The sequence below is a fragment of the Quercus robur genome, chromosome 6 (genome assembly GCF_932294415.1).
Source record: "Quercus robur chromosome 6, dhQueRobu3.1, whole genome shotgun sequence".
Lineage (NCBI taxonomy): Eukaryota > Viridiplantae > Streptophyta > Magnoliopsida > Fagales > Fagaceae > Quercus > Quercus robur.
Genome location: NC_065539.1, coordinates 27,444,719 through 27,516,807, shown reverse-complemented (window position 1 = coordinate 27,516,807; position 72,089 = coordinate 27,444,719). Strand labels below are relative to the sequence as shown.

Sequence of the window (72,089 nt, the reverse complement as noted above, 5' to 3'; positions counted from 1 at the left end):
TGTAGGTTTCATCTTGCTATTTCGTCCTTTTTATTGCAACAGTTTCAAAGATGTAAGTATTTTATACTCTTTTGAGTCCTAGTTAGCATCTCAAGCTTTTGAATCCAAGAACTAGAATTGCCTATAGTATGATGCGATACTCAAGCTGTAGTCTACACTCAAGCTTAGTCTTTTGATTCAAAGGCTTTGGGAAGAAATGAGCTTGCTTTCATGCAAAAAGTATTTTAGTACTTTTTGAGCAACTTCATTATATCAATTAATAGAGTTGAAACATTCTCGTTGAAGTTTTATAAGGTATTTCGGTTGAACCTTAAAAGACTTTCCTACATTTCTCCCCAGTTGGGTAGTGACATTTTACTGAAGTTTGCAACATATGCTCATTCATTTTAGTTACTCTTTTTGCCTGACACTAGATGTCTGTTTCACTGACCATACAACATTGACATATTCAGAAGTCAAGAAATAAATAATCCACAGTGAAACTTGCTCGAAACCTTTTTGTTGAGGATCAATGTGAAGAGATTATTATTTTTTTCTTTGAAGGTAAAAAAAATATTATTGAAATGGGACTATGTTGTGAAAATAAATACAAAGTGGCCTAACGAATTTCAATGGGAAAAATATCTACATACAAAAGACCACTCATAAAGAGAACTAATGAAAGATGCTTGCAATTGAGATGACGTGCACTCCACATCTTCAAAAATATGCTAATTTCATTCCCTCCATATAGTCCACATCAAAGATGAAGGAATTAGATTCCACATATCCAAATTTGGTCCACAACATTGCCACCTATATAATAAATCAAGAACTTTCTCCAGTAAAACCAACTGAACCCCAAACATCCTAAAAAGAAAGCTTCATAACTCGAAATTCATGCTACAGGGAATCAAGAGGTGATCCATCTACAACAGCACATACAACAGCAACTCACCATAGAAAATCCTTTCTTGATGAGATTCTCATCGGTAGGGGTGTCCAAGCCACCTAGAAACCTAACCCACCCGCCACGTTTTTTTGAATCCAAACCGCCTACTTCCCTAACCGACCCATGGACTCCCCTATTCATAAGTGAGAATTTTTTCCCAAGCCACACAGAAAGAAAATCTTTGAGGGGTGAGTAGATTATGAAGTTTGGTTTAGGAATAGAAGCTTGCTAATCTTATTTTCTTTTATTTTTTGATAAGTAAGTAGAGAATATTATTAATAAAAGAGTAGCAAGAAAAACACAAAGGGTTCACAGTAGTGAACAAAGGAAAAAAGAACTAAAAAAACAGGAGCAGCCCCTAATCTATTCTAATAGATGAAAGAAAACCCAAAAGGGTAGAACAATCCAAATAACCCCAACATCTAGACCAATCAAAGAGTGTCCATTGGCAATACTCTAATAACTGAACCACAGTTTTCTCCTTATCCTCAAAAGACCGTCGATTCCATTCAGCCCAAATAGTCCACATTAAACAACTTGGAACCAAATCCCAAATATCAGAGCTATGCTTCCCAAGCCAATGATACCAACAAAATAATAAGTCCACAACTGAACCTAGCATGACCCATTCGATCCCAAACAACCAAAACATATACATCTACAAAGAATGAGCTATCGGACAGAAAAGTAACAGGTGGTCCACAAATTCCGCGTTGCTACAGCACAAACAACAACGATTTGCTAAAGGGCAACCACGGAGCATAAGATTATCCAAAGTTAGAATCTGACCATGGGCTGCAGTCCACATAAAAAAAGCCACCCTTTTAGGAACCTTAACTTTCCAAATTCCTTTCCAAGGGAAGGTGGAAGGATCTGCATTACGAATCTTAAGATAAAAGGACCGAGTATCGAACTTCCCACTGCCATTAAGGTCCCAACAAAGTCTGTCACAACCTCCACCCCTAGGAATTCGGGTTTGGATGAAATGAAGAAAGGAATAGGAATCCGCCAACTCCCAATCATTGAATTCCCTCTGAAATCTTATTTTCATAAGCATTGAATAAGAGGTCAAGGTCTTATAAAAAAAAAGAAAAGAATAAGAGGTCAAGGTGGCACATATGATCTCTTACCCTTCTTTAATATCAAAAGGATAAGGAAAAATAGGTTTCAAGGTAAGAAGAAATATTGTAGTCAAATATATGCTTTAAATCATTTTGTCCTTGATCTTTTGATGGTGTACTTTGCAGCAAGGCAGTTAGGGATTTGTTTCTAGTGGTCATTCCTCATTTTGTGGAATAAGAGAGAAATAGCAAACAGGGTTTTGATAAAACCCTGTTCTATCTTTTGAATGAGAAGAATTGCAATGTCCAATGTTTGGATTGGCATTAGAATGATACTTGTGAGGGAATTTATGATCTGCTATAGACATTATGATGCTGTGTATACTTACGGTTATTTTACTTTTGCCCCTCCTTTTACAATGAATTTGGGGGGGCGGGTTAGTCTTGATGAGCTCTAATATTTGAAATTGACTTTTGGTACGGTAATTACTGGGAGTTCTTGGATGGCTAAAAGATCTAGTATTAAGAGGGGGGGGGTTCAGAACTCAGGAATACAACCTAGATCAGGATCATTTTTTTTGCTTTGAAATGGACCATTGTGAAGATTGGTATTAATTTCAGGAATCTAGAGAATATGGTGCCATTTCATTTAGAATCAGTTACCATTCCGTATTTCATAAAGATTTTAAATGACATAGAACCATGTAAAACTTTAGATTTCTAAAATGTAAATCTTCATCATGCAATGGCTGCTATCTATTTCAAAGTGAATGGAAAGGATTTTTTTTTTCCATAATGGAAGAGCTATTATTCCTTTTGAATAGCTACTCACTTATTTCACAATATCTTTTCCAATTTACCAAAATCAGCTCTTCCTCAACCAACATATAGCTATAATAGTTTATTTTATTTAAGTCTCCTTTCATGGTAGTTCTATTCAGAACCTCTCTCTCTCTCTCTCACTCTACTTTACATTTGACACATGCCTTTTAGCTTCTTCTCTGCCTCCCCATAACTGAAAATTGAAAAAGTCATTCATTCCTTGTACATGTTCAGTGTTCTATTTGAATGTTACCACCACCAAAAAGATGATAGGAATAGTTACTCCATGGAAAATTCCTTATATTCTAGTAATACTGATTCATAGTCCTTTCATAATCACCATTCTAATGTACCAAAAATACCCTAAGAATACAGGTGCAGTATGTTACCCTGAAGTGCAAGGGCAGTGTAATGGAACGAGGAAAAATTAAAGATAGACATTACGTGCTCTTACTGTGAGCTGACGAGTATTATTGAACCAGCTGGACTAGCGTTGCATAAAAGGTTTGAGTGTAGGTTTGGTCTTGTATGATTGGATACTGCTTTAGGAAGTCTCAATATTCTTCCTTTTTGTTGTATTTTCTTACCTTATGAACTTTAGATTACAAATTATAATGTAGTAATACACTATGGTATACCTGATTCTTTCTTATTTCTTTAATAAGATTTTTTCAATTAAAAAAAAATGTTTACTATAGGATTGTAATAGACTGTAAAAGTGCACTGGCTTAGGTGATATAATAGCTCTTTTATTATAAGGTTCTGGTATGCTATCTAAAATGATGCTGGCTATGAAAAAGCCATCACCCAGGGTTTGTATGTCTGTACTACAGTCCACAACATTAGGATCTTCTTTTGAATGACACTACAAAATCATATAATTTGGGTTCAAGTAATGTTTTTCCTGTTACATTTTAGTGTTTGGGTCCTTGAGGAAATTATTTCTTTAGATTTGATGCATTTTAATGATGATTTGTTTTTCTTTTACAGTGATTGTTGGGGAGATAGCAAATTTCGCTGCTTATGCATATGCTCCTGCAATTCTTGTAACTCCCTTGGGAGCTTTAAGTATTATCTTCAGGTATGTTTATGATAGCATTTTTTTCAGTGAATTCAACAGCCTTTTGATTCTTTTTATATTTTATTATATTATGTGTCTGTTTTCTGTGCAACCGCTCATTCTTTGTGCGTCTGTGCATGCATATAACTAAGAAAATGTCTCTAATCAGTGCAGTGCTAGCTCATTTTATTTTGGAGGAGAAATTGCATATCTTTGGTGTGCTTGGATGTGTTCTCTGTGTGGTTGGCTCGACAACTATTGTTTTGCATGCTCCTCAAGAGAGAAATATACATTCTGTTAAGGAAGTGTGGCAACTAGCTACAGAGCCAGGTATTTGAGAAGTTATAATTTAGTTGCCCGGTTTCTATATTGTCTGATTCCCCTCCTCCCTCCCCACCCCCCCCCCACCCCACCCAAAAAAAAAAAAAAAAAAAACCCTAAATGACTTTTAGGAAGTATATAAATATTCATATTTCTGCTTGGTTTCTGGTGGTGGCTTTTTAATCAAAAGGAAGATCTTAAGCTTCTTTTTGCTATTCTTGATTTAATGGACCAGGAAATCAGTCTGCCTTGTATTTATTAAAAAGTGGTAGGACCTATGTATACGAGCCTTGAAAATCAATATTTTTTATTGATTAATGTTGGAGATGTTGATTTATAATAAACTACATTGGAATAAAATTCTGTGTTACTAGTATGTATATGGTATTGCTAGATGTAAAATGTTATTCAGTTGATGAGTCTAGCTCAAATAAAATGGTATTACATAATAATTTGGAGAATGTGTATCATCTGATGTATGACAGCTGTGGATTGACTAAACAAACAATAATTTTTTGTTATCAACAGGATTCATTGTCTATGCTTGCATAGTTGTGATTCTGGCTGCTGTCCTCATGTTTCGGTATGTGCCGCGCTATGGGCAAACCCATATGGTCGTCTACATTGGAATTTGTTCTCTCATGGGCTCTCTTACGGTCTGTTTATTCTCTTTTGAAGTTTTTACATGCTATAACATTGATTCTACTTCCTGTAGTTCTAATGTTCTTACTTTTCATCCATAGGTTATGAGTGTGAAAGCACTAGGGATTGGTTTGAAGCTTACATTTTCTGGAATGAATCAATTTATTTACTTCCAGACATGGTTTTTCACGGTGGTTGTAGCAGTGTGTTGTCTTCTGCAGATCAACTACTTAAACAAGGTAAACTTTCAACCTTTTTAATTTCAAAGCATATACAACTGATCTTGATGTTGTCTTGGCTATATATTATATAATACTCTCTTTGTTTTATTAAGAAATAATGCCTGATTGCCAAAACCTGATATTAGCTGTCATCTGTCAGCTCCTCCCATTTGCTTTCTTTTAATACTTCTGATATTGTGAATTATACTAATATATGAAACATGCAAGTCAGGTAAAAGTCTTTTTTGTGTGTTTGGTGTATAAGTTATGAAACACCAAGATTTCTCTGCAAGAAATGGTTAGTCAAACACCATTTTTCCCTTTTACTTTTTTTTTTTCGTAGGTCAACATAGCCTAAAAGACTTTTTTTTCCCTGAGTAGCCTAAAAGACATTCATCTTGCAGATTTGTAGTCAATGAACTCTACTTCAAATGGCACCTCCTCCCCTCGTATGGAAAACTGCTGAGTTGTGCACTATCTAAATCATAAAAAATATAGCCGGGTTCATGAGGAAATATCCTTAAAGATAGAGGTCACCCCTATTGATGAAAAGATGAGGGAGAGTCACTTGAGTTGACTTGGTCATTATTAGAGGAGAGTGATTAATGCACCTGTAAGAAAGAGTGAGTTATCCAAGTTGAGGGAATGAAGAAATGAATAGAAAGACTAAAAATAACATTAGTAGAAGTAATAAAAAAAATGACATATCAATTAGGGAAGTAAAAGAGAGTTTAACTTCAGGTAAAGTAGAAAGAAGGAAACGAATACATGTAAGCCAACTATAACTAATCTATTGAGGTTCCATAGCCGATCCCAAAAATTTGGGACTAAGGTTTTGTTGTTATTGTGCACTAGCTGCATCTATGCTCAGGGTATCTGGAAATCATCCATATGTCTCTATGGGATATGGAATCTGCAATGAATATGCTCCCATGGATGCAGTTGCATATCTTTTTTTTTTTTAGAGAGTTTCAACCTATGGCGTCCGCTCCTAATAATAGCTCTTTATTATCATACCAAGACACCAATCAATTTTTGGTGTAGGTGGGGATTGAACCCCAGATCTCTTATACAACCATCAGAAATTTTACCAGTTGAGCTAACTGGAACCCACTATGCAGTTGCATATCTTAGCGATTTGTTAGCCATCATTGAGATTTTTTATCACATTAAATAAGCCCACTTTATCCACCCTTTCCTCAAAGATGCATCCCACATATTGAAAAAAATAAAAATAAAAATAAATAAATAAATAAAATCAATTTTTGTTTGAAACTTTGAATGGTGTTCAATGCTCTTGGTTTAAGAATTTACTTATTGGGTTTTCTTAATGCCATTTTCAGGTATCTTTTTTCTGAAAAATGTGGTGGGTGGATTTATGTGTCCCTGTTGTTCCCAAATAGATACTTTAGAATCTACTTTCAGATAAAACAGCTAAACAACTGTCAATTAAGGACATCACACCTTAGGATTCCTTATCTCTCTCTCTCTCTCTCTCTCTCTCTAGACCAAAATGCTAAAACATATTGTAGTGTATGAAGGACCTGCACCCTGCATAGGAGAATCAGAAAGATTTATTTTTATAGGTAATTACACACACCCACCCACTAGGTTTTGAACCCATGACTTTACACCCTCCACCTTACTCACACAATGGGAGGAGGTTCCATTTAAGCTAGGGCTCTTTGGCAAATAAGAAAGATAATCTTTTGTTTTAGATTCCCCCCCCCCCCCCCCCCCTCTTCTTTAATTCTGACCTTGTATTCCATTTTCCTAGTGTACAATAGTAGTGAATTAATAGCTTGATAGTATGATAAATAGTTTTTGGCACAATTTGAGGGCAATATAGCTATTTGGAGCTTTGTGTCACATTGCATAATCTAGTGTATTTGGCAAGAGCATAATGCTAGAAGCTTTGATGGATGTGAACGGTCTATTCTCAAGATTAAGTCTTTTTTCTTTTATAATTTCCTCAAGTGGAGTTTAACTTTACAAACATATTCATGTTTTTCCCTTCCTAATTTGTTTGATCATTGTAATTTGGGATCTTGATTGTTTTGTGCCCATAGTACATTCCCAGTTTACTTGGGATTGCTTTGTTTTTAAATAAATTTTTTCAGTACTTGTATTAAAAAAATAAATAAATCATTGATGAGAGAGAAAGATTCGTTTTGAATTGCTGCATGATTTATCAAAAAAAAAAAAATTCTTCACTCTATGATCAAGTTTATAGCAATGGTTCTTCCCAAAATAAAGCAGCAACTTGATTACATGTGATGATGTTTATCTTTTTCCAAATGAGATGGAGATCAGTGCTATGTTCAACTCATATAAGTTGTATGGCATAAATGCATTCCTTCATGTTTTGTGATTTGGTATAGCTAAGCTGACCCAAATTTCATGATAGTTGCTGAGATCAGGAATTTGAAGATATCTTATTTACATGTTAAGAAGTACATATGTTGTAAACCATTTTATATAGAAATATTTAACACTGAACTACGCATTTTTTATCATTCCATTTTGTGTTGTATGGTTGGGTGGGGTTTTTGTATCTGGCTGTTAAGCAGGACAAAGGACTGGGTAAGTTGTGTAACTTGCTTAAAGGATCAGGAATTTTAATATTTTCTGAACAAAGGCATTGTGAGTCTATCATGCATTTGGTGTACTGGGTAAGCTGTGTAACTTGCTTATGGTTCATGTTCAAAGATATCCTTCTAGGGTTTAATTTGATATGGTTCTAACTTGGTTAATTTGTTTTTATCCCAATTATATGTTGGTTGGGATTATTCTCATGTTGTCACTCTTCTAAATGAAATTTTACATTACTAAGTACGCAAAAATTGGAAAATTTATTATTTTGTGCCTGATGTTCAATCTTTAGTCTATTTAAAGCTTCTCTAATTCTGAATCAGGAGAATGTTTAATCTTAATCAGATGCCATCTTTGCAGGCCTTGGATACCTTCAACACTGCTGTCGTATCTCCAGTTTACTATGTCATGTTTACATCTCTCACCATTCTTGCCAGCATGATTATGTTTAAGGTGATTTTAAAAAAATAAATTAATAAATTAAAAAAAAAAAAAAAAAGAATCGATCATGTTTATGGCGATTCAATACATTCCATTCATTTATGTTTTGAACTTTATGCTTCTTTACCTCAAAAGAATCCTGTTGTCCTTAGATGATATAAAATCTCAGAATGCATCTGGTAATTTTGTAGAAAAAAACTGGTGCCACTATGGTTTTGTTCGATGTATGATGGTCAAAATTTACCATCCAGATAGTGGTCCTCATGATTTATAACCATAATTAGTACTAATCATATAAAATTTCTCTGGCTTTAGATTTGGTCAATGATTACATGTAAATATAATAAGTCATACAGATAATACCCAAAATAAGAAAAAGAAGAAGGACATTCCTGTATTCACTTTACATGATTACATCCAAGCACGGGGAACCCTTAAAATGCGACATTCTTGTATTCTGCCAAATTGTTGTGGCCAATTACTGTCATGCAAGTTATTCAATCTTTGAACCCCAAGGGGTTGATCTAATGGTTTATACAGCCTCATGAAACCCACAAGGTCCTGGGTTCAAAACCCCTAACCAGAATCTTGGAGCCACCTCAAGGATTCCTCCATGTAATTAAATAATGTTTGTGGGACTTGGGGGGGGGGGGGGGGGGGGGGGCTCACACACTTGGGGGAATAGTCAGGTGCTCGAAAAGTTCTAAATAACCTTGTCAGCAAAAAAATAAGAGTTTCTATCTGTCTTTATTTAAGCATGCATGATTAAAACTTCATTTCTAATACTTTTTCTGCTCCCTGTGTACCTGGGTAACTGTTTTCTTTTTCTGTATCTCTTTTTTATTTATTGATAATAAAAAAATTTACACTGGAGAAACTTTAATGCAGATGTGTTAGGGGAAAAGAAGGTTATACTGTAATTCATGCTCAAATGGAGGTTCCTTCTTCTATAAGAATGAGTGGAAAGTGAGATTATAAGTTAAAAACCTATTGGGTTTGTGTGACATGGACTAATAAAAAAAAAATATAGAAACATTTGAAAAAGTTTAGAAGTTTTTGTCAATGATTTTGCAATATTTAGAGTATTGATGGTAATGGATTTTTCTTTCACTCAATGTGAAGTTGATCAATAGTTGGACACGCAAGCGTGTGCACTCGCACACAGACACATATAAATAATATTTTACTATTCTTACTTTGGCCAATGAACTCTTGCTCAACTGGCACCTCCTCACCTTGTAAGTGCCAGGTGTGTAACTTACCAATAATTTAAAAAATAAAAAAATAAAAAATATTGTTATTACTCTGATTTCTCCTCTGTTTTGTTACAATTACAGGATTGGGACTCACAAAATGCATCACAAATTGCAACTGAGTTGTGCGGCTTTGTCACAATATTATCAGGGACATTTCTCCTTCATAAAACCAAGGATATGGGTAATATTACACCACCCCCTGTTTTTTCAAGCCCAAGCCACCGCAGTTCAAATTCTGGATAAAAACATTTTTTGTTTTCAAATTCAAGCAGCCCACGGACATCTTTCGGCTGTATCCCCTTGGCAAAAGGTATTTGAAATTGAAAGAAGCTTGATGTCATGCAGAGAAGGGAAAATCAGGGGACAAGCTTTTAGTAGAAGATACTTCTTAGTTGTAAAGCTTGTGACATGGCAACGTTGGTTTTTGGGGGGAAATGAGGGGAGGGAAAAAAGAGGGGGGGGGGGGGGGTTTGGAAGGAAAAGGAAAATATAATTTTTGTGAAGATTTGCATGTTTTCTTAAAAATTTTAGGGATTCTACCATAGTTACACTTAAGAGGGAAAAAAAAAAATCATTTTTCTTTACTTTCTCTAAATAGACTTTTAGCATGTGAAAAATGTTCACCAAAGATTATAATTGTTCTGGGGTGAGCTTTTACAAAATTATACAGGTAGATCATTGGAAACTTAGAATGCAATTGTCTTTTCCATTTTACTTGACTATATGTGCGTATGTGTTTGTGCATGTCTGTATGTGCAGGTATGTTATACGATTCTCAGTAACAAGAAATATTCTTTCACACTTTTTCACATCCACTATTTCTCACACACACACATATATATAGTCAAATCTTAGAGAAAATTCAATCAGATTTTAATTGGATTCTCAATTTTGCGCCACATGTCCCATATAATTTTTAATTTTCTACCAAGTGAATTATTGATTGTACAAATTGAAGAATCCAAATTTAATTAGATTCAAAATTAGATTTCAATTGAAGTCCAATTTTCTGCCGTGTCCATCTAAGTTTTTAATTTTTGTGGCAATTGAATTATTAGGTATAAAAATCAAAGACTTTAAAAAAAATTCTAAATTATATATATATAACATAATATAATATAAAAAAAATCATTAAATATTTTAGAAATGTATGGCTTAAAAAAGTATAAACTAATACCATGTATAAGTTGAACCTCTTCTAAAAAAAATGTATAATTGTAATTATTTTTAATTGTTCCCATGTATATGCATGATGCTACACGTTAGTATCCATAATGGATGCATGAATGTCATCATTTCAACATCAAAAAGAGGTAGTAAAAAAAAGAAATGTGAAATAGTGGATGTGTGAGAATCAAAACCCTTTAAAAAACAAGGGTTGAGAAGTCCATTGGTGTATACTACATGTATTCAGGGAGGTTTCTAGTAGTCTGGCTTATGGTCCCCTCTAAATTAAAATTTATACATTTGTATAAAGCCTATCAATAGTCAAATTCATTTATCTAATAAACTTGCCCACTATAAGTAGGTTATAAGTTAGCCTGTTTAATAGATGGTTTAATGGGTATTCATGGATTTATCATCCATTTAAAATAAATATTAAATGGATAATGAATAAAATGATCAAAATGTCCCAACTTGCCTACTATAAGTAGGTTATAAGTTGCCCGTCTAATAGATGGGTTTAATGGGTATTCATGAATTTATCATCCATTTAAAATAAATGTAAAATGGGTAATAAATAAATTATCAAAATGTCCTTATAACTTGACAAATGACCAAAATATGTTTGGGCCTCCCAAAGTAATCCAAATACCTCCTAATCTACACAAAAATACCCTAGAAACCATCAAAACGACCAATCACTAAAATTATCAAATTACCCAAAAACATCTAATATGAAAGAAATACTCTAGAATCACCAAAATGATGAATATTCCTTTAGAACCATCAATATACCAAAATACTCTAGAACATCCAAAATATCCTTAAAACCACCATAATGACCTTTAGAACCACTAAAATGAATAAAATACCTTGGAATTGCCAAAATATTTTGGTTATTTAGTTTTTGTGGTGTTTTGGTTATTTTAGAAGATTTGAGAGTATTTTACCTCAAGAGGCTTTGTGAATATTTTGGAAATTAAGGTGTATTTTTAGCTATTTTGGTGGTTCCAAGTGGAGTTGTCCAAGCAACCTAGCCATTCAACCCAACCAACCAAACTAACCGGAATTGACCTGTTGCGGCCCAATCCAACGCCTCTAATAGTCGGCGCTAGGTCTTAGCCCTCAGAAACCGAATTCAACAGGTTGAGTGGCGAGTTCCCTCTTTTAAAACTCGACCCACTTGACTTGACCAAGAAAAACTTCCAATCAAAACCCTTTAAAAAACAAGGGTTGAAAAAGTCCATTGGTGTATACTACATGTATTCAAGGAGGTTTCTAGTAGTCGGGCTTATGGTCCCCTCTAAATTAAAATTTATACATTTGTATAAAGCCTATCAATAGTCACATTCCTTTATCTAATAAACTTGTCCACTATAATATGTAACATGGGCTTAAGCCATGCTTAAAATAATAAAATATAATATAATACATGAATTGGCCCATAAATGAGGTCAGGCTCAGTTGAATCAGACTTGTAAAAAATGTTTTGAAAATGACAATTAACACCCATCTAACATCCAAAGCCATAGCTAGCTATCACCACTAGTGGCGGTTATCCTGTTTCTCAAAACCCTTTCTTTCTTTCTTCGAGCTCTAAGCTCAAAATCAAAATCCAAAGGTTTCTAGAATCATTGAAAGAAAGAATTAGATCATGGACAAGATGGGTGAGACTTTGAAACTGAAGGGTAGATATACCTAGCTGTGGGGATTTGATAATGGGTAAGCCAAATTGTGCTCGAATACCTTGCTGTTGAGGTTTGTCTTTGATATCTTGTGTTTGGTTTCAGAGTGAGGACTTACGTAGTGAAAACAATATCAAACATTGAAAATTATCAAACATTTAATTTGCAATGTTTGTATATTGTTTAGTTTAAAAGAATGTTTACACCTTTGCATCAGTCTCCTAAGGGTTTGTTCGTTAAGCTAATTTTTTGCTAACATATTAGATATGTAGCCACACTCGAGTCCAATGTAAAGAACCCAAGTTCCACTAGAAAATTAAAAATACATATATCATCTCGTGATCTTCTTTACGAAACCCGAGTTCCAAAAGTTGCCAGGTAACTAATATATTTTATTTTTGGACACAACTAATATATTTACAAAATTAGCTTAACAGCAAAAACTACCCGTCTCCTAAGATAGATAACAAAACACGCTAAAGTCGATGCATTGCCTGATATATCCCATTGTTTTTCTATGCATCTTCTCCCACTCTTTATGAAACATATTGCTTGACTTGACACAACTAACCTCAATAGAAACTATACAAGTCCTTACGTTAAAAGATGTCATCCGCCATTATCTTAATAATTTTTTCTGAAGTGTTTTCTTTTGTTCTCTTTTTCTTCAAATTTTTTTTTTTTTTAAATTGTGTTATTAAGGGCATAATAGAAATTTCAGCATGGATAGGACACATTTAAAATTAAAAATTTTTCATTTTTCATTAAAAAATTTTAATTTAATGAAATTTATTAATGACAAAATTTAACTACAAAACTAATTGTAACCTAAAACTATAATATTATTCAATAAAATAAACATTACTGCATATTTTGAAAATCTAATCGTTAAATTACATGTTCTTAGTGTAACACAAATTTAAAATTTTACATTTTCCACTAAAACATTTTAATTTAATGGAACTTATTAAGAACAAAATTTAGCTACAAAAATTATTGTAACCTAAGGCTACAACATTACTTAATAAAATAAATATTACTATATATTTTGAAAATTTAACCATTAAATTGTATGTTCTTTACGCTCTTAATACACACATGTCAAATTTTGTATCAATCGGATATTATTTAGAATATAATCTATAAACTTATATATTATACATAATTTTAAACTACAAAATTTTGCAATTTAAACAATCTATTGATGATATAGCTATTAATCTTTAATTTTTTTTAAATTTTGCAAGCATGGAAGATATAGAAGAAGATGTAATCCAAATGCACTTCAAATAAAAAAATAAAAAAATAAAAAAATTTGTATGGTTGTAACCTTCAGTTATAATCAATTTTATAGGTAAACTTTGTCCATTTATTAATGGCAAGAGATAATTTGTATATTCCCAAGTACATTGGTAGATTTTATAACTTAGGGAAAGGACGGATAAAATTGAGACAATATTTAAAGTGGGTAAAGCACAATTAATCTTTAGTGGGTTTGGCATATATATGGACTTTCACAAGAAACCTCACGACAAACTTTCATCCCCAGTCAATATACTCTTCCAATCAAAGTCCCAAAAAAAAAAAAAAAAAAAAATTAAGAAATAATACATCTTGTAGGTACGATAACAAACATGAAGTATAGGATCGCATTTCTCTCAACACATGCATAGCTTGTTATTATGTCATGAGGACTCTAAGAAAGGTGGGTGCATTACTGAAAATATCAGATGAATTGTTTCATAGTTGTCATTATATCATGAGGACTTTAAGAAAGATGGGTGCACTCCTGAAAGTATCATAGGAATTGCTTCAGAAACTCTGTAGCCACCAGCCTCCCCCTTGTGTTCACTGACATTTTAAGTTCGCTTATCTCCTTATCAATATCCTGTGGAGAAGAAAGAATTTGGAAAGCTATCAACCTAAATATAACAAGAAAACATATTTGATATAACATACACGTATGCACATGTGAGTTGTATAACAAGAGTAAAACAGCATCAAAGAAAATAACAAAAACAGAACAAAAAGGAATATTTATTGTTTGACCCATATCCTGAGATAAGCAGTCCAATGGGAGCAATACTTTAAACCACAATTCACAATAAAACCCCGATATTGAGATCAGCTAAAACAGGGTGATAGTCAAAAGGAATTACTGAATAACTTTAGAATTGCTATAACTGCTATGGATGGTCCAATACTGAATAACCGAGTATCTCCTTTAGATGGAAGAAGATTTTCTTTGAAAAGTAATTTTGTCCCATCTGCTAGAGCTTGAAACTCCTAAGGGCCTGGAATATTCAGGTCCAATACATTGTTGTATAAGCAAAACAACCAACACCCTGGTAACAGTACTTTTTAAGTATCACATCTTGAAAGATGGATTTAGACACCAATATATGCTCGACACTCCTAATGGCAACAAGATAAGTGATTATCAGATATTATAATTGGTCCATAACAGGTAGCCCAAATCAGCTAATTATGAAAAGTTTTGCACCATGTATCAGACATGATTGGACTTTAAGTATGATGCTGAGGTCTAATGTCTTAAGCACAAAGCTTCAGGTACAATTACTGAGGATAGATTGCAAACCATCCTCCAACACAATAACATAATGAGTAAATTGCAACACAGGCAAGCGATTGTCTTTTGTAACAACTCCGGCACACACCCCACCCACCCACCAAAAGCACCCACTAGCACCACCAACAAACCAAAACAGAAATCTCAGGATCCAAATAACTAGGCAATCTAATAACTTAGCTAATATAAGTCCAAGATTGGGCCTTGCAAACCTCCTCATATAGTTGCACATTTCTATAGGTAAGAAGCATGGTTTTAAAAACCGAACCATTAAAAGAACTGGAAAATAAAAAGGTTCAAGGTTTTGAGGATGAACAAATAGGGTTCAACAGAAGCTCAGATTGTGATAACATCATAAATAATTTAGTAATTAAATAATATAAAAATAGGACAAATTAAAAAATGAAAAATCTTGATTAAAAAATCTAGAGAATATAAATAATTTTCGAGTATATTTTCACAACTATCATATTAGAGAATAATAATAGTTACGTGAACAAACAAATAATTTTGGTGTCACAATAATTTTAAGTGCATTAAATCAAAATCAACATTTATGAGTTTAATTATACATTTTCTTTCTAAAGAGGCCTAATTACAATGAAATAACATGATGGAATATAATAAATATATTAATTAAAATAAAAAATAATATGAATTTTTTATTTATTTTATTGCTTACATGTCATTTGAGTTTTTAATGTATGTAATTCATTCTTATTCACTTTAAATTTATTAGTTTCCATTCTAGTTCATCATAAAGTGCATAGTCCAGGGGTTGTCTAGCTGGACATATTAATGAGCTCTTCTCAGGTTCAAATCGGTCTAAACAATAAATGTATGATATCCAGTTCTCTATGATTAAAAAACCAGCCCTTGAGCCATTTCCTTTTTAACTTGGTCTGACTGGGCAGTCTGGTGCGGGTTTTAAAACTACGGTAAGAAGTGCTTTGACAATAACAACAAACACTACTGCCGCAATACAGATATGTTTTCAAGAAACAATAAAGAACAACTGTAGCTTGCTCTTAATAGGAGGTAGTATCAAAGGCTCAAATATGGTGTAATTTAATAGTTAGTAGTTTGTACAATATGTATACTACATACAAAGGAATGGCTGGAATTACATTAAAGAACCAAAGCTCAGAGAGTAACTCAAGTATGGGAAAAAAATTGCTTGGCTTTGAACTTTAGGTTTTTCGTTGTTTTCTTGTTGAGGCCAGCAACCCAAGGCTAACAACAATGTACCATATTAAAACCCTTGTTTAAACAATGAGAACAGTAGAGTTAATTCATATTAAAGCTATTAATCAATATATGTCAGTCAAAACAGCTGAATGGCTTCATATGCACAGCAGAAAGTAGTTACAAAATCAAGTCTTTGTTAGATGGAGTTCAGCATATTTATTGGCAGACTGTAGAATCATCTGGCCAATCCATTGAATTCCATTCAGTAGAGGTTTCTTGGCAGGTGACTCCATCCATTTAAACAACAGTCAAAATGGAAAAAGAATTTATTACCCAATCAGAACATGTCTGGAATAGTTTTCTATTTTCATACAAGTATATATGAAGAATATAGAAAAACAAATTTGAATTAAACACAAGTTATATGGCTGCATATCCTAAACAAAGAACTTCATTAAATCATTATGATAAACTTGGAGAGTTCAAGTGCTATGCGCTTAGTCAATTAACAAGAAATAATTCAGAGGAATGCATTCAACAGCCATCTCCTAGAAGGAAATCAAGTGAAAATTGAAAAGGCAAGTTATGGGTAAAACAAATTCTTGCCTCCATGAATTGCACGATAAAGTCTATGAGTTTGTGTTTCTGCATCTCCTCACAATGGTAGTTTGTTATCAGAAAACTAATGTCATAACCCTGTAAATCAAAGCATCAACACGTATAATTAAGAAAAATAAATAATTTGAATGTCATCTGAAAAACATCTTGCAAAAATAGTGCTTTGGAATACTATTAATTAGTAAAAACAACAGAAAAAAAATATTTGAGACTGATAATTTCGCATTTAGTCATTTGAAGTATAGTTATAAAGACCTTTAGGCGAGTGCACACATAGCAAATCAAAGCCAATTTTTGTTCAAATGCTCTTCGATTCGGCAATAAGTGATGTAAACTGATACATCATTTGCAGAAACACATCTACAACATCAAATTTTCCAGAGCAACCTCAGTTTGTTGAGAATTTCACATTCCCAAGAGCCTCAAGGAGATTGCAATTTATTGGGCCATAAACAAATGTATCTATTGCAAATATACTGCATCAGCTCAACTGTGTACGCACACACTAAAAAAAACATAAACATTACCTATAGGGTATTACACCATCCTCTCACGGAACAGCTTCAAACCTAACTTGCTTCCACAATCTCAAATGTATGAAGCAGTGATTATGCTGGTTGACTGAAGGGGCCAGCAACAAGTAGTTTATTACTTTTGCAGAAGATTATAAATTAACATTTCTATAGTTGGTTTCATATTTTTCAGCTGAAAATCAATTTTAAAGGATTTAAGTTGATCTCCTTTAGGTGCAATATAGAACATGCTCAAAGTCTCCACCAAGCATCACATTTTCTTCATGAAAAAGGTTATACAAACTTGCCTTCTTCCAACAAGACCTCCACTTAATTTCTAAAAGATATGATTGAAATTAATGCAGTTTCAATATAAAAATTCTGTTGCACATGCAAACTGAGACGTAGGGTTCTGAATTCTAACTAGATCTCAGAGTTCTATCCAAACAGTAGAATTGATAAAAGGAGCATTAATTAAAATTCAATACATGCAGATTTTTTCAGGGGGTTACAAATTACATCTAATTTGAGTTTGAATACTTCATTCTACAAAAAAAACTACAGCCAGTGTCTATGCTTTTTAAATTGGTAAGTGACACATCCAATAGGTCTGGAATTCACAGTCTCACCCCCCACCTAGACCTCATATGGGGAGGAGATACCAGTTGAGCTAGAGCTCATTGGCTACAACCAGTGTCTACACCTTTATATACATAAGCATTAAAATAGGATAAACAATGACCAAGAGTAACTGGTGTTTCTTCATGTAGTATATGGTGGACATTATTCATATGCTGAAATAAGCAAATACAGACTATGGACTAGCACAGGGACTAAATAAGCAAGACAATCAACATGATAACACAATTATGTCCAACGTTCACTGCCTGAATATAAAGAGGACCGTGAATCTTCAGCAAAGTATGGAAACAAGAATTTTAAGATATTTCAAAGCCCAGTAATGCTGAAGTTCTCCATTTCCAAGGTTAGAAAAAGGTTTCATTGGACCCAGCATAATGAACCAATAGAGAAAAAAAAAATAGCAAAAATTATTCAATAAGGAAAAGTAGGCTATTCTGGAACACAGATTTGAACCAGCTTAACATACACAAAGAAATAATTTAGATCTGAGCAAACACATTCCCATGCCCATAGGATACAGCAAACAGAGTTTGAGGAAAAGCAACATCAAACACCAAAATATACCACAATCGTGTTAGTTTTGATGTGGGGAATTATTAGCACCTTCCTAGGCTACTTTAATATTTGTTGAGTCTTAGTATTAAGTTTTTTAAAGTTAAATAGTTGCTAGACCAGTGTAGGCATAGCTGGGTAGTTTCCAGATTTTCTAGATTGGGCTAAAATGGTCTGCAACAGAGGCCCATTGATGCAGGAGCAAAACCAAAATTATTTTAGAATTTATATTTTCAGATTTTTGTCTTTATCTCATAGGAAGTTGGATAATTGTAGACTTTATTTTTGAATATGGATTGGGATTTTTTTTTTTTGATAAGTAATAAGATATATTGATAAAAAAGGAACACCTTAGTGCACCGGGAGTGAATATGGATAGGGATTAGATTTGAGTTTAGATAGGGATTAGTTTCAGTATTATTTTCAGTTTTAGAAATGATTCATCTTTTATTCCAAAAAGCTCTAGGAAAGGGTTCTAGATGGTTATATTTTGGAGAAGCGATGAATGATTAATCAAATTTCAAATTATAGATTTTCTTATACGTTGGGTGTTGATTCCTAACACCTTAGGTGCGGATGCCTAAGTTTCTCGCCTGGTGTTGTTTCCAGGCAACACCTAGGTGCTGATTCTTAGGGTTTATCTTTTAATTTCCTTATTCTTTTATTTTTCTCTTGATTGTCCTGCATTAATACCATGAATATTATTTTATGTTTTGAGTACTCTTTCTATTTTGCATTAGTAGTTTCCTCCTTGGTTTAGAAGCCCTTTAAATATTATTCTGTCATTTATGAGCCCTAGTCTTTCTAGGAAAAAGATTAGCAGTAGCCTATAAAGGTTTTTATATGATCAATCAAATTGATATCAGAGCCCTCGAAAGCATCTGACCTACATCACCCCAGTCGACAAGCGTGCTGTCATTATGACAGTATAACCCAATACAAAGACCCATTAAGAAAATTCCTTTATCTAGTCAAGAAACAGTATATGCTAAGTAAAGTGTAACGTTGAGTCAATGAGAGGGGTGCATACATACCTGTACTGGCTTTCTCCTCAATACTTGAAATGCTTCTGCCCTCATTGATAAAAATCTAAGAAATTTTTTAGTTAGTATGTTTTCGAGTTCATCTGCCTGCTTTACCTATAAACAGGAAAAGAAGAAAATTCAGAAAATGAGAGAAAGACCAAAGATTGCAAACTATACATTTATGATCCTATACACATGTCCAAATTCAGAAAAAAACTGGTAACCTATCCTGGAAAAGAAAGGAACAAGACAACAATTACGCTATTCCTGGAGCAATCAATGATGCTTTTCATGAGCCAAGTGTAAGTTGAATTATATGACATGAGGAAACTCTGAGCAAATTCAAACAAATATAAGTTGCTCTTGGTTTGGAAGAAACTGTATACAAACTTACTTCTGAGTTACGTTAACCACTGCATCACAGGCAAATGTTATATGAAGTTCAAGAGTCTTCTATACAGACAAGTGGAAAATACATCCAATGTTCTTTGCAAGTTTAAATCTCTCAAAAATTGCATCGAAGTGTAAAGATCATGAGGTATACACCTGATGACCTGATGCTTCCATTACTGAGGCAAGCACTAATACATCAACAAGAACAAAGATTTACTTTGGGCACAATTACATGTTTCTTTATGTTTTGTCGAATGAACTCCTCATATACTATGTTTCATTGTTGTCTAAGGTGTTGGCTACTAGATTGAGGGGTGGTGTTAGACAAACTCATTTTTGAGTCTCAAAATTCTTTTGTTGGTGGTAGGCAAATTTTGGATTCAGTGCTTATTGCTAATGAATGCCTTGATAGTAGATTCAAGAGTCATACACCAAGTGTGGTTTGTAATCTAGACATAGAAAAATCCTACAATCATGTGAATTGGAATGCATTGTTCTATCTTTTGAATAGGATGGGTTTTGGGGTGAGATGGAGGCGGTGGATTAAGGCGTGTATTACTGCAATTCGCTTCTCTATTTTAGTTAATGGATCTCCTGCTAGTTTTTTTGGAAGCTCTCGAGGTTTGAGACAAGGTGATCCATGTCCCCTCTTCTTTTCCTTTTGATTAAAGAGGTCTTAAACAGGATTCTGAAATAAAATAAAATAAAATAAAATTTAAAAAAATTTAAAAATTTAAAAATTTAAAAAGTTTTAAAAAAAATAAAATAAAAAAACTGAGGACAGCGGTCTTATTCGTGGCTTTAATGTAGGACCGGCCAACTTTTTTGGTGTTCGTATTTCTCATCTCCTGCTAGTTGATGACACCATTTTATTTTGTGATGCTTCTAGGGAGCAATTGTCGTCTATTAGATTGGCTTTGTCTTGTTTTCAAGCTTTTACAAGCTTGAAAGTTAATGCGGGGAAAAGTGAGATTGTTCCTTTTGGGGAGGTAAGTAATCTAGATGCTTTGACCAATATCCTTTGTTGTAGGGTGGGTAGTTTGCCTATGAAATATTTGGGAATGCCTTTAGTTACTCCGTATAAAACAACCTATATTTGGAATCCTATTTTGGAAAGGATGGAGAAGAAAGTATCGAGTTGGAAACGACTCTATTTATCAAAGGGCAGAAGACTTACTTTGTTGAAGAGTACCCTTTCAAGTCTTCCAACATACTATCTTTCATTGTTTACCGTTCCAAAAGCTATGGTAGCTAGAATAAAAAGGATTCAAAGAAATATTTTATAGGGGTCATCATAGGAGAGTTTCAAGTACTCTTTGGTGGCTTGGGAAAAGGCCTTCTTACCTTATGAGTTGGGCGGATTGAGGATTAGGAAGTTGGTGTCTTTTAATCAAGCATTATTAGGGAAATAGTTATGGAGGTTTGGTAACGAAGGTACTCATCTGGGGCGGAGGTTTATTGCCTCTACATATGGAGTGGGCAAAGGAGGGTGGAGTACTAAAGTATTCAAGAGATCATAGTTGTGGTCTATGGCAAAGTATTAGTGAAGGATGGGAGAGTTTTTCTAAGCATATGGCTTTCATGGTGGGTGATGGTACTTGCATTCTGTTTTGGCATGATAGGTGGGTTGGAGATAATCCACTTAATATCCTCTATCCTGAGTTATTTGAGTATTCTAAAAATAAGCTTTTATTTTCTGAGGTTTTGTGTCATAAGGTAAATGGGACTGAGAGTGTTTGGAACTTGAGATTTTATAGGGATTTTCATGATTGAGAGTTAGAGATGCTTTCTCTTTTCTTGATTTTATTCAATCTTGTATTCCTAGGGATGTTAGGAGTGACAGTCTATGTTGGTACGTTGGTACCTTAATGGAAGTGGGAAGTTTGATACTCATATTTTTATTAGGAGATTCGGGGTGGTCCTACATCCTTATTTCCTTGGAAGGGCATTTGGAAAGTCAAGGTACCTAAATGGGTGGCTTTCTTTATGTGGACAATAACTCATGCTCAGATTCTTACTTTGAACAATCTTATGCTTAGGGTTCTCTCTTTAGCAAATTGGTGTTGTATGTGTTGTTGCAATGAGGAAACTGTGGACCATCTCCTTCTTCTTTGTCCTATAGCTCATTCTTTGTGGGTGCATATGCTTCAAATTTTTGGGATTCATTGGATCATGCCAGTTTCCATAGCTAGTTTATTATTTTGTTGGTGGCAATGGGTTGGGAAGCATAATTCATATATCTAGAATTTGGTCCCAAGATGTTTGATGTGGATCATTTGGATGTAATGGAATTGTCATTCTTTCGAGAATAGTGAGAAATCATTGATTCAGTTGTGCCAACAGACTCTTTTCTATTGGTCTAAATGTTGGGGCCTCTTGGATTGTTCTTCTATCATGGAGTTTACTTCTTCTCTTAGAGTAGAATCATGATTTCTTTGTTTGTTTGTTTTTTTTTTTTTTTTTTTCACCATCTTGAACACCCTGTATTTTTCTTTCTTTTTCTTTTTAATAATATTACTCTTATTACCTATCAAAAAAAGAGATGCACTTCAGGCCCTTTTCAGATTATGTCTGCTTTGGCTGTTTATGAAAGTAGGAATCCTCTCCGCATATTTTAGGTTTAAACCTTTCCAAGATCTTTATGTTATCATTTAACATCAAAATTATTTATATTAACTGAATATCATAAACCAATATAGCATTGTGTGCATACAAAAATCAAAGTTGACTCAAATAGCACTATAGCAGAATCTAAAAGTTCCACTAGAACTATCTATATATGTAAGCATGGTATTAAAAACTAAACCAGTACAAGGTTTTAAGGTTGGACCGGGGTTCAACCAGAGGTCAAACAGTGATGACATATTAATTATTTTAATAATAATTAATATGAAATTAAAAAATTAAATGTGAAAATTTTAGCAATTTTAACTAAAATAGTTTTTATAGAGGTCAAAATATATCTTGATTAAAACTAAGACGATATTTTTCATAATTTATGAAAAATATTTCCTTATTATTTAAAATATTTTCGTAAATTTGTACAACATGATAACATCTCATAAACTAATATACTAATGTAATTATACAAAAATAATACATCAAAACTTAAACAGCTGGCAATTCAAGTTTATAAGAAAACAGGGGGCAATAAAATAAAAGGTCACGTCATCATGAGCATGACTTTTAAAGTTTTTTTTAATAAAAAAAATTCATTCACAGTTCCCAATAACAGATCATGACCCCCCCCCCTCTTTTTTTACTTCCCCTCTCGTTCACTCTGCCTCTTCTTTCTCACTCCCTGCCTCTTAGTTTTTCTTTCACCAAACACATCATAACAAATCCCCCAGTCTCTCTTCACTACACTACTCTCATCTCTATCCCATTCCCCTCTCAATCTCTCTTCCCCAAAAAATAAACATATCAGACCCTTCTAACAGAAATTAAACGATGAGATCTAGTGATGGTGGAGCTTCATATGGTGACAAAAAAGATCAACACTGGCCATTTTTTACGAAATTTTATGGGTAGAAAATTTTCAAACCTGTGTCTGGTTTCGCAAACTGAACAGTTTGACCAAGGTTTGAATGTTCATAGCCAAAAAAGAGATTTCCGGAATTTTTATTTTTAAAAACAGGACTGATGGCCAGTTCCCCATTAACCTAGTCTGACCAGGTGGTCTGGTCGAGTTTTAAAAACCATGTATGTAACCTTAATAACAAGTTCCTTTCAGTTACTACAATAGTACTCAACAAAACCTTGTATCCTAATAACTTTTTGCTTATAATTCAATAGTTGGGGAGGGGGGATTTCAACCTTAGACATCTCCATTTGAAACATTAGGAAGTGCTAGTTACGCTACAAGGTTCTTGACACCTCCATCCAAATAACTTAGGGTTGGATGTACAAATCATCAATAATCGTGTCTTTTCTAAACACAACCATAAGTACAGACATGTGCATCAGGTTACTTTAATTAAAAGTACTCTATCTAACTTACTGACATATTTCCTCTCTTTATTTCCCATTCCTATTGAGGTGGCAAACAGTATTGAACAGCTTCAACAAGATTTCTTATGGAGTAAGTTAGGGGATTAGTCAAAATTTCATTGGTTAATTGGAATCAGGTTTGGTCTCCTCTTTCAGCTGGTGGATTGGCTATTAGAAATTTGAGATGTTCTAATTAAGTTTTGTTAGGAAAATGATTGTGGAGGTTTGGTATTGAGAGGATGCACTTTAGAGGAGAGTAATAGAGGTGAAGTATACTGGTGCTTCAATCCAGTTCCTAGTCCTTATGGAGTAAGTTTATGGAAGAATATTAGATGGGGTTGGCCCACTTTCTCTTGTTGCATTCATTTTGGGGCCAGGGACGGATCTAAGGTGAGGTTTTGGCATGATCGATGGTGTGGAGAGAATGCTCTTGCCATATGTTTTCCAGATTCATTTACAATTAGCCAAGCAAAGGAGGCGAGTGTAGCTGATTTATTGCAAATGTAGCTGATTTATTAAGGTTTATTAATGGAGTTCTCTAATAGGATGTTAGTTTTGTAAGGGCTATGCAAGATTGAGAATTGGAGCCTTTTGCGAACTTCATGATACTATGTATGGTGTTGGGCACCAGATAAGGGAAAAGGATTCCAAGTTAGTGGTTTCGATCAGGTTTTGGTTCATTCTAATGTCCAATCTTTTCCTTGGAAAAGCTCATGATACTAAATATGGTGTTGGGCACCAGATTAGGGAAAAGGATTCCAAGTTAGTGGTTTCGATCAGGTTTTGCTTCATTCTAATGTCAAATCTTCTCCTTGGAAAAGCATATGGAAACCGAAGGTCCCTTCTAGAGTTACTTTCTTTGTGTGGACTGCAGCCCTAGGGAAAATCTTGAGTAATGACAATTTTTTTTTGATAAGTAATAAGATATATTGATATAAAGGGGACACCCTAGTGCACAGGGAGTGTACAAGGGAAAAGAAATCAAATACAAAAATTGCAAGAGTCTAGGAAATCAATAAAAGAGGGGAAAGATTTATCTTGCAAAGCAAACAACCAATCCCTTAAAGTTCTAAAAAAGAGAAGCTTGAGGTCCGAAATAGATTTCTCAGTATCTTCAAAACATCTACTATTCCTCTCCCTCCAAAGACACCACAATAAGCAATGAGGAATGATGGACCAAATATAACCATTTTGATGACGACCAAAGCTGCCTTGCCAACACCATAACAGCCCCAGAACAGTGTGCGGCATAACCCAAGAAACTCCAAAAAGGCCCAAAACCATAGACGATAGATCCGAAGCAAAAGGACAATGAAGAAATAAATGGTCAACCGATTCACCATTTCTCTAACACATGTAGCACCAATCCAGAATCCACACCTTCCTTTTACGTAAATTATCAATCGTCAAGCATTTTCCTAAAGCAGCAGTCCAAACAAAGAAAGCTACTCTCGAGGGAATCTTTTTCTTCCAAATACTTTTCCAAGGAAACCCAAAGAAAGCGGTGCCAGCTAAAATTCTATAATAATCACTAACCAAGAAACTCTTAACTTTGCTAGGAATCCAACACATTTTATCCTCACCTCGCCCCCTTATAGGCGAACCATAAATAGATACCATGAAGTCGGACATAGCCTCTAAATCCCGAGCATGCACACTCCTAATGAATCTCACATCCCAAAAGAGGACACCATTAGTGGACATCATAAGCTCAGCCACACTAGCATCCTTATTCCTGCAAAATCTGAACAAGTCTGGATATCTAACAGCAGGAGAAGTCTCTCCACACCACCGGTCTTGCCAAAACTTCACTCTAGACCCATCACCAATATCATATAGAATATGGCAAGAGAAAGAAGGCCATCCCTAACTGATATTTTTCCATAAACCAACACCATAAGGGCCAATCACAGCTCTGGTAAACCAGCCCCCCCACACACATCCATACTTCATCTCTATCACTTGCCTCCAAAGGGCATCTTCCTCAACCCCAAATCTCCAAAGCCACTTCCCAGGAAAAGCTTCATTGAAAAGTCTAATCTTCCTTATCCCTAAGCCACCCGAAGAAATAGGAGAACAAACAGTAGCCCATTTAACCAAATGAATTTTAGGATCATCTCCAAAACTGCCCCATAAGAAATTCCGCTGGAGCTTCTCAATTCGGTTAGCCACACTAGCAGGAATAGGAAATAAAGAAAGAAAATAAGTGGGTAAATTAGATAGGGTGCTTTTGATTAGGGTGACTCTACCTCCCTTGGATAAGTATAAGCGTTTCCAACCCGCCAATCTCCTCTCCATTTTCTCTAGAATAGGATTCCATATAGTCTTATCCTTAAATTTAGCACCCAAAGGAAGACCTAGATATTTCATTGGGAGAGAGCCCTAATGACAATTTAAGATGAAGATGTGTGAACTTTGGATTGGTGCTATATGTGCAAATGCAAATGTAACGGGGAATCAGTAGATCATTTATTACTCCATTGCCCCATTGCTTAAGAGTTATGGTCGATGGTATTCGGTTTATTTGGAGTTTGTTGGGTGATGCCAAAGTCTGGTTGAATTATTAGCTAGTTGGCAAGGTTGTTTTGGGCATCATAGGACTGGGTCTATGTGGATGGCCACACCCCATTGCTTTATGGGTGTCTCTAGAGAGAGGAATAACTGATGCTTTGAAGATATAGAAAGAGCTATTCCTGATCTACAACTTTCTTTTCTTTAGAACTTTGTTGGATTAAATGTCTATTTTATGTAGTCAACCTCTTTGTTTGATTACAGATTTGATAGATTTAAGTAATTTGCATAATGGATTGTATGGTCCCCAGTCGTATTCTTCTTGTATACTTGGGTGACTCGATTTTTCTGTTATTAATAAAATTTTACTTCTCAAACAAATCATGGGTATTAGTCCTTTTCTCAACATCTCAAAGATGTTTTCTTGAGGGGAGTATCAGACTATAATTGTGAGTATGTTGGAAAATTTTCTTCAATGAACTATGAAAAGAGCAAGAATTAATCAAAAAACAAGGGCTTAGAGGCACGATTAATCGCTTTCTTTGGACAATATTTGCCCCCACACTGATATTGCTAAGGATTTATTGCAAACTTGTCCCTAAGATAACTAAATCAAGAATTCTACATGAAGCAATCTTAGAGAATTCTAGTGAATTTCAATGAAAATGGAGAAAAGGCACCCATAAAATGAATATGGATTACTATTTACAGCCAGGGGGTTATCGCCCTTCAAAAGGCACCATTGGAAAGTCACTTGGATTGATTTTAATGTTCACAAAGCATACTAGACACTCAACACCATTATCTAAATTTTTTGCAGAAGACTGTTTTTCCCAAGAAATCAATCGATCAAAATTTGCACTCCAAGAGATCAAACTTTAAAACTCAATTAATCGATCTGCTTTGATCGATCACCAGAAATCAAGCCATTACTCGATCAATCAAAATACTTTAAAATTATCTCTTTAACAGCCTCTTCAACAGCACTTGAAATTCCCACCACTTTTAACTTGATATATATTACAATCTATCTTGTATATACCTGTATATACAACGGAGTCTATTTAAGTGCAATGCTTTTGTAAAACTATAAATTTTAAGAGATAATGGTATGTCGGAAATGGTCTTTTTGATAATATATTATTCCTTGATCCTTAAATTTTATCTCCAGAATGATTATCTAAAGACTTCCGATTAAGCACCCTAGGGTATTGATTGAACCAAGTGAAAGTTGAATATTCAAACAACTCATAGAAACAACAAATCCCTACAGCCAACAGAAGGAAAAATAATTTAAATAGAAATCTACACATAAAAGACCACTATCAAAAGTTAAGTTTATCCTAGAAAATGTAGATCACCACTATGGGAGGAAAGATATACTTTCATAATGTTGTGTATTTGTTCTATTCAAGCATAAGAAAGCAACAGATGATGTCAAGCCACCATTTCATTCTGTAAGCACAAGAAAACATCAAAAATATAACTTGGATTCACCTTGAGGCTTATCCGCAGTGAATTGATAGATGTTTCTATCAAGCATTTCTCAGCCTCATTTCGACATATCAAAACCTGCAATAGCAATCACACATAAAATATAATCCTTGGGCAGAAATCAAAAAAGTGAAGCAATAACAAATAACAAAAGTTCAACACTATGGGTCAGTAAAGGCATAGAAAAACTATAAAGGTCATTTGTGACTGATGTGGTAAGTGCAAAGAAAATTTTATTTTAATTTAGGAAGTCAATTGGATTTTACTTAAGTCCAAATCTCTCCTGTTTAAAATTGCCAGTAAGTTTTGAAAATTTCTCCTCAAAACGTAAATCCCTTCCTGATTTCTTGTCGTGCATATTAATATTTTGCCAAACTTTAGGCCCCTAAGCACCAGTGGAGTTAACACTTGCACTGCCACCTACCACCGCCTCTTTCCCTAGCCTAGATGCAAATTTTCCCAAAAAATAATCACATAGTTTCAGTTCAAGGAGAGCCCAGCCAACTTTTTAACTCCCTCCGGAGCACACAAGCAACCCCTTCCTGCCCCATTATGGTATTCAGAAATTTCCACAAATGCCCCATTATTTGATCTGCTGGTAATATCTAAACATTTAAAGCTCTCCCAATAACGTTTGTACAAATGCTGTTTCCTAAAATCCCAACGGCTTAATTCAGATAAGCAAGCAATGATCCAGTCCAAACCCAATCGACACACTAGAATAAAGCCATGAAACTTACCCCTGGCATTCAGTAATGGAAAAAGAGTCCATCCTGCCACCATCAAAAACCAAAGAAAAGGCTTTTGAATCTATTTGGAAAAAAAAAAAAAAAAGAACCTGATTTCCCCTCCACCACCTTTAAGAACAAGCTTGGTTTGCAGAATAGGTTGTGGTAAAGAAGAGGGGGTGGAGAAATTTTGGAAGGCTTTGTAGAGGGAGGGGGATAAAAAATTGGTAGGTAGGTTGTGTAGAGGTGTTTTTGGCTGTTGTGGAAAAAGTGTGGTTGCTGGAAGAACTGGCCAAGCTGATTAGGAAAGAAGAAAGATTGGGGGAATAAAAAAGGGGCATAAGAAGGAAAAAGAGGTTACTGGGCTGGGAAAGATGAAGGTATGGAGGTATGTGAAAAGGAGGATACAGGTTGTAAAAGTGGCAGTGGTAAATAAGGTTGTGGTGGTGTATGTGGTGGGTGGGAGAGAGATGGGTGGGGAGGACATGGGTTTAATCATTTCTTCTGGAAATTTTTAACATCTTCCTTATACACTTGGGAAGATACTAAATAAACAAAACAGTTTTTTTTTTTTTTGTTAATCCATTGAACCGTCATTGCCAAGTCACTATGAATCAACCCATCGAAAATCCCAGCAACCATTGTATTCTTACCAGCCACTAGAAACCCAGTTTTCTAAGCCAAAACCATCACCTGCTGGAAATCCACCACAACTGATCCATTTTGCGGCTGTGAACCACCCACAAGCCATCCTGCCACCATCACCAAACATCCCAAGACCCCAGATAACAACCTCATCGCTGCCGAGTACTCCACCCCATCGAATAGCCGCTGCCCTCAATTAGCCACCAATAGTCGACTGAATCTCAACCACCCCACTTCAATTATATTGCATCGTCCACTAAGGCCATAATAGCATCCACCTTGCCCAAACTCAATCACCATCTCCTCCTCATCAACGCCACATTGGCACTCTCTTGTCCCATGACACATCACCACTCATCAGAGAGCCTCAATCTTGAAAGCCGTCAGCCTCACTAAACCCATCAACCCAAGCTCTACAAATACCCAACCCAACCAATTTTTGGGCAAATAGCCTTTACCCGCCCCGACCCAAATAGACCTAGGCTGACCCAATCCAAACAACTCTTCCAACCCGATTTAGTTTTAAACCCGAGCCTTCAACCAAAACCAAAAAAAGAAAGTCCACTTATCAACCTGTAGCACATAGGAAAATTGCGTTAACTAGAAGTTGTACACTCGCTATATATCCAGCAAGGCCTACAATATGATCAATCTAAACTTAAGGACCAGTCAGCAATCCAAGTATTTGTTTCAATTATTTGTTGAGACTTATAATTCCAATTAGCCATAGTAAAACTCGAGCCAACTATTTTTTTATTGTTGTCAAAAGCTAGACTGATGGAATTTCACCAATTGAGTATTTGAGATGGACCGACTCTTTGAACTTTTGGGTTTATCAAATGAACTTGAGAAAGTTGGTCTTTCTAGAAAGCTTGTTATTAGTAAAGCTTTAGAGCATTTTAATGATTGTCGGGTTTTTTACTTCAAATGATATAGTCATGTAATACTTGAGAAAAAATAAAGCTGATCTTATGAAAATATATGCATCACAGTGTGAGCAATAGAATTATCCATCCTAATCTCATAATGTTGATTTTCAAGATCGAACTTTGATGAAATGAGATTTGGAATTGGCTGTTGATTCCAACCAAACTCCTAACTGCTAATTCTTTGGGTTTATCATTTTCCTTTTGTCCAATTTCCTCTTTATTCCAAATTTGGTAAGGTCCGGCATCAATTATTTTTTACAACTAGCTACAAAACTAGCAGGTAATCGCTTCCACCAGGGGTGGACCCACTAAAAGGGGTTGGGTTTTGGGGGGGGGGGGGGGGGGCGGCTATGGTCCAAAGTTTTCCAATTTTATAAAATTACCCCTAAATTTTCCTAAATTTTTCAAAAAATATATGGTTGGCCCCCCTAAACTTTTCAAATATTAGATTTTTACCCTTTAAATTTACCTAAAACATTCAAAAGAAATATAGTTAGCCCACTATTAAGTTATGGTTTTTCAAATAACATTTATGTTGGCTTTAATCCATGACAAAAAGTGTTGTAATTTCATTAATTTTTTTCCTTGTATTTTGTGGGATTTAATTGTAATGGGTTTAGACTTAAGTTGTGAAGATTTGCTCAAGAAGTTGATCTTGCGAGTGGTGCAACCTGCAAAGATCACATGAGCACATGCCAAAAGATGAAGAGTTAGTGTGTTTCGCGACTCATCTCGAAACTTGGCCAACTCGCGAGATGACTCGCAAAATGCACTGACAGCTAGGATTTTAAGTGCGACTCTTATACCCTTCACCCATACTATATACACCCTTATTACCCACAAAATTATAGGGAGGCTATATAGAAAAAAACTCTAGAAAGGTTTCTACAACACACCCACCTTGTTAGAGAGAGCTACACATCCTCAATAGAGAAATCCTTGTAGTCTCTTCTCTTTTCCCTCTCTCATTATTATACCTTGAGAGGAGATTTGTACCCAAACAAAACTCATGCCTATTTAGAGTGTAAAGAGTAATTTGGAGCTTAAGAAGCATTGGGAATTTGCCAAAATAAGCCGGTAAGGCTTGGCGGATGCAAACAGGCGATATTGCGGGATCCAAAAAGCTAGTGAAAACAAGATTCTGAGAAGTCTACTGGTAGCTGGAGCTTAGAGTGCTCAAGTACTTTGAGTAGATTAGATTTGGAGAGTCTTTTTGGTATCCTTGTACTCCAACTTATTCACTAGTGGATCATTTCGACTTAAAGAGTCACGGAGAGGTTTTTCGCTGAGTTCTTTAGTTTCCTCTTCGATAACATGTCTCGGTGTTATCTTGTGTTTGCATCTCTCTTCCCTTACTCCTTGTGCTTTACTTTCAATTGTTGATTATGTATGCTTATGCACTAGGAAGTAGTCCCGATTAATTGCGCACTTAGTTGATTAAAAGCAATTAAGCCGTTTTTTTTTAAATTGGGGTCTAAACAAGCAAATAATGTACTCACACTATTTGAGCTTTCACCCCAAACTCTTCATATTTCTTGTATGACACTATTAAATTGGTTCAATTTTATATTTGCTATTATTCCCCCCCCCCCCCCAATAAAATTCTAGTTCTGCCCCTAGCTTTTGCTATTTTTTTTTTTATAGGAAATCAAAAGAATAATTATTAATGAAATAAGTAGGAGAAAAAAAACACAAGTTGTTCATGATGATGAACAACAAGAAACGGAAAAAAAAAAACCAACAAGAAGAAGAAAGAAATCAAGAAGTTATTCTAAGAGAAAGCATAAACTCAAGTAGAGAGGAACAAACAGTAAAACCCCAACAATGAGACCAATCAAAAAGATTACGCTAGTAGAGAACAATTAACTCTTCCAACATTTTCTCAGTGTCCTCAAAGAGCAGCGGTTCCATTCCAACCAAACAATCCACATCAAACAACCTAAGATCAAATTCCAAACATTCGAAGTATGATTCCCAAGCCATTGATGCCAGCACAAAAGTAAACCCGCCATCGAGTCTAGCATGACCCAATAAATGTTGAAAACCTGAAGCATATAAATCCATAATGTATGTGTAATAGGACAATGAAGAAGTAAGTAGTCCACTGACTCCCCATCACAACGACACAAACAACACCACTTCGCCAAAGAACATCCCCTAAGCATGAGATTATCCAAAGTAAGAATCCAACCATGAGCAACCATCTACAAAAAGAAAGCCACTCGCTTGGGAACCTTAGATTTCCAAATACCCTTCCAACGCAACATAGAACATTGAGCATCCCGAATCTCATGGTAGAAAGACCAAATATCAAACCTGCCATTACCTTTGAGACGCAAACAAAGAGCATCATTTCTAGTACCCCGGGGGATGTGAGGTCGAATAAATGCAAGAAAATAAGATGCAGCTAGCTCCTAATCTTGAAATTCCCTATAAAATCTCAAATTCAAAACTCTAACATTTACCCCTTCCAGAAGCCATAAAACCTGAGAAATACAAGCTTCCTTGTCAGCTCAACACACATAGAGTTCAGGATATAGGGATTTAAGGGTGTTATCACCAATCAACTTATCATGCCATAAACGGATACGAGTACCATCACCCACTACAAACAACAGATGCTTAGAAAAGTTCTCCCACCCTTCATGAATACTACGCCGAAGGCCACATCCATGAGCCCTCCTGCAAACTTTAGTGCTCCACCCCCCTTGACCCTCTCCATATATAGTGGAGATAACTCTCCGCCAAAGATGAGTAACTTCATAACCATATCTCTACAACCATTTCCCTAATAAGGCTTGGTTAAAAGACACCACATTTCTTATCCCCAAACCGCCCACCTCAATGGGTGAACACACCTTTTCCCAAGCAACCAAAGGGTATTTGAAACACCCCTCTGAAGACCCCCAAAGAAAATTCCTCTGGATACTTTCCAATCTTGCAGCCACAGCCTTAGGAATAGTGAACAGAGATAAATAGTATGTTGGGAGACTTGAGAGAGTACTCTTCAATAACATGAGCCTCACCCTTAGATAAATTGAGCCGCTTCCATACTGATAGTTTCTTCTCCATCTCCAAAATAGGGTTCCAAATAGAAGCTGTCTTAAACAAAGTACCCAAAGGCATCCCCAAATATTTCATAATAAACAAACTACCCACTCTGCACCGAAGAATATTAGCAAAGACATCTAGATTATTCACCTCCCTAACAGGTACGATCTCACTTTTCCCAACACTAACCTTCAACCTCGTAAAAGCTTGAAAACAAGATAAAGGCCTTATGGAGAGTAGTTATACCCTAGAAGTATCACAAAATAAAATAGTGTCATCCGAAAACAATAAATGGGAAATACGCATACCGACAGAATTCACTGCTCCCACTTGAAAACCCCGAATAAGATTGCTCTCCTCTGTCTTCCTCAAAATTCTGCTCAAGGCTTCCATTATCAAAAGAAACAGAAGAGGGGATAGAGGATCACCTTGTCGCAAACCACGAGAGCTTCCAAATGACTCTTCAACCTATTATCCAAGCACTCATTAGCAATGAGCACTGAATCTAGAATTTGCCTTCCACCAACAAATGAATTTTGAGACTCAGAAAAGAGATTGTCCAACACTGCCCTCATTGTGTTAGCCAAAACCTTTGACAGCAGCTTATACACACTGCCCACCAAACTAATAAGACAAAAATCTTTAATATTAACGGCATTACTCTTCTTAGGGATTAAAGTGAGAAAAGAAGCATTCATACACCGCTCAAACACAGAGTGTTGATGAAAGTGTTCAAAAAAATCCATAACATCCTTTTCCACAACACTCTAGCATTTGTGAAAAAAAGCCATGGTGAACCCCTCTAGACCAGGGGCTTTATCCCCCTCCATCTCCGTTGGGACCTGTATGACTTCCTCCTTCGTGAATTCTCTCTCTAAGGACAACCTCTCTTCCTCCTCAATACAAGCAAAATCTAATCCATCCATAGTAGAGCACCCCACTTCGGTTTCCTCATAAAACTTCTGATGGAAATGAACTACTTGAGATCGCACATCAGACTTGTCCTCATATAGAACACCATCCACCTCAATCCTCTTAATATGGTTAGCTCTTCTATGGGAGTTTGCTAACCTATGAAAGAAACAATTATTGTTGTCACCCTCCTTCACATACAAGACATGAGACTTTTGTCTCTAGAAAGTCTCCTCCATAGAAGCCAAATGTTTTGTCACCTTTGATCTAAATACGACGATTCTGATCCTCATTCGAAAGACCCAACAACTCTTCTCTAGCATCTAAACCCAATAATTCAAACAGTAAGCTCTTCTTTCCAAAGGCCAAATCCCCAAACTCCTCCCTATTCCATTTTTTCAGATCAACTTTCAGAGCGTTTAATTTTTGGGCCAAAACAAAACTTGGAGAGCCCACAAAACAGTACCTAGTCCACCATTGCTGAACTCTTTCAACTAAACCCTCAGCTTTTAGCCACATATTCTCAAATTTAAAGGCACAACGACCTCGACGAATCCCACCAACTTCCAACAAAAGCAGACAATGATCCAAAATAACCTGAGGAAGCACCCTTTGAGAGGCATTCCCAAAGTGATCCTCCTAATCAAAAGATACCAAAGCCCTGTCTATTCTCAACATAGAGGATATTCCAGAATCTCTAAACCAAGTGAAAGAAGCACCCTCTAACGGTAGATCAACTAAGTAATTTCTCTCTATAAAGTCCGAAAAAGCAAACATAGCTGGGCTAAAAGACTCACAACCAAGTCTCTCACTCGGGTATCTAATAATGTTGAAGTCACCTACCAAGCACCATGCCATGGTCCACCTATCACGCACCCTTGACAACTCCCACAAAACAGCCCTCTAACCATCATCATTAGGGCCATACACACCTGTACAAGCCCAAACAAAACCATTCACCACCCCTCTCAAAAAGACATTGACATAAAACTATCCAACCATAACATCCATTGATCAAAGACCCTTTTATCCCAAATCAGCAAGACCCCTCCTAAAGACTGGACCACATCCAACACCACCTAGTCAATGAAAGGACTACCCCATAAACTCTAAACAAAAGAAGCATCAATAGAAGATACTTTTGTTTCCTGGAAACAAACAATATCACACTTCCACTCTTTAAGAAGATTCTTACAAACCTCTCTCCTCCGGGGATTGTTGAGCACCCTTACATTCCAAGACAATAGATGCAAATTCATTTAAAATTACCAACACCCCCCACAACATTAGAAGAAACTCTGTTCTTGCTCTTAGAGGATAAACCATCATAATTAACAGAAGAAATCAGCCCCTTAAGCTCTCTGAGACCTCATGTCCCTAGGTTAACAGTTTGCTTTGCCACCTCATCATTGGTCACCTTGAGACATTCTAGTTCAAGAAGACGAAATAGAGCCAAACATTGAGCTTCATGTTTCACAATCGGAAAACCCACCATATTACAAAAATTCTTCATCAATTGGGACACCCAATTCGAATGTGGCCCAATTTCTGTCACCTAAGTTCCCTCTACAATATCTTAACCAGCAACAACTCTCTAAGATCATTGGGTTCCCACCAAGACAGAGGGTCACACTCCAACACACAATTATCTCTCTCCACTACCACAACCACGGTCATCAACCCCACTGGTCTCCCACGGTAGAAGGAGAAGCCCAGAATCTGTCTGAAATTCCCCAACAGAATCCACTGACCTCTACTGCGTCGTATCATCATGGTGGCTACATCTCTGTTCACTACTCACACCAAAAGCTTCTTCATGATCTTCCCTTTCCCCAAACTCAACTTCCACCCCATTACCCAAGTCTGAAAGAGGAGAAAATCGATTTTGAACCACCCATGGATGCCGACAAAGGATTGGCAACACATCTTTTAGAATCGGAGATTCAATCGCTGCCGTTGCCGAGCTAACCACCACCTCTCTGGTGAACCCAGAGTTTCGGTTAACTATTCCATGGGTTACCTCAGCATCAGAGCCCGTGACAATTGAAAAATCAGCCTTGACTGAATCGAGATTAATTGCGGCGGAGCTACACCTTGACACCGAGTCTTTTCCAGTCTCTAGAGCACCAAAAGCTCTCATCAGCAACTTCCCATCGCCACTTGAACTCTCACCTACCTATCTCACTAACAGCGTCAAACCCTAAGACTCTCTTGCCCAGCTAATTCTCTATAGGCTTCTAAACCTGAGACCCCAGCACATACAAAGGCTAGGCCACAATAACAGAAACTTACAAAAGATAAGAGTTTATGCAAGAGTAGGTGCCTAACTTTCTTTCATATGTGAACCTATTTAAGATCATTGATCAATGGGGAGAATTCCTTTCAATAAGGTGGCCCAAACAGATTACACTTTTATGAATGTGACATGACATTAGGTAGGAAAGTTATATGGTGAACCAAGAACAGGCAACTGTGAGATGAAGCAGAAAATAATGACTTCAGATAAGAGAAATCTATGATTAGAGAATCATCACCTTCTATTGCCTTCACTACTGCCAAAGAATAAAAGATGAAAATATCACAAAAAAATAGTTCTCCTCAACATTAATTCTTTTCAATGCAAGAACCAACAACAAAAAACCACATCTTAAAGTTTACTAGCAAAGGAGGTTAAAGTTAAAACTTATTTAAGTTCCTCAAACATGAAGGGTTACATAGAGATCAATGTAACAGTTTCAACAAAATCTTTGGACTGCTGACAGCAGTGCTAATCACTTAAAACATTCCATCAATTCAACATAAAACAACAATTAAGAAGGAAAAAGGGAAAAAGACGCAGAAAATTTAATGTCAACAACATTGTTCTTACAGGATTTAGGAGAAGTTCCGGACTGGTCCTGCAAACATAGAGAAGATTAAAAACCTTAGATGTAACATACCATAATAAACAGGAAGAGCAAACCAAACCAAATCAATCAATGCAGGGCAAATACATATATATAGGCACACAGCATGCCCTCACGCACATATATAGTAAATTTGCATTTTTTATACCCTCCAATATTTAAAGTGTAACAACTTAGACACTCTATCTATTTTTCCATTCACATCTTGCTTATGCGACTAACATAATGGTGAGGTGCCCCATATTTAGGGCGCACATACACACAAATGGTAAATTGATGCAAGAAGCACAAAGAAATTTTTATTTTAATTTTGGTCTTATTCAATTTTGAAGTCAATTGTAATTTTTATTGGTCCATTACATTTTATTTTAAGCCCTAGTATTTAATTCGGTTTATTAGTATTTTTATAAATTCAAGGGTATTTTTGTGAAACAATAATTAGGATTACCAAGCTAATTGGAATTAGGATTCCCAAGCTAATTGTAAAACTTTAAATATGCTGAAAATGTTCCTCTAGTAAGCAATACATACCAACAATTTGGGACAGAGTTAGTACAAAACATTGGAGCTAAAACCTCATACTAGGATGGAAAGAGGCTTGGCTACCTCGGATTAGTCACAGATTTTCTCTCCTTCTCATTGTTTTTGTTTTTGATTCTAATATTATGGGAGGTTCCATGTTTTTCTTTGTCGAAGGAGGTACTTTTTATCTATTACGTATTCTCAAAAAGTCTGAGATTCTTCACGCTTTGTCACTTTGGGGAAGAAGAGTGCCAAGAGGCTGTTGTTTAAAGTGGAAGAGTTGGCATCTAAACAATCATCTGTGCTGTTTTCCAGATCGTCTAAGGAAGGAAATAAGATTTTTATTATTTAGTTGGGGTCCAATGCTCATGGAAATTTTTTGCTTATTTCTGAACTCATTCATGGACAATGTAAAGGATCCATAGTGATAGCAGAAGGAAAATTGGGGAGAGGATGGGGCAGATTTGGTCTTCACCTAAGGAGAAATTAAAATATTCTCTTCTCCGACAGGGACATTCCGGAATTGGAAAGGGTGAACCCAAGCATCCTGCTGTGGTGGTGCGATAGGGGCGGCAAAAAAACAATGGAATTGTGAATAAAGTGAAGGAGAAAATTTGGGAATTTCAAATTTTGAAAATTTCAAATTCTAGCGGAAATCAACGTGATTTCAGCAATGATTTTACTGGAAAAGAAACAGATGAGTTTGGGGCGAAAGTTACGTCGATGATAAATGGAATTTTTACTAATCGTATTAAAGGGAAGTTGACCTTGGATATTTGTTTCCGTGTGGAACATGGGCCTGAAGGGAAGTGGGCTATTGTTTTTTCTGAGTTCAAGGAAGTGGGTTTAAAGCCCAGTGGCCAGCCAGCTCCTGCTAAAAAGCCAGCTTCTGCTAAAGAGAACAAGCCCATAATAAAACCTGCTTGGATGCCTTGGGGCACCTTCTTGGGCCATAGTGGGTCTATTCAAAAGCCCAGCTTCCAGCCTCTTCTTTACACCCCAATCACGTGAGAAGTCCTTTGGTAATGCTCCCAAATGTGCCGAGTGTCTCATCTCTTTCCCAAGCTGACCACAAGTCTCATATTCCTACCGAGGTGGTGTCGGCAAACATGCGATCCAAAACCCAAAGGTTAGTTTTGATTTTCTGGAACCAAAAGTTCTACTCCAACCCCTCTTGCAAAACCAATTTTGGTCGACAAGGTGCTTAACTATGAGAAACTTGAGAATACACGTGCTGATTGAGTCTCCACTCCACATATATCGGCCCCCACATGCACCAATATGGTGGTTACAAAGTTTAATTCCGATGTTGATAGTGAGCTGGTACATCAACAGATCAAGCAACTCTTATTTGATAATGCTGTGGACTTGAATAAATCAAGGGTCTTTCTAGGCAAGTGGGTTTTAGAACTCGGTGATAGGAAGAGAGTGGTGGTGCCGATGGAGACTGAGAGACAGCTTTCAGTCTTTTTTAGGGGCTCTGTTTTGGATAAGCTTAATTCCATGGATTATTTGGGAAATTCTTTGAGGCCTTTAGAGGTACAATCCGAGTAGGATATAGTGGTGGTGGAGTATGTAGATTCTGAGATTTGGTCCAAAGAAGGTGGCAAGACGGTTGAATTTGATCGACGAGGTTTGGATTGTTCAGAACCCTTGAATGTGACTCTGCTAGCTATATTTTAAGTCTATTGAGACCCCAAAAGTCAATAACCTATCTGTCTTTTTGGAAGATGGTCAGTCCAAAAATCATTTGGGTATGTCACCATGGTTTTAGAGCAAGTTTCAGGAATTTGGCTCTTTTTTGGAGACTCCAGTTGAAGGTTTGGAAGAAGTTGCATCTAATTTCCTCTTGGATGTTGAGGAGGAAATTAGACAAAGGGCTACAGAGAATGCTTTGAGAAAAATAACAAAGGAAGGAGGTAAGGGTTTAAGGGAGTTAAGGAGCTTGGTGAGCTCTATTAATTATGATTCCACATCTAGTAAAGCAAGAGGTTCCAATAGGGAAAGGGTTGTGATTGTGTCCCAATGAATTTAAAGATAATCTCTTGGAATGTAAGGGGAATGAATGAGAAGGATAAAAGACTCCAAATAAGGAACCTTATTAGAATTTGGCAGGCAAATGTCATTTGGTTGCAGGAGGAGCTTATCACTCGAGGATTTATTAAAAGTCTTTGGGGTTGTCAACATGTAAATTGGGTATACTTGAGTTCAATAGGCGCATCGGGTGGGATTTTGGTAATGTGGGATAGGACAATGGTGGAGAAGTTGGAAGAAGCTATGGGTGAATTTTTGGTGTCTTGTAGATTTAGGAATGTGGGAGACAATTTTGAATGGGCATTCATTGGTGTGTATGGTCCTAATGTGGATAGGGAGAAAAGGCTGATGTGGGAGGAGTTGGCGGGTCTTTATAGTTTGTGGAATTTGCCATGGTGTGTGGGTGGTGATTTCAATGCTATTCATTTTCCTTATGAATATTTAGGGGCGGAACACTTCTCTCAGGGTATGTATAATTTCTCTGATTTCATCTCTATTAATGGGTTATGGATATGCCTTTGGAGGGTGGTAGCTACACTTGGTCAAACTCTTTGTTTGGCTCTAAGATAGATCGTTTCCTCTTTTCTTCAAAATGGGAGGAAAATTATACAAACATTCATAAAAAACGCTTGGTTGGGGTTTTATCAGACCACTTTCCAATTTTTTTGGAGGGCGGTGATATTCGTAAGGGACAAAAGCCTTTTCGTTTTAAGAACATGTGACTTCAGGTGGATGATTTTGTGGAGAAAGGTGAAAATTTGGTGGGAATCTTATCATTTCTATGGAACAGTTACAGGTTAGCAATGAAATTGAAAGCTTTAAATGGAGACTTAATAAAGTGGAATGAAATTGAGTTTGGAAATGTAACCATTAAGAGAATGAAACTATGGAATGATTTGAAATGCCCTGAATTCTAAATAGGAGAGGTTTTCTCTTTCTGTTGATGAGAAGCTTGAAAAGGAGATAATTAGCTTGGAAATTGAGAAGACTGCATTGTTGGAAGAGATTAGCTGGAAACAAAAATCAAGGGTGCTAAGGTTAACGGAGGGGGACAACAATACGAAATTCTTTCACCAAATGGCTAATTCTAATAGGAGTAACAGTATTGGCAGTTTAAATATTGATGGAGTGTTGACATCAAATCAGGAAGTTATTGAAGGGGGTAATGTTCGGTTCTATAAAAGTCTTTACTCGAAAGATAAGCACATTCACCTTCATCCAGATGTGCTGAATTTTTCTAGGATTTTTGAGGATAAGGCTGCCTGGTTGGAACAACCTTTTGAGGAAGCCAAAGATTTTTGGGGTGGTCATGGATTTTGATGGTGATAAAACTCCTGGACCTAATGGATTCCCTATGGCATTTTTTCAAACTTGTTGGGACATTATCAAAACCGATCTTTTGGAGGTTTTTTAGTATTTTTTTGATAATCTAAGTTTGAAAAAATTTTGAATGCTACTTTCATCTCCTTAATTCCTAAAAAATCTGATGCAATGGAGGTACGGGATTTTCGGCCTATTATAATTAGAGGGGGGGGGGGGGGGGGGGGGGGGGGGGGTTACAAAATTATTGCTAAAGTTTTAGCTAACAAGTTGAAAATGGTGCTTGGGGATATTGTTTATGAATCTCAAAATGCTTATTGCCAATGAATGCTTCGCTACTAGGCTGAAATCAAGAGTTCCTAGGGTGTTGTGTAAGATGGATGTAGAGAAGGTATATGACCATGTGAATTAGGGTTTCCTCATTTATATGTTGGATTGTTGTGGTTTTCCTGAAAAATGGAGGAAGGTGGGTTTTCTTCTGCATCTCTATTGTTAAATTCATCATTCTTATTAATGGAACTCCGTGTGGTTTCTTTGAAAGTTCTAGAGGTATAAGACAAGGCAATTCATTATCCCTTATATTGTTTATCATTGTTATGTATGCTTTTAGTAAAATGTTGGATAAGGCAGTGAGGGACAGGCTCATGTCTGGTATTAGGTTGGGTCCCACGCGTAACTCTTTGCAAGTGATCCATCTTCTCTTCGTTGATGATACCTTGGTCTTATGTGATGCTGATCTTGGTCAGATTCTATTTCTCCGGCTGGTGCTGTTTTGGTTTGAAGTTGTTTCTGGTCTGGGCTGAATCCCTATGGGTGTGGTTCTAAATAAAGCAGATATGGTGACTGTGCTAGGGTGCAAGCAAGGCTCCTTCCCGATGAAATATTTAGGTCTTTTGCTAAGTGCTAATGTCAAAGATAGTTTTATTTGGAATCCAATTATTAAGAAGATGGAGAGGAGTTTAGCGGGTTGGAAATGGTTGTATCTCTCAAAAGGAGGTAAAGTCTGAATTGGTCCCTGTGGGTGTGGTTCCAAATAAAGCAGATATGGTGGATGTGCTAGGGTGCAAGCAAGGCTCCTTCCCGATGAAATACGTAGGTCTTCTGCTGGGTGCTAATGTCAAAGATAGTTTTATTTGGAATCCAATTATTGACAAGATGGAGAGGAGATTAGCAGGTTGGAAACGGTTGTATCTCTCAAAAGGAGGTAAAGCTACTCTTATTAAGAGTACTTTGTCCAATCTTCCAACTTATTTTCTCTTTTCCTATCCCAATGGATGTTGCAAACCATATTGAACAACTTCAACGAAATTTTCTCAGAAGTGGTATGAGGGATGTTTAAAAAACTCACCTGGTGAAATGGGCTACAATTTGTGCTCCTCTTCATTCTGGAGGTTTAGCTATTAGAAGTTTGAGAAGTTTTAACAAAGCATTGTTTGGAAAATGGTTATGGAGATCTAGGAATGAGCGACAAGCCTTGTGGAGGAGAGTGATAGGGGTAAAGTACGGTTGTGAAGGGGGAGGTTGGTGCTCTCTTCCCGTTACTAGCCCTCATGGAGTGAGTTTGTGGAAGTCTATTAGCCATGGTTGGCCTTCTTTTGTTTGTCACAGCCAATTTAAGGTTGGGACCAGGTTTACCATTAGATTTTGGCAGGATATTTGGTGTGGGGACACTTCTTTGACGCTCTATTTGTTTGAGCGATAATTTTTTTTATAAAATGAGCCATTTTCCAAAAAGCGTTTTCTATAATATCACATTTTCCTATATTTGGTAACAACCTAAATGACTTGAAAAACAGTCTTCTAACTTCCCTTATTTAGCTTGCTCTAAGATAGACTTGTTTTCCAAAAACTTTTAGTGGAAAACAATCTCTAAAAATAGGCCACACTTTTTCTATTGACCAAAAATAGTTTTCCTTTGATTCATTTTTTCTAATGCTACCAAATATTGGAAAATACAGAAAACTATCTTTACACAAAGTTTTCCATCGAAACAAACAGAGCGTGAGTGTGCACTATCCAGAACTTTTTGCTTTAAGTTGAAATAAGGAGGCCTATGTGGCTGATTTGATGAAGTTCCCAAATGGTGTTCTTTTTTGGGATTTAAACTTTAGAAGAGACAGTGAAGATTGGGAATTGGAATCCTTTTACAATTTCATGTCTAGAATTTATGGAGCCTCTTTGAGAGGAATTGGAGACTATAAGATGTGTTGGGAACCTACTATGCAAAGAGGTTTTGTGGTTTGTTCTTATTACCATGTTCTGACAAAAAGCATCGATCAATCTTTCCCTTGAAAGACTGTTTGGAAGCCTAAGGTCCCTTCTAGAGTTGCTTTTTTTGTTTGGGCTGCAACTTTAGGGAATATTTTTACTATTGATAATCTTAGGAAACAGAAGATTTTGATTCTGGATTGGTGTTATATGTGTGAAAGAAATGGAGAATTAGTAGACCACCTCCTTATCCATTGCCCTCTTGCTTTTGATTTGTAGTCTATGATGTTTACTTTGTTTGGCATTCATTAGATTATGCCGAAAATGGTGGTGGAGCTAGTGGCTTGTTAGCAAGGAAAGTTTGGGAGGCATCAAAATGGTGCTATTTGGATGGCTGTGCCCCATTGTTTGATGTGGTGCATTTGGCAGGAGAGGAATAACTGGCATTTTGAGGATTTAGAGAGATCAGTTTCAGATCTTAAACTATTCTTTCTTAAGACTCTAATGGACTGGGTTGCACTTTTAGGCTTTCGTTCTTTTTTTTCAATCCATGGTTTCATGGACTTTTGTACTTTATGCACTTGATTTGTTTTTGTCCCTGATGTATATTTCATGTATAATCAGGTGACACCCTTCTTCTTTTTTAATATATTTTTATTACTTATCAAAAAAAAAAAATGTTAGTTAAAATGAGAGTTTAGTAGTGTATATAAGCAAAGTATAGTACTTCTATGGAGGAGGAATTATTTTGATGATGAATAAGATTTCTCTTGAAATTATCCCAATTGTCTGGTGCTGACTCCTAAAGGTTTTTGCATGCATAGGTGATGACTCCTAGGTTCTCTTTTTTTTTTTTCTTTTTTATAGGTAATCAAAGAAATATTATTAATGAAAATAGATAGTAAAAATACAAATTGTTCATGATGATGAACAACAAGAGAAGGATAAATCAAACAACAAAGAAGAGAGAAATCAAAAAACTAATCTAAGAGAAAACATAAACTGAGAGAGAGAAGAACAATCAGTATAACCCCAACAACAAGACCACTCAAATAGACTACGCTGACATAAAACCTTTAACTCTTCCAAAGTCTTCTTAGTGTCCTCAAAGGAACGACGATTTCATTCCAACCAAGCAATCCACATCAAGCAACCTGGAATCAAATTCCAAATATTTGAAGTATTATTCCCAAGCCATTGATGCCAACAAAATAACAATCCAGCAACTGTTCCTAGCATAACCCAATGAATACCAAAAGCTTGAAGCATTAAAGTCCATATGGTATATGTAACAGGACAATGGAGAAGAAGGTGATCCATCAACTCCCCATCACAATGACACATACAACACCGATTTGCGAAAGAGCGGCCCCTAATCATGAGATTATCCAAAGTAAGAATCCAACCATGAACAACTGTCCACAAAAAGAAAGCCACTTGCTTAGGAACCTTTGGCTTCCACACACCCTTCCAAGGAAACAAAGAATCCTGAGTTCCCTGAATCGCATGATAGAAAGACCGGGTGTCAAACTTACCATCTCCTTTGAGCCGCCAACAAAGAGTATCACTCCTTTCACCCCGAGGAATACGAGATTGGACAAACTCAAGGAGAGTATAAGATGCAGCTAGCTCCCAATCTTCAAATTCTCTATAAAACCTTAAATCCCAAACTCTAATAGTACTTGACTCTGAAAGCCACAACACCTTAGAAATACAAGCATCCTTGTTAGCTGAACACAAGTAGAGGTCAGGATTGTGAAATTTTAGGGTATTATCACCAATCCACCTATCGTGCCAAAAACGGATACGAGTACCTTCACCCACTACAAAAGACAAACACTTAGAAAAGCTCTCCCACCCTTCATGAATGCTTCGCCAAAGACCACATCCGTGAGCTCTCCTGCATGCTTTAGTACTTCACCCCCCTTGACCCTCGCCATATTTTGTGGAGATAACCCTCCGCCAAAGATGGGTAACTTCATGACCATACCTCCACAGCCATTTTCCTAATAAAGCTTGATTAAAAGACACCACACTTTTTATCCCTAAACCGCCCAACTCAATGGGTAAACACACATTTTCCCAAACCACCAAAGGATACTTGAAACTCCCCTTGGAAGACCCCCAAAGAAAATTCCTCTAAATACTTTCCAATCTAGTAGCCACAGCTTTAGGAATAGTAAAAAGACATAAAAAAATACATTGGGAGACTTGAGAGAGTACTTTTCAATAATGTGAGCCTACCACCCCCAAATAAATAGAGATGCTTCAACCTTTGATAATTTCTTCTCCATTTTCTCCAAAATAGGATTCCAAATCGAAGCTGTCTTAAACGAAGTTCCCTATGGTATCCCCAAATATTTCATAGGCAAACTGCCCACTCTACAATGAAGAATATTAGACAGAACTTCTAGATTATTAACATCCCCAATAGGGACAATCTCACTTTTCCCAACATTAACCTTCAACCCCGTAAAAGCTTGGAAACAAGACAAAGCCAACCTTGTGGACAACAGTTGTTCCCTAGAAGCATCACAAAATAAAATAGTGTCATCAGCAAACAACAAATGGGAAACATGCACACCAACAGAATTCACTGCTCCCACATGAAAATCCCGAATAAGATTACTCTATGTCTTCCTCAAAATTCTACTTAAAACCTCCATTATCAAAAGAAACAAGAGCAGGAAAAATCACCTTGTCTCAAACCACGAGAGCTTCCAAAAAAAAACCTTCAAGGGATCCATTTACCAGGACTGAAAAATGAACAGAAGTGACACAAGCCTTAATCCACCCCCTCCATTTCACCCCAAAACCCAACCACCCCCTAGGTTCTCGATCTTTTATTTTTCCATTCTCCAATTTTATTGTAGCATTGTTCTAGTTTGTCCTATATTATTAATTGCATTTTTGATCCCTCAATTTTTCTTTTTTTCAATTTCTCAATTGTTACAATAACTCTGATCTCACTGAGCTACAAGGGTCTTGGTCGTCCCTCAAATTTTTTTTAAATGTAACAATGTAGTCCTTTTGTCTATTTCTCCATTCCTAGATTGCTCATGTGATTAATAGAATGGTGAGGTACCCCATATTTTAAGACAGCAAAAATGCAAGAGAAATGGACAGAAAATAGACAGAGGATTAAATTAGAACTTTTCAAAACTAAGGGACCAGAACTAAACAAACCCCATCAGTAAATGTAGATACAATAGAATGAATTTGTATATGCATGTGGATGGCTGTAATATGTGTGGGTGTGTGTGGTGTGTGATGCCAATCAGCAAGCAGGGTTCCAATTAGACTCTAATAATATCTCAGGGTAGTTTTGGACCAGATTAGATTTTGGACCAAGAAATCAATAGAATAATATTAAACCTTTATTTAATAAGTCATCTTCTTTTAAAAGTGGGGACAGGTCAAATACACAGGTGGTTTCAAACCCTGTTTTGGTGTTTTGAAATGTGGTTATTGAGTAAACCATCAAAAGTGTAAGTAATAGTGGAGACATTAAAGGAAAAGGAAAAAGGGGAAAAACAAGAATCAAAGAAAATAAGAACTATAGAAAGGGATTTTATGAACCATAATTCAAAATAAAGCCAGTAAAGCTGTCAAATTCAGATTTAGATAAACACTGCTGAATAAGATAAATAAAAAATATCATTGTAGAACCTTCTTTTTTTTATAAGTAAATATCATTGTAGAACCTTATTTATAAGAAATTCCAATCATTATATATTGCTGCAAAACCTTTCCACCACCCAAATTTCTTTGAAATTGACTGGTTGGTACTATGGTAAGCACATTACTAGTTTCAAAATTTTGAAATTTGTGGACCACAATTCCTACTAAATATAATAAGACTTAAAATCAAGTTACTAAAGGACCCAAATGGTTACTATGAACACTTTCTTAGACTAGAAAGTCCTCTTGAATGTGGATGGGCCTGGGGCTTTGCTTTTGAGATTCTGAAGTGATGTATTTTATTATATATCCCAAAGAGCTCTAATTGAAATGGCACCTCTACTCCTTGTAAGTGCAAGGTGGAAGGTGAGGACATGGGTTCAAGACCCACCTGGTGTGTTTGTAACCTATTGAAAAAAGTATTTTCTATTATACCAGCAATATGGCTTCAACTCACAAGGCAGGACCAACTTCTGAAGCAAATAGTAAAAGGAGTCAAATTTGAACTAGAGAAATGTCCCAAGTCCTGAATAATTTGCTTCAAAAACTCAAAGTTTTCCAGTTAACTCAAATAATTAGCTTAAGGTAAGCAATGCCTCCATGGTTCTGTAAAGGCAAATAGAATGCTAAAAAGATCTGCAACCGTCTAGGCAATGTTTACATGGTGTTTACTTTCTATGTATTTTTCATCTGTCGCCAACTTGCCAATAGCTAAACATTTCCTTATTACAAACATAACCTATTCTAAAAGGAGCAAAACAAGAAAGAGTATTTAAGATTAAATGGAAACAAGAGAACATACTTTAGTTCAACCTCTGGCTTGTTATGCCTTTCAACTTCTTGACAAGGGAAGTTCTGCAACCACCATTTAGACAAAGTTAAGATCAATCAGACATTAAATTCATGTTAAAGAGAATTGGGTTAAAGAAAAAGGTTTACAAAGGCCCAAAGCATTAAATTCAAGAAAGCATGTTCCCATGAATCAAGGAAAACTATCACTATCTGTTTTTTTTTTTTTTTTAATACAGTAATTTATTGAAAAAGAGTGGAGTATACCAGAGACCACCAATCATGTTTATAGAGTACAACGTTCAATAAAATCTAAAAGAGACGAAAAAGAAAAGAAAACCAACGAAGGCAGCCACCAAACAAGGAAGTAACAAAAGACATCTTCAGTTCTAGGATAGTTCTTTCACGGTCTTCAAAAATTCGTGATGCAGGGCATTTCAAGTTGTTGCATCCAAATCCTCTTGTAACTAGTTGGTTAGTTAGTCCGATGATTGCTTAAGCATTAGCCAATAGGATTTAGACACTTGTCAAGCATCTAGAAGGCTGCCAATGCCTAACAACTAGTATAAGTACTAGATTGTAGTTACCTTGTGATTAGTTTTGAATATAGATTAGCCTAGTCCTATTTTCTTTTTTTTTTATAGGTAATAAAATTTTAATTCAAAAATGTTGAACATCACGTTCACAATGGTGAACATTCTGATCAAGAAAAGATACAACAAGTTCAAAAACTTAATCTAATAGAGTACAAGAATTTAGAAATGGAAATACAATTCGTAAAACCCCAAACATGAGCCCACTGAAACAAAGTACTGAGGAGGAGATTTTAAGAGATCTAAGGGTCTCTCATTGTCTTCAAAAATGCGTGTACTACATTCCTTCCAAACAAACAACATTAAACATGACCATATTCCATATGGTTGACAGGTGCTTTCCAAACTAGTTTCTCCAAGCAAAAAGGAGAGAGCTAACTGTCTTTGGCATTACCCACTGAATTTTGAATACCTCAAAAATTGCACTCCGTAATGCATGAAAAAACGTGTAGTGGAGTAGAAGATAATCCACAGATTCCCCATCACAACAACACAAACAACACCTATTAACCAAGAATTGACCTCTCTTAACTAGATTATCAATGGTGAGTATCTCATCCCTAACTATTGTCCATAAAAAAGAAAGACACTCGTTTAGGTCTTTGCACACCAAATACACTCCCAAGGAAAAACCTCAATGGGAGGACCAGACAACAACTAATAGTAAAAACACACATCAAGCACCCCCATCTTAGTCAACTTCAACATTAAATTATCATCCCCCTCACCCCTTGGCATAAAGGAATAAAGAGATTCAATTAAAGAACAAACATTTTCCTGCTCCCAATCCTAAGGAGCTGGACAGAATTGAAAATTCCAGCTCCTACTTCCCCCTTCTGAAGTAGATACAATGAGGTCAAAAATCCAAGCTTCTTCAGACAAAGAACAAGCAAACAAATCAAGAAAAAGCTCCTTTAAAGGAGTAAGCCTGCACCAAGGATCATGCCAGAAACTAATACGATGACCCTCCCCCACATTATACACTATTTGTCCAAAGAACTTCTCTGCTCCTCTAATGCCCTTCCATAACCCACACCCATGAGTACCTCTTACGATTCTAGTGCACCAACCTCCTCTAGCCTCACCATACTTGTTTGCTATAACCTAATGCCATAACCTGTTACTTTCCTTCCCAAAACTCCATATTCACTTCCCATGTAAAGCTTGGTTAAACAAACTAACCCTCTGGATCCCTGAACCACCATCCTCCAACGGCAAACAAACCTTCTCCCAAGCAACCAAAGGACATTTAAAAACATACTTAGAGTCTCCCCAAAGGAAATTCCTCTGAATCCTTTCTAGTCTAGCTACCACTACTTGGGGAATAGTAAACAGGGATAAAAAATAGGTGAGAAGACTAGAGATAGTACTCTTTAATAAAGTAAGTATGCCACATTTCAACAAATATAGGCGTTTCCAACCAAAGAGCTGCCTCTCCATCTTTCTATGATAGGGTTCCATATTGATGAATCCTTATAATAGGCCCCAAGCAACATGCCCCAATAAGTCATGGGCAAGTTACCCACCTTGCAACATAAAGCACAGGCCAAGACATTCAAATTCCCAAGCTCACCCACCGGCAAAATCTCACTCTTACCAACATTGACTCTTAAGCCCGTAATAGCTTCGAAGAAAATCAATACCATCCATATGTACAATAACTATTCTCTAAAAGCATCACAAAACAAAATAGTGTCATCAGCAAAAGGATGAGAAATTTTCAAACCTCCATGTCTATGAGACCCTACCTGAAAACCATAAAGAAAACCACCATCTTCTGTTCTCTTCAACAAATTACTTAACACCTCCATAACCAAGAAAAATAACAATGGAAACAAGGGATCCCCTTGGCAAATACAACAAAAACTACCAAAAAAAACCCACAGGAGATCCATTCACAAGACTTGAGAATCTAACTGTAGAAATACAAGCCCTAATCCATCTCCTCCTCCACCTCGCCCCAAAACCCATCATCTACATAAGATAAAATAAGGCATTCCAGTTCACATGGTCATAAGCCTTCTCAATGTCCAGCTTAACAATAACATCGGGGATGCCACTCTTCAATCTACTATCCAAGCATTCATTGGCAATTAGAACCTAATCTAGGATTTGTCTCCCTCCAACAAAAGAATTCTATGAAGCAAATATCAACTTATCCAAAAGATATCAACTAATCCAAAACCTCGTGACGTCTATGTGACAACACCTTAGTCAAAAGTTTATAAAGACTACCCATTAGACTTATGGGACGAAAGTCTGTAATATTGATTGCAATGACCTTCTTGGAGATCAAACATAGAAAAGTGGCACTGAGACACTTCTCAAAAACACAGTGACTATGAGGACCCTTTTGCTTATAACCCAAGGATAAGACATGGAAGGCAAATTCCTATTCTGGAACCAAGGGATCATGAGCAAAAGTGGGAATCCAACTTCAAGGTTGAGTTACCTTACCTGAGTTCTATGGTAGCTTGAATCAAGAAGAATTTGTGGACTAGCTTAACCAAGTAGAAAGAATCTTTGATTTCCATGAGGTACCAAACTACAAGAAGGTGAAATTGGTAGCAAACAAACTCAAGGGCAGGGCATTTGTTTGGTGGAAGCATTTGCATGTCCAAAGAGTGATAATGGAAAAAGGGAACATACAAGAATGGTTCAAAATGTAGAGACAATTACAAAAGAAATTCCTACCTTTTAACCACATGCAAACTTGCATAGGAAGTCATTGCCATATGAAGACTCAAGAAACCAAGTACCAGCAAGTGCATGTCCTTGGCAACAATCTTGGCCAAATAAGAATGATTATTGGCAGACCAAGAAGGACAAAGTAAATGCATCAAAGTGTTATTCTGTTAATGTAGTACCTGGTTTATCAAATGCAGCCATTACATGCAAAAATAGCACAAGCAATGGAATTTTCAAATGTTACAATTGTGGGGGACAAGTCTATGAAGCCCCTAACTAGTGGAAGTCAGCCATGCACTCAAAAGGAAAATCCTTGATGATGGAAGGGATTGAAGAAGAAGGTATAACTGTGATCTTTGATAATACCTTGCAAACACCCAAGGAAGATATGCTAATGAATGCACCTATGTATGATCAATATGAAGAAGAAGAAGAAGAAGTGAGTGATAGCATATTGCCAATTGAAAGCAATAAAGAGACGGAATGCAATCAAGAACCCGTCTGTGTATGATCAGTTAGAGTTTCAAGAAGGTGCTTAGGGTCCTTATCAATCAATAGCTTTCAAGATTGTGTTCTTTATGATAAGAAGACCATGAATGTTTGTCATCTCTTACTTGCAAGTGGAAGACCATGTCAACATGATAGGCAAACCATCCATGGTAGAAGGTGTAGCACACATATTATCTACAAGAGGGTACAGCCCTACTACTTGCTACCAAAGAAGAGGAAAGTAAACCCTAAGCCAACGGTCAAGATGAAGGTTGGTTCAGTTGTGTGGGACTTCGCTGTGTAGAAGTTGCAGCCTTTGGTGCACTACCAACAGTAGCAAACTCATTATAAATGGCAATTGCATCATCCTAGGAAGCTAGAAATTTATACAAAACTTGTGGCAACCAAGAGCACTTAAGGTCAATTGCCTCTTAAGAGGGAGGAGTCTTGATGCCCTGTTGCATCCTAATCCTCTTGTTACTAGTTAGTTAGTTAGTTAGTTAGATGATTGCTTAAGCATTAGCCAATAGGATTTAGACACTTGTCAAGCATCTAGAGGCTGCCAATGCCAAACAACTAGTATAAGTACCAGATTGTAGTTGCTTTGTGATTAGTTTTGAATGCAATTACATAGATTAGCTTAGTGCTATTTTCAAGAGATGGATTTCTCTTAAGAAGGTTTTGTCACACCTTGTTCCTTGTTCTAAGCAACTCTCATTTCCCTCAATCAATTCTAAGCCTAAACAACAGCCACATTAGAATCCTTGTACATGGAAGAAGTAGATGCTCATATAAAGAAAGAAGAGGATTTATCATTATTAACAAATGTCTTGCAAGTTCCAAATAAAGAAATGGAGAATGACGAGTGGCTTAGAAGTAGTAGTTACGAGGATATGGTGTCACAAGAAGTTTTTAACAATCTTGAATCAAAGAATCAAGACCAACCCCGTCCACAAAAACTATTTTGCTTCAAGAAAGGAGGTGAAATTAGAGATTCAAGAAAGTGCTTAGTGTTCTTAATTAATCACCTTCAAGATTATGTTCTTTGTGATGTGACAACCATGGATGCTTGCCATCTCTTACTTGGGTGTGAAAGATCATGTCCATATCAAACCATTCCGGGTGGAAGGAGCAACACATTCAACTTATACAAGAAAGGAGATTGTTACACATTGCAACCAAAGAAGGGGAAAGTTAGCCCCAAACCAATGGTCAAAATGAAGAAGGTTGGATGCAAAAGCATCTACATGGCTGCTTACACTTGCAGCCTTGAGATTGTTACACATTGCAACCAAAGAAGGGGAAAGCTAGCCCCAAACCAATGGTCAAAATGAAGAAGCTTGGATGCAAGAGCATTTACATGGCTGCTTACACTTGTAGCCTTGACACAAAGCAACAACAATCCTTAATCTCTGGCTGCATCGCTTGATACAGCAACTAATGAGAATGCAAATCAGTGGAACTACCAGATCTTATGCACATCTCCAAAAGTTTCAATGTGCATCACTTGTTAGCGCTGCCCTATCATGCACCAGATCAGCTTACAACTAGCCACATTTGAGGACAAGTGTGTCCCAAAGAGAGACAATCCTGATGCAATTCATTTTTAAAGCTAGCTATTTGCTAAGGCTTATGTTGTATGATAAGTAGTTCCGTTCACTTATAAACGAAAGTTAGTTGATAAAATTGTTAGTGATAAGTGCAATAGCTTATCAATTGGTTCCAGAATTTTGTTAAGCTATGGCCAACCACATGGCAGCCACATGGTAGGTTCTTGTAACCAACTCAACAGCTTGCTTATATAAACTATAAATAAGCAAGGCTGCCCTCATTGTAACTAGTTGAATTTGAATCCAAGAAATCTCTACCTATGGGGTATTATTCCAAAGTGTCTCTTGTAGAGCTAGTACATTCTTTCTTTTCTCTAAGCAACTTAGCTTTTAAAAAAAAAAACCTTCCTTTTCACCAATTTCCTCCATCACTTCAAGCATTCCACTCTCACCATAAGCAACACAAAACAATGAGGAACTGCTTCCCGAATCCTTCTATTCCAATGGCACCCAAACCAACCTTGCCAAGAAGCTAGCATATCCAATATTCCTAAAGGCATAACCAACTGAACACCGAACAAGACGAAAACCATATTCCACAAGTTTGTAGTGAAGCAAAAGGTGATCCACAAACTCTCCAGAGTTTTTACACATATAACACCACTCTATAGCAAAACTATCACTATCTGTTTAACAGAGGCAAGGATATAAGGAGCCAAAATCAGTGAAAAAACAAGGTTAAACCTCAAAAGACATTCCTAGAATACCTTGTGTAAACAAATGTTCTGTTACTACCAGCAATAAAGACATCAAACTATCACAGCAGCCATCAATTATGGCTAATTTGGGATACTAGTGCCTATGAGTTTTGGTACAAATGATCTCAAATGAAAAAAAATTAAAGTAAATGTGAAATATAGCCTTCATATCTTAATCTTGTTAATATACCGCATCGATTTTTTATACAAAAGTCAATTTTATGGCATGATATCATGCACCTAAGTACACCTGTCCACCTTTTTACAAATTCTAGGAAGTAGAAAACTCACTCAGAACCCTTCTCCACATACAACTCATCCTCATCAAGCAAGAATGAGATCACGAGGGAGGGCAAAAAAATTAAAGTTCTAGTTCACAACATACTCTTCATGAGAGAGACTATTAATTTAAATGAAGTAGATGAGGAAGATAATGAGGGTTACAAATCTTGTGATGACAATGATAATGGCCTTGTGCTTAGTGAGGATGATGGTTATATACTTTTAGGATTGCAATGCATTGCTTTTGTAAGGCATAGAAATGATTGCTTAATAGTCTAGAGCTTTTTAGCCTTTGCATTTTGGGGTATATTGTGATTCAATTATGTATTTCATGTATTCATTTTGATCTTTTTTTTTTAATGACGTGAAACCTCACCAAGGCAGGTGTCATAGGACAAGGGGGAATTATAAAATCTAATTTAGAACACTAGGGGCAGATCTGGTATAGCTTGGGTTTTGAAGAATTAGGGTTAGGTTTTGGTGGGGAATAGGCTAGAAAATAATAGGGACTATCGGGGTTTCAAAGGGGACAAGGATTAATAGGGTTTCGGAATGAAACAAAGGTGGAAAACAAGATTTAGATTGCTGTGAACAGTGATTTGAATAGTAACCGTGAATGGTAAAATTAAAGAAAATACATAAATTCTAGGAATCACACCTAGACTTCCTAAGCACCACACCTAAGGTTCCTTGGCTTCACACCTTGGAGAAGGTTGCATCACACAAACCATAAACGAAAGCATAGCTCTTAAATTCTGAAAACATTCATTAACAATCAGCTCAATAGAAAGTACTACAACTCTTTAAATAAAAGACTAATACCTAATCCTAATTGAACTAGGATTTCTTAAAACCTTAATAAGACTTGGACTTGGACTCCTTAGGCTTTTACTACTAAGCCCAACTAAATAACCAAACTTAAATAACACCCAAAAGAAGATCTAACGGACAGTTGGCATAGCCCATTCCAGAGTATTATGAAATTATAAAATTGCCCTTGATACTTAAAATCAAATAAAATATAATAAATCTATCTTCTCATTGCCTCCTGCATCAGCAGGAGCCTTTGGACCCACCCATGAGGAGTAAACCACAAATTCACAACCCCCAACCAAAATTTTGTCTTCATTTTGATCATGGCTATCAAATATCATACTTGTGTATAGACTTATCAGTATTTCATTGCAGATTGGGGCATTCCATACTTTAGAACTTGAGCTGCATCGACCTTTTGTGTTACGAAAGAGAGGGAGAGAAGGTGTTTATTCTTCAATCAGGCTCCAATGCTCATGGTTACTTCCTTATGATTTCTGAACTTGTACATGGTAGTCGGAAAGGTTTCTTGGTTATTCCGGAAGGAAGAATGGGAAATGGTTGGAGAGGTTTTGTTGGGCATTTGAAGAAGGTTTTAGCTCCGGGGAATAGTGCCATTAATCTCCCCCTTCAACTCCAACCTGGGTCTGAACTTCAAGCCTCCAAATCTTTCGCAGCAGCGGTGGTTCATGGCCGTCGGAGTGAACCCAGTACTCACAGACTGGCAGCGGCGGAGCCTCCTCAGACCCAGGATTCTCTCGGCTCAGTAAATCCTGGGCATTTAATGAAAGGCTCTCGATATACTAACTCACCTTTTCTGGGTTCTCAGACCCTGGATACTCGCGAGAGCCTCCTTGGGAAGGAGGAAAATTTGATCAGGACAAAGCTCCTCCCTGTCTCCTCTGATGGGACTGAAGCTGAGGTGCACTTAGACATTTTCCTTAGAGTGTTTCGTGGGCCTCTGGGTACGTGGGAGATCAGCTGCTCCAAGGTCTCTGAGGTGGACTCTCCTCTTAGCCACTTTCCTAACCCAAACCCTAAGCCCATCTCAGTTGGCCGAAACCTAAAAGCCTCAAACCCAAAGCCCATCTCAAGCTCTAAACCCTCTAATCCAATTAAGCCCAAACCTCCTTTTGTTGGCCGAAACTCAGAAGCCTCTAAACCTAAGCCAATCCCAAGCCCAATGCCAAAGCCCAGCTCAAACCCAAACCCAAAGCCCTTCTCTATCCCTAAGCCTAAGCCTCTCTCAAACTCTAAGCCCACTCCAAATATTCATCCCAAAGCCCTCCCAGCCCCTAACCCATTACCCATACTTAAACCCTCCCATATTTGGAAGCCCAAACCCCACCGGCCCTCTTTGAACCGTTTTCAGTCTATTCCCACTCTCCCTTTCTCTCCGTCTCCTTCAGCCTCGAGTAGCGTCATGTCCGACGCGGAGCAGCATCTCACCCTCTTGGATCCGACAGGCACCGACAACTTTCTTTCTGCCCAGGACAGCTCCGACGCCTCCGTCACTGAGTCTATGGCCTCCGATGGCTCTTTGCCTCTAACCCACTTTGAACCGACAGGCACCGACAAGATTCTTCCTGCCCTGGTCAGTTCCGACGCCTCCGTCTCTGAGTCACTGGCCTCCGATGGTTCTTTAAATGATTCCTGCTGCTCCGATGATGATGTGGATTTGCAACACAACATCCAACAGATCATTCAGCGGCACTCAGAGGATGCCGTCAGGAAATGGGGAAACTCCGACCAGTGGGTTCTCGAATTACGAGATGGGAAGAGGGTGGCAGTTCCGATTCATATTTCTTTGCCGCCGAGAGATGAATTTGCTGGAGTGGACAACTCAAACATTTTAGAGATAGTTCCGGCGAAGGATTCGGAATCTACGGAGTGCTGTTCTGAGTCGGAAAAAGGGCTTGAGGTTATTGTGGAGGATTGGTCTACAGATTTTTCTTCCGAGAATGCTCAATTCTCTGATTCTTCGCCTCCCCTCAATGTCAATCCTCTGGCTGTCTCTTTTCCTTTGGCTGACTCGGAAGTTTCTGTTCAGCCAGCAACTCTGGTAGTTGAGAACTTGCTGGGTAAAGGCAGTTACTCGGAATGGTTTCTGGATAAATTCCGTGGTTTTGATGATTTCCTTGGGACTTCCCTTAACGGATTAGAAGAGCCAGCAACCAAATTCTTGTTGGCTGTTGAAACTGAGATACAGCAGAGGGAAGTCAAGGATAAAATTGACAAAGTCGAGAAGAGCTCAGGGAGGAAAGGAATAAGAGAATTAAGGGGCTTATTCAGCTCTGTCAATTATGGTTCTGCGTCTTCAAGACGCTCTAGTGTTGGTAAGGACAGGGCTCTCTTTGTTTCCCAATGAATCTGAAGATTATATCCTGGAATGTTAGAGGGTTGAATGACAAAGATAAACGGCTCAAGATTCGCAATTTTTTACGCTCTTGGAGGGCTGATATTGTTTGTTTGCAAGAAACAAAACTGGAATGGGTTACTAGAGGCCTAGTTAGAAGCATTTGGAGTTGTCCCTTCCTTGATTGGTTATATTTAGGCTCTGAAGGTGCTTCCGGTGGTATCCTTCTCATGTGGGATAGAAGGGTGGTGGAAAAGTTAGAGGAAGCAGTGGGGAACTTTTCGATTTCGTGTAGGTTCAAAAATGTTTCTGACCATTTTGAGTGGGCCTTCTCTGGCATCTATGGTCCAAACTTAAACAGGAATCGGCATCTTATGTGGGAAGAGCTGGCTGGTTTGATTAGTTGGTGGAATTTGCCTTGGTGTTTGGGAGGTGATTTTAATGTCATCCGCTTTCCCTCGGAGAGATTAGGGGCAGGAAGATTCTCTCGCTGCATGTATGACTTCTCGGACTTTATTGCTCTTCATGGGCTTATGGATATTCCTTTAGAGGGAGGTCTCTTCTCTTGGTCTAATTCCGCCTCTGCCTCTAGAATTGATCGGTTTCTCTTCTCTCCGACTCTAGTTGATCACTTCACTCATTTATCCCAAAAAAGGCTTCCTAGAGTGTTATCCGATCACTTCCCTATTCTTTTGGAGAGTGGGAGTCATCGAAGAGGGCGAATTCCTTTTCGTTTTGAGAATATGTGGTTGAAAGCGGAAGGGTTCTTTGATAAGGTGAAGTCCTGGTGGGAGAATTACCATTTTCATGGGTCCCCTAGTTACATTCTTGCCAAGAAGTTATCTGCTCTAAAATCGGACCTAAAGAAGTGGAATGAGTCCGATTTCGGCAATATCTCAGCAAAGAAGCAGCTGCTTTGGAGTAAGTTGAATGCTTTAGATGTCAAAGAGGACTTTCATCCCTTATCTGAAGAGGAAAAATTGGATCAAGCTTCCCTTCGTGTCGATCTTGAGAAGGCTGCCTTGCTTGAGGAGATTAGTTGGAGGCAAAAGTCCAAAATATTATTTTTAAAGGAGGGTGACTCTAATACAAAGTTTTTTCATAGAATGGCTAATTCTAATAGAAGAAACAATTGTATTGAAACCCTTATGATTGATGGGGCTGAGACTACCAACCAGGATAGGATTGTTGATCATATTGAACAATTCTTTATACACCTATACTCTGAGCAGCAAGTGCAGCGCCATTTTCCGGATGCTTTGGACTTCCCTTGTATCTCTGGGGACAATGCGGATTGGTTAGAAAAACCTTTCGAGGAATCTGAGGTTTTAGAGGTCATCAAGGAGTTTAATGGGGATAAATCTCCTGGGCCTGACGGTTTTTCGATGGCTTTCTTTCAAGCTTGTTGGGGGATTCTCAAAACTGACATCATGGCGGTGTTCCATCACTTCCATGTCTCTGGCCAGTTTGAAAAAAGCTTGAATGCAACCTTCATTGCTCTTATTCCAAAAAAAGCCGCAGCTGTGGAAATAAAAGACTTTCGGCCTATTAGCCTCGTTGGGGGAGTTTATAAAATTCTTGCTAAAGTTTTGGCTTCTCGCATGCGCTTGGTTTTAGGCGAGATCATCTCCGCTCCTCAGAATGCCTTCATTCTTAATAGGCAAATTCTCGACTCTATCCTCATAGCTAATGAGTGTCTTGACAGTAGACTGAAGTCTGGTCAATCTGGGCTGCTATGTAAACTGGACATTGAGAAAGCTTTCGATCATGTGAACTGGAGCTTTCTTACCCTCTTGCTTGAGCGCTGTGGCTTTCCTGATAGGTGGAGGCGTTGGATCTCTTTTTGTTTATCTACTGTTCGTTTTTCTATCCTTATTAACGGTACTCCCCATGGGTTCTTTGGAAGTTCTAGGGGGTTACGGCAAGGTGATCCTTTGTCTCCCTTATTATTTGTTCTGGTTATGGAGGCTCTCAGTAGGATGTTGGATAAGGCGGTCCTTGAAGGTCGCTTGTCAGGTTTTAATGCAGGTGCTCCTACTGGTAGATCTCTGATGGTTTCTCATCTCCTCTTCGCTGATGATACTCTTATTTTCTGTGATGCTAATATTGATCATCTGCTGATTCTCCGTATGGTGCTCATTTGGTTTGAGGCTGTGTCTGGTCTGAAGGTCAATTTGGGTAAGTCTGAGCTGGTGGCTGTGGGGGCTGTCCATAACATGGATCTTTTGGTGGCTATCCTAGGCTGCAATCAAGGATCTCTCCCAATGAAATATTTGGGTCTTCCTTTGGGGGCAAAATTCAAAGACAAGTCTATTTGGAACCCAATTCTTGAGAAGATGGAAAGAAAATTAGCAGGCTGGAAAAAATTATATTTATCTAAGGGAGGTAGAGTCACTTTAATTAAAAGCACGCTCTCTAACCTTCCTACTTATTTTCTCTCCTTATTCCCTATTCCTGCCTCTGTGGCCAACCGTATTGCTAGACTTCAGCGGGACTTCCTGTGGGGTGGCCTAGGAGATGAGCCCAAATTTCATTTGGTTGATTGGCCTACGGTGTGTACCCCGCTTTCCTCAGGTGGTTTAGGGATTAGGAACCTGAGAACTTTCAATATAGCTCTTTTAGGGAAATGGCTTTGGAGATTCGGGCTAGAAAGGGATGCTCTCTGGCGTCAAGTGATAGAGGTAAAATATGGTTGTGATCGGGGTGGTTGGTGTTCTAGCTCTTCCTCTAGTCCTTATGGTGTCAGCTTGTGGAAAAATATTAGCAGGGGGTGGCACTCTTTATCTCGGTTCTTTATGTTTGAGATTGGTGATGGTTCAAAAGTGCAGTTTTGGCTTGATCGTTGGTGTGGGACTTCCTCTCTCGCTGTCCGCTTTCCCGATTTATATAGGATAAGCAGTAGCAAAGAGGCAAGTGTGGCGGATCTTATGAGATTCTCCAATGGAGTCCTCCATTGGGAGATTCAGTTTTGTAGGGAGGTGCATAATCGTGAATTGGAAGCTTTCAGGAGTTTCATCAACTCCATTTATAGCACTCCTGTAAGGGGAATTGAGGAGGATAAGAGACTTTGGCTGCCTTCTAAGAGTAAGGGGTTCACGGTTAGTTCCTACTATCATCTTCTTGTTGGTCATAGTGAGCATTTTTTCCCTTGGAAAAATATTTGGAAGCAGAAGATCCCCTCTAGAGTGGCTTTTTTTGTCTGGACCGCAACCTTGGGGAAATGTTTGACTATTGACAATCTTAGGAAAAGAAAGATTTGCATTTTGGATTGGTGTTATATGTGCAAGCGTAGTAGTGAAAGCGTTGACCATCTTTTCCTTCATTGCCCGGTTGCCTCGGAGTTATGGAATATGGTTTTTGGTTTATTTGGAGTGTGTTGGATCATGCCCTCGTCTGTTGTTGGTCTCTTTGCTTGTTGGCAAGGTCACTTTGGTCGCCTCCGCAATGGAGCCATTTGGAAGATCATTCCTCTTTGCTTGATGTGGTGTATTTGGAAGGAGAGGAATAGTAGATGTTTTGAAGACTCTGAGCGTGCTTTGCCTGACCTCAAACTTCTTTTCTTCCGAACCTTACTTGAATGGTTCTCTGTGTGGAGAAACCATCCTCTTTCTATTTTGGATTTACTTGACCTTTGTAATTTTCATTCTTGACTTGCCCCCCCTTGTACACTACCTGTGTGCTTGGGTGTATCTTTTTTTCTATCAATGAATTCTTATTACTTATCAAAAAAAAAAATATCATACTTGTGTATATTTTGGTGGACAAGAGAATAATATATAATGTTATCTTGCAATTTTATATGATTAATTTATCACTTTATTGATACATTTTTTAATTAATAATTAATTTCAAATTTATTACATTTTTTTCAAAATGTGCGCTTCACTTCAATTAGACACATACTTGCACTTTGTGCCAAAGCTCCAAGAGGCTTTTGCACTTAAAAGCGCGGCCAACGCTTTACCAACATATCAATAAAACTGAATCTACCTTCAAGGTGATTTCAACTTTTGAATTTTTGACAGATTTAGGACTCATTGCACTTTCAAAAGGAAGGGGAAAAAAAACATTATTATGGGGCTTGGCTCCAGAGATAATCTGCATGGTCCCCTTTTTTTCCTGGTAATGTAGGGTGCCTTTCTAGAGAAGAGCACATAATCCCCCATGGTGTTGAGATGGGACAATATGTTCTATGTCGCTTTTACTTCATTGTAGGATCACATTATGATTTATGAATTTCAAGAACTAGTTTGAATGGTTTTAGTTTTTTTTTTTATAGGTAAGAAAGAAATATTATTACTAGAAGACAAAAAAAGATACAAAGAGTTCACGGTAGTGAACAAAGAACCACAGTGACAAAAAGAAATAAAGGAATCAACATCCTATTCTAAGAGACAAAAGAAAATTAGTAATAGTAGAACAATCTGAAAGACCCCAACACCGAGACCAATCGAAGAGAGTCTGCTGGCACAAATCTAACAATTGAGCCATTGATTTCTCAAAATCCTCAAAAGAACGCCGATTACATTCAGTCCAAATAGTCCACATCAAACAGCCTGGTACTAAATTCCAAATATTGGAATTATATTTCCCAAGCCAATGGTGCCAACAATAAAGTAAGTCTACAACCGAACCTAGCATGACCCAATCAATCCCAAACAGCTGAATCATATGCATCCACATAGAATGAGCTAACGAACAAAAAATAAGAAGATGATCCACAAATTTCTCGATACAAAAGCACATACAACAACGATTTGCCAAGGGGCGACCACGAAGCATAAGATTATCCAAAGTGAGAATCCGGCCATGGGCTACTGTCCACATAAAAAATGCCACCCTTTTAGGAACCTTTACTTTCCAAATGCCCTTCCAAGGGAAACTAGGAGTAACATTTCGAATCTTATGATAAAAAGACCGAGTGTCAAATTTCCCACTTCCATTAAGGCTCCAACAAAGACTGTAACCTCCACTACCCCTAGAAACTCGAGATTGGATCAAGTGAAGAAAGGAGTAAGAAGCTGCTAACTCCCATTCGTTGAATTCCCTATAAAATCTTAAGTTCCACACTCTATCATTTCCAGCCACTTGAGGACTCAAAACATCAGAAATAGAAGCTTCTTTATTAGCTGAACACAAAAATAACTGAGGATAAAGAATTTTTAAAGAGTTATCCCCAATCCACTTATCATGCCAAAAAAGAATATGAGAACCATCTCTCACCACAAAAGTGAAATGCTTAGAAAAGCTCTCCCACCCTTCACTAATACTTCGCCATAACCCACACCTATAAGCCCTCCTACAAACTCTAGTGCTCCACCCCCCTTTCCCCTCCCCATATTTTATTGCAATAACCCTCCGCCAAAGATGAGTAGGTTCATGGCCATATCTCAAAATCCATTTCCCTAACAAAGCCTAATTAAAAGGCACAAGTTTCCGAATTCCCAAACCACGCTGCTCAAGTGGGAAACACACCTTCTCCCAAGCCACTAAGGGGTATTTGAAACACTCCTCTAAGGAACCCCACAAAAAATTCCTCAGAATATGTTCGAATCTAATAGCCACGGCTTTAGGAACAGTAAATAGAGAGATAATAAGTTGGAAGACCTGAGAGGGTACTTTTCAACAAGGTGAGCCTACCACCCTTTGATAAATAAAGACGCTTCCAGCACGACAACTTCTTCTCCATCCTTTCCAAAATAAGGTTCCAAATAGAGGCTGTCTTATACGAGATACCTAGGGGCATACCCAAATATGTCATAGGTAAACTACCCACCCTACATTGAAGAATGCTAGCCAAAGATTGAATGTTACTCACCTCCCCAATAGGGACAATCTCACTTTTCCCCACATTCACCTTCAAACCGGTAAAGGATTGAAAACAAGTCAAAGTCAACCTAATTGAAAGCAATTGCTCCCTAGAAGCATGACAGAATAGAATGGTATCATCAGCAAAAAACAGATGTGAAATACAAATACCAGTAGAATTAACAAGTCCCACATGAAAACCCCGAAGAAAACCACCTTCCTTAGTTTTCTTTAGAATCCTACTAAGAACCTCCATGATCAAAAGAAAAAGAAGAGAAGACAACGAATTACCTTGTCTTAAACCTCGAGAACTTCCAAAGAAACTAGCAAGAGATCCATTAACCAAAATTGAAAAACGAACAATAGAGACACAGGCCTTTATCCATTTCCTCCATTGAACCCCAAAACCCATCCTCTCCAACAAATAGAATAAAGCATCCCAATTCACATGATCATAAGTTTTTTCAATATCATAAGTTTTTTATAACTGAAACATTTACTGTAATATCTCCATTAATCATGTTACTTCCAAACACAGCTCCCATATTTTCAAAAATCCTTGACTTCTGCTGGTTACAAGTAAATTTTTCCCACTCTGGCGACCACCAGCTACCAACCATCACCACCAAAATTCTAGACACACAAAACTTACAAACGAGTCACAAGGGAAATCTTGTTTCACTCCATGATAAGTATTGCAGGTTCCATAAGATGTAAGTCAACAAGTCTTCTTCACCTCCAAAACAATAATATCACTAGACTAATTTAAGACTTGAACCCCAGACTTTGCCACTCACACCCCACAGACACTTATACACCTGTGGAGTGACCATCACACCAAGGGTTTCTTCTAATGTTGGTGGAACTTATAGAACACCTAACTTTTTGAAGAACCTTGTCTGCACAAATGGAAGGAACAAACTAGGATAATTTAAAAAATAAAAGAGGGCAGAAATGTTTTTCTATCATGCATTCAACATAAGTGAAGGAAATGAACACAAACGTTTGTTTTCTAGTGATGTTTTCTAGCGATAAGCTTATAAAATAAAGCAACTATAACAACCCTAGGAACACGCTAACCACATCTACTACACTTATTCTCCAAAAGGACTAGTTAAGTTGCAATTGAGATTCCTCATAATCACTTATAAACCCAAGATCCACCTAGTAAACACACAATGTGGGACTCGACACAGCCCGCACAACACACGCTAAAAAAAAATCAATCAAATTAAATCCGCACAATTTATGTAATACATAGATAACACAAGACAGACCAAAGTTCAGAATTTAAAACGATAAATTTTTGTATAAAGCTAGAACATTATTAGCTGTAACCTGGAGACACATGGCAGCCTCGAGAGTATTCCTTATGCACGTCAAGTACAACCGCAGCGTGTTCGCCTACATCATCAACAATTAGCTTAATTCAAGCTCAGATAACAGAGGAATAATATTGAAATTTTCGGAAAGGAATGTTAAATTTTTAACAACAAAAATATTTGGGCTTTTACCATTTTGTAAAATGCTTCTAATACCGTTTGGAAGCTATTTCTGGCTTGGCTATGGGTTTTGAGCTGTGATCTTGAAGAGGAAATGGAAATAGGAACAACCTATGGATTGGCTGTGGGCTGACCCGACTACAGCCCTCCGCTCTACCAACTGAGCTAAGGTCGGACCGTTGATTCTGTAAGCTAATAAAACCTTCACCTCAAGGGACCCGAATCGGGGTCTCTGTTGGGCAATCGGAGGCTTGGGTCTCCCTCCAAGGCCGAAATGGAACTTGGAGCCTGTGGTTATGGAGGTTTCGCTGCAAAAAGAAGGGAAGAGAGAGAGAGGAAAACCGGTTTTAATAGGGAATGGGGTTGCTGCCGTTGGCTTTCGTGAAACCCAAAACTTAATTATATAATTATTTTAATTTTTTGTTCCACTTCCAACTCTTTATTTATCTACTAGGCCCTCAAAAACAATATTAAGTTACATTTTCACATTCATAATAATTACTGGTCGCTAATTCGTACCATCCATAGAATAGTTAAAACTTAAAACCAAAAACCATTGTAAATGATAGGAGTAAAGTTGAAAATGATAACCTATAATAAATTGGATTACTTAAGAAAACAAAATCCAAAATGAAAATTTTAAAAAGAAAAGAGAGATAAATATATATATATATATATATATATATCAAAATCTGTGCAAGGACTCTTTGTTACTTTCATGAGAAGAGAGCTATGTTTCCTAAAAACCAAAAAAGAAATAAGTAAAGAAATAAAGAAAACATGATAAACAAATTGGAAACAAAAAGTTTTTTAAAAAATGTTGAATTTGGTTTTGGGATGGTTCTAGGGTTTTTATTGTGTTTGGTTTTAGAGATATAAAGGAAACCAAAGTGAATCTGCAAATGAAATGGCACATAACTATGCTCCATGAAATCCGAAGGCAATACTCTGTATAGCAGCACAAGCCCTAAATGGAACATTAATAGCTCTAATATCTCGATTTTGAAAACTGACCAAATATATAAAGTATAAACATTAAACCATAAATATGTTCATAACAAATTAGTGGTGAAGTATGTTTGGTATTTCATAGCAAAAGTGACTATTGTTGAGGGCAGTTTTTTTTTGCGCAACCACATGCCTTTGGATGTGTGACTTTGCTAGGCCCGAATTTGTTTTGGGGAGGTCAACCTAGAACTCGACATTGGGCCGAATAGACCAATGGCTACCGGTGTATTTTTAAGCCTACAAAATAGATAAAACTCAAAGTCTTAGAATCATGATAATGATTAAAATAAATAAATAATATGTTTAGCATAATAGTTTTGATTAAATGGTGAGTTGATACGTTATTATTATGTATATTGAGTGATGTCCAATATTATAAAATAATTAATTAGGTGTCAAATGTCCAACAATGGGATGAGTCCAATAGTCCATGTCTAGTTGCGGTTCATGGTTCATGTTCATCATAATAAGGTATGTCTAGTAATGGTCCATGTCCAAATAATATATGTCCAAGGGTGGTTCATGTCCAAATAATATGTTCATTGGTGGTATATGTCCATTGATGGTATATCAATTTATTAATATATATATATATATATATATATATATATATGTTTATTATTAGTGAGACCATGTTTATTAAATGTTGAGATAATGGTAAAATGATAATGAGTTAACATATACTTGATAATGTAATTTCAAAGATGGAGAAAACATTGACTTATGTTTTATGTTTCTGACTCCAGCCGTGTAGCATCACTTTGTTCTTCATGTGATTTGTGGCTCCAACCGTATAATGTTGGTGAGCTTCATAGTTTGTGGTTTTAGCCTTATAGTGTTAATGAGCTAATAAGATTCCAACAGTATAATGGCATTAGTTGAGTGGTATAATAATAATAAACAAAATATACTTGATAATATAAGTTTGAAAGTAAAATATAATGACTTATCTTCATAGTTTGGGGCTCCAACCGTAGGACAGCAGTGGACTCTAGACATTTCAGCAGCGTGATAGAATGAGTCCAGCGATACAATATGATATTATGAGTCATTTCATGGCGACTTCATGATTAAAGTGGAAAAATTGGTGCAACTGGAGGGAGGGAGAATAAGTTCAGCCGTGTGTATAGGTTGGTTAAGTTTATCTACTTTCAGCATACACTTAAATGACTTTTCCCATGTAATATCCTTTTAGTTTTTAGTCAAATATGAGTGATATTGCCTTCCATAAGAAGGACTTTTGATTTTATAAGTTTTTGTCTTTCATAAGAAAGGACTTTTAGTAATAAGTTATTGGAAGAGTGTTTGATATATTTTAAGATGTGTGGAGATGGTAAGAAATATGTATATATTGTGAGATATGATATTTGTAATATGTATGAGAATTATATGTAGATACTTTGTTGGACATGAATCTTGTATATGTATACTTTGTGAGACATGGAGTTTAGAGATATATGAAAAGTATGTATGAGTATTTTGTGAAGAATGTGTTTTGTAAAATAAATGAAAGTATGAGATAGATAAATAAATGTTAAATGTAATAAAGGCTGCTGCTAGGATTGTTTTTCGTATTATGACATTGGTTATGTTGCTTTTTAAGAAGGAAGATTTTGTATGAGAAATAAAGAATGAGATGGAGATGTGTTTTGGGCAGCAAAAATGATGAAGTTTCAGAATAATGGAGTGTAGGAAAGATGGGTAATGGATAATGGTATGTTGTAACATGTGTGTTGTGTTGTTGCCTATGAAGAGGGACTTTGTAAGAGAGATGGGGAAGTGTGAAAATGTGTATTTTGCAGCAAAATGAGTGAAGTTTATGCATAAGAGGGTGAGAGAGGGATGAATCTGAGAGAGAGGATCAGAGAAAGGGATCAAAGAAAGAGAGCAGAGAGAGAGCCCCTTAGTGTGTAGCTTGGTTCTCTTTATATAGAGCCAAGCTATGTAACTAAATCAGAACTAGTTAAAGGGAAATTTAGCAAATCAAGAAAAATCTTTGACAAAATAAGTAGTCTTTTGTTTTTTTTGGCCAAAAGAAGAAAGTTTGAGACTTTAAGGCTGAAGTTATAGCTGTAACAGTTGTGATGTCATCCGAATAACATCATTTTCTTGGAGTAAAGTATTTGGCATTAAATTCATAATTTGACTAAAGATGGTGAGATAAGCTTTATGAGATTTTTCTGGTACCACAGCTGGAGCCACTACAAAATGTGCTGGAACTGTTTCAGCTTCTGCAGAAGTTATTTCTGCTTCTGCTGGAGTTGTCTGCAGCTTCCACTGGAGCTGTTTCTGCAAAACAACTTCTGTTGGGCTGTTTGCAGCTTCCGCTGGAACTACTGTTCATATTTTTTAGCTAAGTTTCTTCTATTGGAAAAAATTATATATTTAGTCCATATATAATTTTGGTAAGTAATAAACTAGTTGGTTGATAGTTGATGAAGTTTTAGAGATGTAATTATAGTTTTTTTGTATTTTAACCAAATTTTAGAGAGTAAGGAGAGCATTTAATGCTAGATATAAGATATTAATATATATTTAGCCATGTGCTTGAAATTGATTTAGATGATAATAATATAATTGATATGAAATACTATAATTACATTTTTAAACTTATATTATATGATGAACATAAATTTTTATGTAAAAAGTATGGGGAGTTTTATCATTTTAAGTGTTATGTGATATGAGAGGCTTACCCAAATGTTACCTATTACACACTGACCCGTCAGAGTTCAGGGAATTAGGGAAGACACGCCAAACAACATACTTTCCTTTATCAACTTTGAACCACTGGAGTTTTACTGAACATACTTCTTAGCCCTCCAAACCACAACTTCCAAAATTCCCCCAATGAGACTCATGAGCTTGGATCATGAGCCAAAAATGAGATGATGTACCATGAGCTTGAACCATGGGCTTTGACACATTTTTGTGTAAATATGGGCTCTTTTGGGTTTTAAAAGAAGTTTTCCCAAAATCCATGATAATGTTGATTTGGTGTGGGTCGCCAATGAAATGAAGTCATACAGTGTGAAAAATTTGCCCTCAACAACTATCAACAGGATTTGAAATCTTCAAATGCAAATAAACTAACAAAAGAAATTCAAAAGATTTTCTTTCCTTCTATTCTCTCATTTTGTTAGCCACCAAAAAGAAAGGGAAAAAATCACTTTTAATCTATATATGTACCAATACCACTTCTTCATTGAGGAATTTTATCAATCATGTTATAAACTTATAGAAAAACCTCCCCCAATAAAATTCTTGAACATTGCTAAAATCAATGCAATAAACTCTAATATGAAAGAGTCGGAAAACCCATAAAATAAAAATAATAATAATAGAAATAAAAAACTGCCCACTCTTTTCATTCCTTTCAAAAGGTAGAATTTTTTTTTATTATTTATATAAATAAACTATCAAAATTCATATTTACCATTGCAATTCAACTACAACATAAAAACATAAAGTAAAAAGAGAAAAAAAGTTTCCCACATAGACTAACAACAAGAAATGGTACTTACCCACATTTTATCAAACACTTGGTGCATATGTTTGTTGGAATCCCAAATGACAACGTAATAGCAATAAAAAGAGCGTACTTTTGAAGAGAGTCCAATCCCAATTTGCAAAAATATTTATTTTGAAAAAAAAAAAAACAGAACTATAGAAAGATTGAAACCTCGTGAAAATCAGTAGACAAAACTGAAAAGGTTGAAGAAAGACAAAAAAAAAAAAAAAAAAACCTTAAATTTAGAGAAAAAGATAGAGGAAAAGTAAGAGTACCTCAAAAAACAGAACCAAGACCATTGATAAACATGGAAGATCGAATGGTGGGAGCTATGGCTTGTGAGTAAGGTCCAATTCGCAAGGGCGGCCAAGTATTCAATTTTTATACATGTGGCCATGTGGGTCTCGGGTTTTCAGTGTGGGGCTTTTATGAAATAAAATATCAAAATATGTAGTCAGGTTTTCATAGGTGAACTTTGCTATTTTTATTCAACAAATTAAATCATTTTTAAAATTAAAATAAAGTGCAAAATTATGGAGGCTGCAAAGCTGAGGTGGCACACTCTCAAAAGGTCAACAAATAGTCAAAGACTTCAGTTTTATAATATATATATAGATTATGGGTATCTTTTATTGCTTAAATGTGGTATGTAATGTCATTTCTTTAGAAAATTCATGTTCATGGTTAAGGAACCAAAAATAGGAAATAATTTTTCCATAGATTATTAAATTGTTATAAGCTGTGGATATTAATTAAATATAACCACTAGAACTTACACTTGTTGTGCTACTATAAGATAGGATGATTTACTATCATTGAGGTAGTGACTTTAAGCAGACAAGTGGGTGTGATGAAATAAGTACATAAACTAAATTGGATCCGATAAAGAATACCTTATTATGGGCACAAGCGCCCGCAGTGAGTGGTTTCCTCATGGGAAGTACGCCTTGACCTACTGTGGACTGGGCGGAGGGTGTAAATGAAGTCGCCACCTAGATTAGATCAAGGAACCATGTATATGGTGCCCTTGTGAAATGATTGATCTTTACCAAAGCACGTATCCAGAGTTTGGGTACGGGGATAAAAAGGTGTTAGACACCTAACCCTACCCAACCCGTAGGTCAGCCTTCACTCATTATGTTCCAAATCCTAGTCCCATCAAAGGGTCTTCTAATATGTTATTCTAGATTCACACACATTCTAATATGCATCTAAAGCAAATAACATGGCATATCGTCCCCAAACCCTATTGCATCACAGCACCTATGCATCAATGCATGTTCATGTTCATATGCATGTTCATGTTATTTAATAAAGCATGAGACCCTAATTGTTCATCTAATAAAGGAAGCAAGCATGTTATTTTATTGACTCTAGGACTCAAAACATGTGAAACTGAACCAAACAGGACCTAAACATATGAACGAAAGCAAAAGAACTTGAAGAAACCTGAATTTGGGTTTCTGGGTATGAATCTGTGTACACATACATAAGGAATGCGTGTATATCCCACATGTATGCGTATGCATGCATGAACCATGCGCACACATACACACCTAGAAACACAAACCTAGAAGCACAAAACAGACAAAATAAAATAAGAAATCTAGCAACCAATTATGCTTTTATATGCACAAGAAATAAACCTAAAATAACAACAGAGGTAATAAAGCCATCAAAATACAAAAATAAACAAATGAGCAAACAAAAATGAAGGAGACAAAGTTAGACCTTTACCTCAAATGCTAGAACTCTTTAGAAATTTGATTTGACCGTTCTTGTCATGCCCCGAACCCAACTATAAAGATAGGCACGTGACAACCGCCGCATACTTATAAAGTAAACTCCCTACAAGTGTGCAAAGCCTTCTTAGCAACTAAAATTTATCATAAAAAATTAAATCAAATAAATCTGAAATACCTCAATAATTTCCTTATGAATAGATCTCTAATAATTTAATAGGAACAAAATCAAAAGCTCATGTACATAATGTCAATTGGTCAATGAATATAAAACTATTAGAAGACCATCCAATTCCAAAATCACTAAACTTCTTTTTCTGCTCACAACACAATATCACAACTCCCAAAACTTGCTATTCTTCACAATCTGAAATTGGAGGGGAAAAATGGTGAGCTGACAACTCAATAAGTAACCAAAATCCTAATAAGTTCTATCAAGCAATAGATCTGTAAAGTATAAGATGTAGTATATATTTTCAAAAGTTAGAGCAACCACATCAGTCCGTGTATTTTACACATCCATTTTTACACTAAAAACCTACTTTTTCTATTTTACACATCCACTTTTACAAAACACCCACATTAGTTCATCTATTTTATCACTTCTTTTATTTAAATAATCAATTTTCTCAATTTTTTTATTATTTCCTCAACTAACCCCTTATTATACGCGCGCTCTCTCTCTCTCTCTCAACCCATTTTTTCTCAACCCATTTTTTCTGATACAGCTCTTTCTCTCTATACCCATCTCTCTACCCATAACCCATCTCTATACCCATTTTTGAATCAACTCTCCCTCTCGGTCTATACCGATCCACAGCTCCCTCGCTCCCTAGCTCCGATCATCTCTATACCGATCTCCCTTTTTGAATAAATTTTCTGAATCATCTCTATACCGATCTCCCTAGCTTCGATCCACAGCTCCAATCAGGCAAGCACCGATCTCCCTAGCTCTGATCCACAAGCACCGATCAGATCCGACTAGATCAGATTTGACCGAGATCTCCCTAGCTCCGATCCACAAGTACCGATTAGTTAGTGTATCTCCCTAGCTCCGATCAGGCAAGACCCATACCCACGAGCTCCAATCGTTCCAGTCAAGCACCGATCTCTCTTTGTTGTTTGTCCGTTTGGGTTTGTTTATGTGTGGGTGTGTTTGTGTATCTCTGTGTGTTTTTTTTTTTTTTTTTTTTTTTTTTTTTTACTTTTGAGCAAGTGTATCTCTATGTTGATTTGTTTGTGTAGATGTGTTTGGGTTAATTTTCAGTTGAGTTTGGTTAATACTCTGTGCTAGATTGTAGTGTTTGATGGTGGCGCTGGGTTTGGTGGTTGGGTGGTTATTTTGGTGCGCTGGGTTGTTGTAATGGTTGGGGAAGAGAAGTAGTTTGATAGAAGAGAGAGAAAATAAAATAAAATAAAAATCGTTTACACGGTGAACAGTAACCGTGTATATATGCACGGTTACTATTCATTTTACAAGATATCATGTATATTTAGACATTTTTACAAGAATTGATGTGGAAGGATTTTGGGATAAAATATGTAAATTGAGC

General features: G+C 36.7%; 2 protein-coding genes across 3 annotated transcripts in view; one reads left to right on the top strand and one right to left on the bottom strand.

Annotated features, from left to right (window-relative positions):
* LOC126688396 (probable magnesium transporter NIPA2) overlaps nt 1–9,600 on the top strand; it is an 11,653-nt gene extending 2,053 nt beyond the window's left edge. Inside the window, exons 4-9 of one of the 2 annotated variants that reach the window (XM_050383067.1) lie at nt 3,805–3,895; nt 4,044–4,204; nt 4,724–4,851; nt 4,939–5,076; nt 7,996–8,103; nt 9,429–9,600. In XM_050383067.1, coding sequence (XP_050239024.1) covers nt 3,805–3,895; nt 4,044–4,204; nt 4,724–4,851; nt 4,939–5,076; nt 7,996–8,103; nt 9,429–9,590 — 788 coding nt within the window. In that variant the 3' untranslated portion in view covers nt 9,591–9,600. The remainder of the gene's footprint in view (nt 1–3,804; nt 3,896–4,043; nt 4,205–4,723; nt 4,852–4,938; nt 5,077–7,995; nt 8,104–9,428) is intronic. The other variant, XM_050383068.1, reaches the window with a different exon arrangement.
* Nucleotides 9,601–13,654: 4,054 nt separating this feature from the next.
* LOC126688395 (actin-related protein 2/3 complex subunit 4) lies at nt 13,655–64,669 on the bottom strand. The gene is made up of 8 exons (XM_050383066.1): nt 64,288–64,669; nt 64,112–64,177; nt 47,450–47,502; nt 36,846–36,873; nt 27,715–27,789; nt 19,333–19,437; nt 16,581–16,670; nt 13,655–14,084 (listed from the first exon to the last, which is right to left on the bottom strand). Exons 1-8 carry the CDS (start codon nt 64,288–64,290, stop codon nt 13,995–13,997), a joined length of 510 nt encoding a protein of 169 aa, XP_050239023.1. The 5' UTR covers nt 64,291–64,669; the 3' UTR covers nt 13,655–13,994.
* Nucleotides 64,670–72,089: the final 7,420 nt, after the last annotated feature.

Excerpts from the sequence above, each read along its gene's own strand:
- LOC126688395 (XM_050383066.1), bottom strand. Across the intron at positions 19,438-27,714 it reads CACTGCGGATAAGCCTCAAG|GTAAAGCAGGCAGATGAACT; the intron begins GTGAATCCAAGT and ends TCCTGTTTATAG. Across the intron at positions 16,671-19,332 it reads TGAGGAGAAAGCCAGTACAG|GGTTATGACATTAGTTTTCT; the intron begins GTATGTATGCAC and ends TTTGATTTACAG.